The 72,089-nt window shown below is 39.5% G+C and overlaps 3 protein-coding genes and 1 non-coding gene across 4 annotated transcripts; 3 read left to right on the top strand and 1 right to left on the bottom strand.

Annotated features, from left to right (window-relative positions):
* Positions 1 to 20,274: 20,274 nt before the first annotated feature.
* LOC143887107 (NADPH-dependent aldehyde reductase-like protein, chloroplastic) lies at positions 20,275 to 21,674 on the top strand. The gene is made up of 2 exons (XM_077391216.1): positions 20,275 to 20,817; positions 21,112 to 21,674. Exons 1-2 carry the CDS (start codon positions 20,396 to 20,398, stop codon positions 21,500 to 21,502), a joined length of 813 nt encoding a protein of 270 aa, XP_077247331.1. The 5' UTR covers positions 20,275 to 20,395; the 3' UTR covers positions 21,503 to 21,674.
* A 16,700-nt stretch (positions 21,675 to 38,374) lies between these two features.
* On the top strand, positions 38,375 to 39,520 carry LOC143888619 (uncharacterized). Its single transcript, XM_077393059.1, has 3 exons — positions 38,375 to 38,699; positions 38,822 to 38,876; positions 38,965 to 39,520. The coding sequence occupies exons 1-3, from the start codon at positions 38,375 to 38,377 to the stop codon at positions 39,518 to 39,520; spliced, it is 936 nt and encodes a 311-aa protein (XP_077249174.1).
* A 15,916-nt stretch (positions 39,521 to 55,436) lies between these two features.
* On the top strand, positions 55,437 to 55,539 carry LOC143889009 (U6 spliceosomal RNA). Its single transcript, XR_013254636.1, has one exon. It is a non-coding gene; the product is annotated as a U6 spliceosomal RNA (small nuclear RNA).
* Positions 55,540 to 56,474: 935 nt separating this feature from the next.
* On the bottom strand, positions 56,475 to 57,063 carry LOC143887694 (uncharacterized). Its single transcript, XM_077391838.1, has one exon. It carries the CDS (start codon positions 57,007 to 57,009, stop codon positions 56,659 to 56,661), a length of 351 nt encoding a protein of 116 aa, XP_077247953.1. The 5' UTR covers positions 57,010 to 57,063; the 3' UTR covers positions 56,475 to 56,658.
* Between the last annotated feature and the right edge of the window lie 15,026 nt (positions 57,064 to 72,089).

Here is a 72,089-nt window from a genome sequence, read left to right as displayed (position 1 = left end):
TAATATATATATATTTAAATATATTAAATTCTTAACGAGCCTTAACGAGTCGAGCCTGGCCTAAATCGGGCTCGGCTCATTAAGCTTAATGAGCCTGGCGAGCCAGCTCGGCTCGTTAAGGATTCGAGCCAAGCTTTTTTCGAGCTGAGCTCGAGCGAGCTTCCGAGCCCGAGCCAAAATTGACACCCTTACTTTGTATGGACCATTTTGGTTTAAGCCATATTTGAAAAATCTAGAAGACAATTATTATGGTCATTATATAAATCTGTTTATCCTTTGAATGGAATACAAATGCAGTGAATGAATCACACAATGACCAGCAAGTGCTGTTTTTCAAAATGGAAGGAGCTTTTAACAAAAGTTACCTCTATAATTTGGAATTGGTAGTATTTTTTTAATGACAGTATCACTCATGTGAAAGGTCAAAACAGTCCAGTTCAATTTGTTTATGTGATCTATTGATAGCAGGGGCATTTAAAAAATCATTTTTTTTAGAAGATGACTGAATAATTTCGGTCATAGTGCTAAGTGATTCTCAGGTTCATTGAATAGTTTTTATAATCATAGGCTTGCCTACTTATTAATGCTATCGTGTCATTCACCCAAATGGTACCATCGGTTTTATTCTCACAGAGTTAATAAACTGTTTTAGTAGACCCAATTGTTCATATTGAGCAACTTTCACTGTATCTTGGACTCAATGATATTCCTTCCTCTATTATATTCTAGGAGTTGGAAAAATTGCTATTCACTGGATTTTTTTTATGTGTATATTTTAGAAACCATTTTGGCTGATTGGGCAATTCATTAAGTCAATTCATACTCCTGAGGGAGGAGGGGTAGCAGGTTTATGCATGAGGTTGGATTTTATATTTTTTTTTCTCAAAAGTATTGAGTACAGGCCTGTTTTTATGTTCACTTTTATATTAAGTTCAGGCCTGTTTTAGTTCAGATGCGTACTTATTTTCATGTGTATAGTTCAAGCTTGTTTCAATTGTAATGATAAATTTCAGTAGTAGGGGTAGCAGGTTTATGCATGAGGTTGGATTTTTTTTTTCTCAAAAGTATTGAGTACAGGCCTGTTTTTATGTTCACTTTTATATTAAGTTCAGGCCTGTTTTAGTTCAGATGCGTACTTATTTTCATGTGTATAGTTCAAGCTTGTTTCAATTGTAATGATAAATTTCAGTAGTTGCACAACATTAGGTTGTCATTTCTATTTAAACTGATTCATCTCAACTTATAAAATGGTTATGGAGGTATTCTCTCGTTGATTTGTAGATGAAAAAGTAAGATGCCTTGCTGTTGTGAAAGCATAGTTGAGAGCATCTATGACGATATTAACATAGTTTTGTTCAGTAATTGCTTGATGTTTTTGCAAATTTCTAAGAGTACTAACTAGTAGCATATCATTGATTGTAACGGTCTTAGATGTCTGTAGAATTAGGTGAGTAGTATACATTAGTGTAGTCTTTTCTGGTTGAAGATCGATTGAATAAATTGTCAATTTCTGTACAGATGCCCTGCTTCAATAGTAACATTTGTCCGATTTAATCTTTTGTTTTGAATAAGGTGATGTCAATTCATAAAATAGTTGTTTCATGTAAAAATTTATAAACTAAGATTTAATGAGGATATTATGTCCCTAATATAATTCGATATGGTTCTAGGATAGCATCACTTGAGAGAATAAAAAGAAATTTTTTTTTTATATATTATGGCTTGTTACTGTTACATCATATCCTATCAATATGTAACCCCAATTGAAACGAAAAAAAAACTCATTCATACTCCTGAAATTGCATGTATCGAAAATCAGTCAGTTAGAGTTAAAATTATTTGAATAAAAATTTTCTTATTAGCCATAATGAGTAGTTAGCTTATTCTTTGTAATTGGCAAGTATTATAAACAGATATTACAGGTTTTTTTTTTATGGGAACACAAAATACTAAATTCTGAATTAAAAGTTGGTATGCATAGGGTAGTGTTATTAATATGAAGAGATTCATTCCTTGCTTTATTTTTGATTTGGCATATGTGGAAATATAAAATTTTGGTATGAATATTTTTCAGAGATTGTAAATACAATTGTCAAGTTTTCAAGTTGATGTTTGTGTTTGATTATGCTTAAATGAAAGTTAGATCTAAGGTTATCCCTAGGAGATTACTTTAGCTGTATTAATAGTACATCTATAGGAGACTTGCCTAGTTTCGTGTTAGTTGTACTCCCTCTATTAGTATAGGACCAATTTGATCTCCCTGAAGTTTATTCTTTTTCTTATCATCGCAAGGGCGATGAATGCGCTAGCCCAAGCCCATCCTTAGGGGGGTTGCACAGTCTGAATAGCGCTCCCCTATTTTGTTATAAGACTAGCCTAATCTTTTAGACATTCTTTTAGACACCCTTAAACCATAGATCCTTCATTGCAGTGCCGATGAAGGCGTTAGCCCAAGCCCATTCTTAGGGGACTTACTCAGTCCAAGTAGCACTCCCCTCTTTTATTTAAAAGACTTGCCTAGTCTTTTAGATGTGTATTCCCTAGATATTAGATCCCATCGGCCATTGCAAGGGCAATGATAAGGATACTTGGAGCTTTCCATAGGAGACATTCAATGCCTCATTAGATGGTCTTTCTCATTTAGAGAGACTCGTCCAGTCTCATTCTCTTGTCTTTTTTTCTCTTTTAGGAGACAAGCTATGTCTCATTGATCATAATGACCATTTTTATTTGAGAGATAGGCATTGTCTCATCTGCACACTTTTTCGGAGAAGAGCAGTGCAAGACTTCATTTTGGATTTAGTTTTTCTCCTTTCTCTTAGGGTTTAACTCAGCCTTCTTAGGTTTTCACACCTTCTTGGGATTTCTTCCATTCTATCATCTATTTGAGACACCGATTTGCTTGTTTAGGACTACCCTTAGTCTAAAAGAGTTCCGTCTTTTCATCTAACACTTCTCCAGGCTATGGATCATAGGAGTGTTCTTCTCTTTCTGGTTGTCTTTTTGTTTCTCTTTGGCTAGAAGGGAGAATCCTTTAAAGATTCAAAAACATTTGAAACATATCAAAATTCCAAAAACATCTGAAAATTTCAAAAACATCTAAAATGTCTTGAGTCATTAGGAGAGTAGTTAGGAAAATCTATTTCCGAACTACGTTGGCTTGATCCCTTTCCACAGGGTACGTAGTGCAGCTTGAGATTCTTATCCCAAGTCCAGCCAAACATTTTAAAAATAAACATTTCAAATCTTCCAAAAATACAAAAATTCTTCAAAATCTTTTCAAAAAGATCTTCCCCTAGAGTTAGGAGTCTGTCTTAGAAGTTTGGGGTGTTTTAGAGTTAGGAGTCTGTCCTGATTGTGTTGATATTGTGTGTCTTGTCGTGTGAGTGTCCCTAGAGTTAGGAGGCCTCGAGTCATGGTCGGTTGGACATTTAGTTGAGCCGATAGCTAGACTAGGAAACACTTAGTTAGCCCATGGCTTTTCTTAGGACACACAACTTAGTTACACATAGGATGTAGAGCCCACCTGCATAAGCTTAAGGCTAACCAACTTGCATTAGTTAGGGCATATAGAGAGTCCTAAAAAGTTACAATTCACTTAAACTTAAGCAATCGTGCAAAAAACTTTAAAAACTAGTCGGGTCTAGTTGATTGAGTCTAGGATAGCGGTCTTAGATGGTTAGGCATCGTAGTTTAGAATAGGTGACTGAACTACGTCGACTTTGATTCTTCCCGAGGCCGAGATACGTATAGCAACTTGGATGGATGACCATCCTGGTCTGAGTCAAATATCACATTAGAGTCTATGGTTTGTCGTGTCGAGTCGTGTGTGGAGTCGAGTTGTGTTGTGTTGTGTGTTTTGTTGTGTTTTCTTACTTTCAAGTACAGACCTTATACCTTCAGCTGTAACATGCATGTGTTTGCCCATCAGAATTTAGACACCAATTAGGCATGACACTCAAAATCTAGCTACTCTTAGGTAACACTTCTTTCATTTATTTTGTGTGTGTTTATTATTCATCTCCGAGACATGCATGATTAGGTAGACGTCTTCTTAGAGATATATGTTCCTATTCCACATGACTTTCGCCCAAAACTCTTCAAAATCAATAAGTAAATGACATAAGAGACCAGGTGTTTGCACTTGGGTGGATGAGGTGCTCTTCGGACCTTCCAAATTCGTAACCAGGCACGAACATTCTTTTATATCTCTGGTTATCCATTGCAACAGAGCATAGTATGGGATCCAGGGCTTACTTCCTTGGATGACAACTCTTCTTTGTTTAAGGTACGTCTCGAATCCGGGCTAGTCCCCGAATCGAGAGGTATCTCACTTTTCATCGCCACTCATGCTGTGAGAGGCACTTCTTTCAAGAGTTCCTTGGTAGAGCTCTCCATTCACGTGGATGATCTAGAGAGACTTCCGGGGCACATCCCCCGCCTCTCTCGGATTGGGGTCCACAATGCCATGTGATTTCGGTGAGGAATGGCAGTGGTGCTTTCGTCGGTGTCGTCGGTCTACTCATCCTTTTCTGGGTGGCTCTGACCATGGACGGGACATCATAAGGGTGTGCCATGATTGGCACTAATGCTGCTCCTTCCGTAGGTTTTCCGTTGGCCCGTGATTGGCCGGTGGGGAGGCGCGTTCCTTCTGATGATTGGCACATAAGATAGATTGTTCGTCCGAAGAAGAGCAGTTGCAAATGATCCCTAAGAATCTTATTCCTCCCTTTTTGCTCCATATGCCCAACAAGTATTATATGGATTTCAAGCATTTCATTAATACTTTAAATAGGGTGGAGGATTCTATAGCCCTAGGGTGGCTTCCAAAGTCAATCCCGAATATAAAGAGTATTGCTTCTAAGAAGCGGCTGCTAGCAAAAAAGTGAATGATGTTAAGTTGTGACGGAGGCTGCCAAGACGGTGGTCTGGAAGACGAAAATGACAAAAGAGAAACCTGCACCAAAGCCTCATAGGGAATCTACGCCCTTACCCTCTAGTCCAGCCTCAGTCATGAGGATCCTCATAAAGAATGGTAAGCTTACTCCATTAGTGAGCCCTAAAAACCAGTGTACTTTGCCTATTTATCAATAAATGTTTCATTTCATGACATTTATGAGTATTGCTTAATGAATATGTGAGATGTGCTTATTATATTTGACATATATTTGTCCTTAGGGAGCAAAGTAGGAATACCATACTAAAGGATTCATAGATCCTAGGGAGCAAGGAGATATGGAATTTTGGTTCTTTGCAGACCTTAAAGATTCCTAGTTGGGGTCGAGATTAGAAATCACCTCATGTACACAACTAGCACCAGTATTGCCTATATGCAGTGTCGTTGAGTGGCTTATCTCAGTCACTTGGGTAGTGAACCCTACGCAAGAAGAGTGGGTGTGGCAATGAGATTGCGCACTTAACATGATCACGTTAGAATAGACTGTAGACAGGAGATAGTTAGGCTATTCTACTAGACAGGACCCTCTACATGTCCTTTGACCTGAGGGATTATATTGGTCTGTGGGCCCGTCTTTCACTCTTAGTCTATCTAACAATGGTTCTTGATTGGATCGCCTAAGGGTAGTATTGGAATGTTGGACAGACCTATGAGGCTAATAGGGATACCCGGCATGGATTTCTTCTCCCCAATTGTTGGGAGATCATCTAAAGTTTGGTTAGAGCAGTAGGCCTATAAAATTACCTAGCTAGGTGGATTTGATAAAAAGGCTTATCAAATGTTTTACAAAATATATTTTGAACTGATTTTAGCAAATGCATTTGTTGTCCCAAACTGCTTGACAGGAAGGTATACCATGAGTAGGCCCAAGGGGTAGTTTATGTCCACCCTCTGTAGGACCCAATTAAGTAGATGTGGAAAGGGGAAGGGACTTACACATATTATATGTGATTATGGGTATGATGATTTGATGGTTATCTTTAGGATTACATCTTGATGGAGGCCACTGATCCAATGTGATTGTAGTTTTGACTACGGAGCAAGATCGCAGTGGGGCCCATTTTTGGGTTCTGCAGGTCAACCGTTGAATCCCTGCAACATCCCACTCACAACTCGAATGACCCATGTATATCCTTTAGATAGGGGTCCTGCATTTATTGGATTGCAAACATCAACTAGTTTCTTGGCATTTGATGCAAAGGGAAAGATTTACGTAGTTCAAATGGTGTATACACACTGGGGGACACAATGAGAATACCAAATTAGTTAAATGTTAACTAAAGGGTATTTTGCGAATTTAATAATATTTGGATAGAGATTTAATCCTATTGGGTAGGAGGAATTTTACATTATTTAATTGGAAGAATGAAATGAGATTTTTTATTTAAATACAAATCATATTGGGAAACCACATAGGACGAAATCCTAGTGGGCCCCATGCAAAAATGCCCAAGGGGATTTCCCAATTTGATTTTGTTTACATTTACACCCCCTCTAGTTTCTAACACATCCACTTCTACCCTTATAATTTAAAACGTAACAACTACACCCCCTGTAGTTTCAATTTGTACAAGGTAGGCCCCCTCAGTTGACTGTTCGTCCACAGATTGAAGGGTTAGGATGATACGATGGAGCTAATTTTTTGGGCACACCCTATCTATGTCAGGGCTCATCAAATGAACGCTTTGGATCATCCAAACAATGTGGGCCCATACCCGAATCCAAACACTACCAAAAACACAGTGGGCCCACATTGTTTGGATGATCCAAAGCGTTCATTTGATGGGCCCTGACATAGATAGGGTGTGCCAAAAAATTAGCTCCATCGGATCATCCTAACCCTTCAATCTGTGGACAAACCGTCAACTGAGGGGGCCTACCGTATACAAATTGAAACTACATGGGGTGTAGTTGTCACGTTTTAAACTATAAGGGTAGAAGTGGATGTGTCAGAAACTAGAGGGGGTGTAAATGTAATTTTCCCTTTAAATTAAATAAAAAAATTCTTATTTCTATTCTTATTGGAGAGAAAATAGGAAAGGAATTATTATAATAAAAAAAGAGAGATTAGTGGAAATTATATAGGAGATAAAATAGGAGTTGTGTTTGAACCAAAAAGCAACCCATGTTTTCACTAATTGGAAAATGCCTATTATGGTATTAGGAAATGTCCATATTTTTTTAAAGGGATTCCTATTAAAGTTAGTTTTCATTTCCCAAATTAAAAGAGTGCTAGTTTTCTATTTTGGAAGGGATATTTGGAGAAACTTTAGGGAATGGTTTTCTTTTTTAAAAGAAAAACACACTCTATGTAATAACTAGTGGGACATTTTGAAAGGGATTAGCATGCTTAAATACACATTTTTGCAACCTTGCAAAAATGCTCAAAATTCTTCACTTTGCTCTCTCTTCTTGTTTCTTGTTTTCTAGTTGTAGTTTTGTGAAAACTACAAAAGCTCAATCTTAGAAATTGATATTCCCATCTTATAATCTGATACAGACCAGATTACATCAGAGAACAAAAGTTGTTCTCAATTCCTTCGCGCAAAACAAAGGAATCCATCGGTTTGACTTGCGGTGCCGCGGCGATTAGATCATTCGTGGTCGTTCGAGGAGTAGATCACGCAGAGGTTCTTCTTTGAAACAACAACTGAGGTAATTTACATATTCTATATTTTATGTTGATCACCATTAGATCATCTAGACCTTAGGATTCCTGGGCTAAAAGGCAAAATTGAAGAAAAAATTTTGTACTATGCGTAGCGATTTTGCTCGGGGATTACACCCTTCTAACAATTGGATCCTAGACCTACTCCAAATCCTTTGCCCAACTATTTCAATGAAAAAGAATTCTGTGATTATCACCAAGGTAAAGGTCATACCACAAACAAGTGTCTTGCTTTAAAACATGCTATCCAAGACCTCATTGACAAAGGGTTTTTCATTATCCATCCTAAACCAAATGTCACCACCAACCCTCTCCCCAATCATTCTACTACCCCTCATCTTGTTTAACTACTAATGCAATTTTCATTGAACCTCCTCTCATTGACCTTCTTACGTCATATGTACCATATCGTCCCTCCCTTATGTATGGGAAAGTGAAGACGAATAGGCAAGTATTCCTGGACTAACTACTTGTGTTTATTATTCTTTAGATGAGGAGAAAGAATTGACTCAGGTTGTCTCTCAGGTGGAGAAATTTGTCCCCTATATACTTGAAAATTTGTTCTCAAGTGGAGAAATGATCCATGTAGACGAACCCAACTAGTGTCAGGATTAGACTTAGTCAATTCCTTTCGCTTTTTTCATGAAATTTTTTTAAAGGATTGATTAGCCGACCCCAACTAGTTTGCGACAAAGGTTTAGTTGAGTTGAGTTGAGTATACCTGATGAGAAGGAGTTAGAGGAGGAAGAGTCTACCCTTTTTGTATTTTCGTTTGACGATAGCGACATCTTAACTTCGAACCCTCAATGTGGCGAGATGAGGCATGTCAGTCGAGGTTAGGGGTGTCAATTTTGGCTCGGGCTCGGAAGCTCGCTCGAGCTCGGCTCGAAAAAAGCTCGGCTCGAGCTCGGCTCGAATCCTTAACGAGCCGAGCCGAGCCCGAGCTAGGCCAGGCTCGGCTCGGCTCGGCTCGTTAAGGCTCGTGTGAAAAAATAAATACTGAAATACGTAATGATATACGATGGTACGTATGTAATGTCAACGCAAAAATGAACGGCTGTGAAAAATCGAAAACCGTAATTGTCATAACTTTGAAATTTTTTTGGTAATTTTTTATTAATTGTCATAAATTAGTACATTTTATTCGTAATTTTCCATTTCAAACTTTATAAAACCAGCTGTTTACTTTTTGACTGTAATCATTACGTTTTTTTCTTTTATTTGGTTTTGCTAGTGAGAGGTGCGAAACTTTATAAAATCAGCTTATTTTACTTTTTATTCATAATCATTACTTTTTTTTGAAATTTGCTTTTGCTAGTGACAGAGGCGAAACTTTATAACCGGCTCGTTAAAGCTCACGAGCGGCTCGCGAGCCTAGCCAAGCCTGACCGAGCCGAGCCGAGCCCGAGCCCGGTTCGAGCCCGAGCCGAGCCCGAGCCAAGCTTTTGAACTTAACGAGCAGAGCCGAGCCTGGCCAAGCTCGGCTCGGCTCGGCTCGTTTACACCCCTAGTCGAGGTGGTAGAGTGTTTAAGCCATCAGAACATAGAGCAAAAAATCTCGTTGAAGCAATGAAAGGTGGAAAAGACACGGGAAATGAATCTAGATGAGGAGGTTTTGAATATTATTCATCAGTTAAGAAAAACATAGGCTAACATCTCTTTGTGGGGATTGCTTATGGTTTCACGGAAGAATACAGAAGTAGTGTCGAAAGGTTTACAGTCAGCATAGGTCTCTTTGGAAACTTTGCTGGAATAGTTGGTTGAACTGGTGACTGTAGTTAGGGCCTCAACGATTTTGTCTTTGTCTGATTAGGATTTGCCTCCGGAAGGGAGGAATCATATGAAGCCTTTACATGTTACAGTTCAATATAACAAAAAGAAAGTGCTGGCAATATTTAGTGATAAGGGGTCATCATTGAATGCGTGTCCTCTGAACACAACTACTCTCAGATTTAGTTTTGAAGATTTTATTCCATCCGAACAAGGTATCCTTACTTATAATAATACACGTAGAAATGTCATTGGAACTTTAGCTATTACCATCAGGATGGAAGGAGAAGACTTTGAGGTTGAATTTCAAATTCTAGATATCAACTCTTCTTTCAACCTATTACTTAGAATACTTTGGCTCCATAAGGTGGGAGGATTGCCTTCCTCCCTCTATCAAAAGCTGAAATTCATGAAGGGTAGAAAAGTCATCACTGTGCGAGTTGATCTAGATTTGGAGATTGGTAATATTGCTCAAGAACATAAGGGAAAGCAGGTGGAGGTTGATATCAAACTTACTAATTTTTCTTTAGAAATAACTATCATCGGTTAGAACCAAGCCATGAAATAAAGGGCCCCACTTCGCCATTTTACTAGACCCATTGTGCCCAGAATACTCCATCAATATGGTTGTTAGAAAGGTTGAAAACCCCGAGCAAAATCGCTACACGTAGCGAAAGAATAAACTGTGTAAAATAATTTTTTTGCTCTAACCCAGGATTCCTAGGGACTAATTGAGTTTATTGTGATTTAATAAACACAAATATAAATACCTTTAGTTGCTGTAGAGAAGAACACGTCTGCTTGATCTACTCCTCGAAAATTCGCCGGTGATCTAATAACCGCGAAACCTCAAGTTGAATCGATGGATTCCTTTTGTTGCTCAAAGGATTTTGTGTAGAAATCTTAGTTCACTTAATAATCTGATTTAAATCAGATTATAATATGAGAATATGTGTTTAGATCAATGGATCTTAGTTGGATGATTGCCTTTGAACTTTAAAAGACAAAACTAGTTGATGGATCTGAGAGAAGAAGAAAAGATAGACTTTAGGGTGTCTCTACCAATTTTCAGAATATGAAATTATGGAAGAGCTGTTGAAAACTCTAGCAATATGTCTTGTATTTATAGAGTTTTTAATTTTCATATGCACAATCCAAAGTTTCTAGAGAAATCCCAAAAATTGAGGAAACTAGTCACAATTGGAAGCACCGATTAGGGAAGCAAGCTATTCCCTAATTGGAAACCCACATGGGACGTTCCCAAGGGGATTGCTTGCTGCCAAAGCAACCTTGGGTTGCCCCATGTGGTTCCCAAGTTTCAAATTTTGTTTGTTCAATCTCTCTCTCTCTCTCTCTCTCTCTCTCTCTCTCTTTCCAATTTCATTATATGTGCTGCTTTAATTTAAAAAAACAAATCAAGCAATAATATTCCAAATATTATTTGACTTCCAAATTGATAATGGCATACCACATGGGGCGTGTGGACAAGGGTCCCACCCAAATTCGTCCCATGTGAGTCCACTTATCCAATTCAAATTCCCATTGCATTTTATATTTAATCCTCAATTAAATTAATGCAATCCAATCCAATCCAATAGAATTAAAACTGCAATATAATTTATGATATTCCCAAAGTACCCTTATGGTTAATACTTAACCATTTTGGTATTCCCAATGTATCCCATAGTGCAGATATACTTGTGGACCCCGATCAAGAGGAGGCGGCGAGGAACGAGTCCCCGTCGGTCCGTTGGATCTCCACATGAAGGAGAGCTATACCAAGGAACTCTCGAAATAAAATGCCCAATGGCGATATATGAGATACCTCTTGATCCGAAGACAAAAGCCTCGAAACCAAGACGTACCTAAAACTATGAAAGAGTCGCCATCCATGGATAGGCCATGGAACCAAAAACAAATGCTCTGTTTGCAATGGATCACCAGAAATAATTGGGTTCGTGCCTGATTACAAGTTGGGAAGGTCCGAAGAGCATCCAACTCGTCTGAGCGCCCTCGGTCTCTTATGTCATTTATTTATTAACTATGAAGAGTTTTGGGCAAAAATCATGTAAATGGGAACAAATATCCCCGAGAAAACGTCTACCTAAGCATGCATGACTCGGAGATAGGCAAAAGAAAATAAAACATCCAAGTCCTACGAGAATTGATATTAGAACCATCTGACATTCGAAAGAACACTAGAATCTATCGTCTCTCAAAGAGGCGAAGAAAACTAGAGTTTATAAAATACCAGATAATCCTGCTACCGATCTATATACATCACATCTAACATCCACACCTAAAAGAGTTGGAAACAGTATCATCTGTCATTAGAATGAAACACTAGAATCCACCGTCTCTTAAGGAGGCGTAGAAGACTAGTGTCTATCTGATAATAGATAACCCTGTTACCAGTCTCTATACATCCATCTAATCCTAACTCATTACATCTAAGAAAACGGTAAACAAACACATGCATAGCTATAGCTAAAGAGACAAACCTGCACAGTGAGCAAATGTTAGTAGATGATAACAAAAGTAATAATCAGCAATAATAAAGAGCTACAGCTAGGCATGAGATCAGGAGATAATAAACTGAAATCAGTAAAGAGCTACATCTAAGCATGGAATAAGCAGTAAGCTAGATAAAATAGGCATGCAGATGCCACAACTAAGCATATGAATCATCTAAAGAGAGAAACACTCATCATATCAGAGGAATGCATACTAACATATCCCTCTACATGAAATCATAACAAGCAACAAGTCACATAACCAAAATCACACAAGAGATATATTAAAAGAGAGAAAACACTCAAACATACAAACAAGTATCGGACTACAAATCCCTATGACTCTAGGATAATAAACCCTAAGACTCTAATTATTTTTCGGGCCCGAATCTTTGGATAGTCTGATGTTCATCCAAGCCGCCAACGTATCCCTGCCTCTACAAGAATCAAGGCCACGTAGTTCTCGCGTACCTATTCTAAACTATGATGCCTAAGATATCTAGACCACTAAACTAAACTCAACCTAAAAGATTGGACTAATTTTTAAAGCTTCTTGAACGTTGTTGAAGTTAAAGTGAATTGTGCATTTTAGGATTTCCTATATGCCCTAACTAAATGCAAGTTAGCCTTAGGCTAATGCAAGTGGGCCCTACGCCCTATGTGTAACTAGGCTGTAACCCTACGAAAACCAATAGGCTAACTAACACACCATATTCTAGTCATCAGTTGGCGATGTGGATCACCAACTGACCGGACAGAGGCGATGACAGACTCCTAGCTAGGACGGACTCTTAACTCTAACACAAACACAAAACATCCAAAACACTCAACACACTAGGACAAAATCCTAACTCTAGAGGAATATCTTTTCAAAAATAGGTTTATTGAGAAGCTTTAAAGCCTTTTGTGTTTTTTAAAATGTTCAAATGGTTTATTTTTTAAGGTTTGACTGGACTTGGGATAAAGATCACAAGCTGCCTACGTACCTTGTGGAAGAGGATCAAGCCAACGTAGTTCGGAAACAAACTTTCCTAGTATGTTCAAAATCTGTCATGCCCCAAACCCCACCCTGGGCGTAGGATGTGGCAGCGCCATACAGCTGCAAGACAAGTCCCACAAATGTACAAGGCTACAAAGCAATAACGGAAATAACCTGGCATTTTATAACTAAAATATATTAAAGTTCAATTGATGCGAACCCATCAAAGTCAAATCAAATCTCATCTCTCCCCAGAGTCAAAGCAAAATAAAATAGTAAAGTCTTTACATCTTATTCAAAGTACTCACTTCCTAATAAACTGAAAATCCTAAACTAATCTCTGAGCCAAAGTCCAAATCCAAAGTTAAGCGTCATGTTCCTTGTTAACCTCACGAGGGTCAAGACCTGAAAATATCATATAACCACAGTCAGCTGAAAACCCAGTACAGAATAAAGCACTACTCTAAGTACAGTCTACGCATGCCAAGGTTCAATATGGTTCAGATAACAGAATCAAAGCTGAATATTGAGGTCTCAACTGAATCAACAGGCACAAAGCAGATACAAGTGCATGTCAAATAAGGTTCTAAAACAAAAGTGCAGCAAGGCAATTCAATGGCTGAGTTATGTTTAAAGTCAAAGGTTTTTAGAATTCAAATACACTTCAGAGTCATCGGCATGGTTCAGAAGACATGTTATTGCTTGTACACTTACAGTCCATGGTGTTGGAACTAGTTCCTCAAGTTCAGATACAAGTCGACAGGGCCAGCGTTTTATCCCACTGACGGACCAGAAGTTCCAGTGTACTACCCCCATGGTGGGTCCAGAGTTGCCAATTGTTTTACCCCCATATGTCAGGGTTCAGAAATAATCCAAGCCTCCACAGAAGTGTCCAAGGTTCATATTCAAATAGCTCTAAGTATTCAAAATTCAAACTGATAGTTTCAATGGTTCAGAGTTCGGAATAGATATTCATAATAGTTATTTCTAAGGTTCAGAATAGTAGTGTTTTAATAGGCCAAACAGAAATAGGCATGCTAGACCAAGGCTAATGCAGAAGTTCAAAGGTATCAATATAGGTTTCCAAAGTCAACAGTGATTCAGAGTGAAGAGGGTTTACAAATACCCAAAATAGTACGTTATTACGTACCTCAATGACGAAAACTTTTTCTTTTTCTTAATCACCATAATTGCCTGCAATTAAGAATATTGATATTCTCCTTGAGTTTTATTATTAATTTCTCTCATGTCGGACATATATGTCCTCATACTGACATAAGACACCCTTTAGTGTCCCTACGGAAACAAATCGATAAACCATCATAGGGTTCTTTTAGTTTTTTTGAAATTTTCATCATTTAAGAGTCCAAAACTTTTTGAATCTATTTCTAACAGAAAGAAGAGCCTTGCAAAAGATTGCTTCCAATTATGTCATATGTGGAGATGAGTTGTACATGAGGTCATGTGATTGTATTTAGCTTCTATGTGTAGATGAGGATCAAGTGACCGAAATTTTGAAAGAGACTCACGAGGGAGTCTGTGGGCCTCACATGAATGGGGAGATGTTGCCAAGGAAAATCTTCTGACTTAGATATTATTGGCCGACTTTGGGAACAGATTGCTTCACGTTTGTGAAGAAGTGCCATAAATGTCAGATTCATGCCAATTTGATACATGTTTCCCCTTCATAATTGCGTTCACTCACTTCTACATGGCCATTCTCAGTTTGGAGAATTGACCTTATTAGAAAATTTTTACTAAAATCATCAAGTAGTCATGAGTACATTTTGGTAGCAATTGATTACTTCACCAAATAGATAGAAGTGCAATCGTATGCATCCTTGTCATCTGCACTAATTCGAAAGTTTATCTGAACAAATATCATATGTTGGTATGGTGTGCCTCATGAATTGATTTCAGATTATGGTTCTCACTCCAAGAATGAAGTGGCCTCTTTGTATGAAGAATTTAAGATCAACCATCATAAATCGTCTTCTTATAGGCCCCAAACCAATCGAGCTGTTGAGGCAGCCAACAAGAATATCAAGTCAATCATTAGTAAGATGACAAAAACATAAAAGGATTGGTCGAACAAATCTCCCATATGCACCTGGGCCTATAGGACGTCAATTCGATCTTCCATAGGAGCCACTCTATATTCTCTAGTTTATGGTATGGAAGCAATATTGCCAATTGAACTTTAGATTCCTTCGTTCGGTACTAATGGAAAGTAAGTTGCCAAAGGCCGAATGGATTCAAGCCTATCATTAAGAACTGCATATGCTTGATGAAAAAAGACTAAAAGCTTTATATCACGTGCAAGGGTATCAACGCAAAGTTGAGAGGGCTTTTAACAAGAAAGCCCGAGTTAGAAATCTTAGGAATGAAGACTTGGTGTTGAGAGAATGCAGGGCAAATTTAGACCCAACTGGGCAGGCCTATACATTGTAGATGATGTCTTGCTTGGAAAAGCCGCTAGACTCCTTGATGAAAATGGGGAAAAGATAACACAACCGGATCAGCTCAAGAAAGACTATGCCTAAAACACTAGAAGGCCTCCTTTGGCCGTTTGAACTAAAATAAAGAAAAATCCAAACTTTCAAATCCCTTGCAAGCTTCTTTGAGCCAGAAAAATAAAATAATCCTTTCAAAACCCAAAGACAAGGGGCATTCTCTTGAACTAGCATTGGCCTAATCCCAACCTCATGGGGGTACGTAGGCAGTCTGGTTTACCTGGGTTCAGTCGGATTTTGAAAAACAAACCCAAACCTTTTCTTTCTTAACCTTATCCAACCCATAAGTCCTTCTAGTATTAAGGCAAAGTTTTTTTAGGCAAAAAGAAAGAAAAGAAAAGAAAAATAATGGAGTCTGAAGACCCGCTAAGATGAAAACCCAAATAGGTAGCTTAGGCAAAAATCAGGGTGCTAGCTTGCTGAACTGAAAAACCGAAAGGGAGGTTCATGCAAAAGTTAAGGCAAGCGGTCTGCCAAATTGAAAACCTAAAAAGACGATTTGGTTGTTGGCAATGACTTCCCACTCAAGGGGTAAAGGCAAGTCAATTATGATGCCGAATCAAGAAGAGGAAGTCTTGGCAGTCTAAGTTGTATAGGCAAGTTTTCTTTGGTATTCCCTAACTAGGGGCATTAAGACAAAACAATCTGAAGGAGATAATAACCATGACTGTAATACCTGAAAAATGAAGAGGTACCACTATGACACAATGCCTGAAATCTTCTAAACAAAGGTCGGACTTTGCCAATTTAAAATTTAATAATGCATTGATTCTAGAAGAAATTTGGAGTCTTACTTCTTTCTTTCTAGTATATCTTTGGTCTTTTTTTTAAAGTCTCCGTGTTTCAGTTATGGCCTAAAACTAATGTGGTCATACAGAAAGTGTAATAATGGCATATCTTCTAAGGTTAAATCAATGGTTGGGAATCACTGCAAGGGAAATGGATGATAAGAGGAGGAGAAAGATACTCCAAATTAGAAAAGTGAAGGGTGTTCGAACATTAAGCAATTGTAAACAAAACAACTCAACTCAACTCAACAAAGCCTTTGTCCTAAACTAGTTGGGGTCCTCTAAATGAATCCTTTAGAAAAATTTCATGAAGGTGAAAGGGATCTGCCCGGCTCTAATCATGGCTCTAGTTGTAAACAGAACACAATTGTAAAATGTGGAATCCTTGTATCCAATTTTGCTTTCTATCCCGTTTTGGTTTATCCCTTTGAAGACTATTCTTTATCCCTTTTTGAGCTTATTCTTTATCCCTTGATATTATTTTCTTTGCCTCTGGAAGCAATTATACTAAGGGCAAGTTACAATTTGATTATCTAATTTTGACAAGTTGTAGTTTGATAGTTAAGTGTGCAAATGCTCATAACATATCAAACATGAATAACTAAGTGCAAAAGATAGCAAGCTTATACATAAAAGGCCAAGATGGTAATCAATCTAGAATAAATCTTGCTACCATGAATATAATCAAAATTAAAAGCCTCAATGAGGAAAAAACAAAAGTATGTGTGGTCCATGCTGTCATCCAAAAAACAACGCAATGAATAATGAGAGTATCTAAGCTCAAGGAGAAGGAGAATATCCTGGAGACTTGATTCCATCATCTGCCTTCAAAGCAGCAAGAGAGTCGATAGGTGGTTGGTCAGATGAAGTAGTAGCTGGAAGGTCTCCAGAGGGAGAAATCGGCAAGCTCTCAGAAAGAATGTCGGTAAAATCAGTAGGAGTCCGTACACGACGAAAGGCCCCCTCAGAAGGCGGAGTAGACTCGACCATCATCGAATCTGCAAAGGCCTGATCCACAACCATCCAGTCCTCTAGTGTGATGGCAGCCTCAATGATCGCTAAAGTTGAGTCCTCTAAAGTCAAAAGAATGGCTGTTGTCATCTCCTTAGTAATGGAGAGAATGGAGATGGGAGCTGTCTCACCCAGTAATGCTGCACTGGATGACCTAGGTCTGGGGTTCTCTCACTCCCGACATTCGTCTCCATATTGACCCATTTCTATCCCCTTCTCAATTGTCACGATTCTTCGATGTTGATATACTTCTCTGCTCGAGCTATTAAATCAGGGAAGGTTTTGGCAGGTTTCTTGGCAAGAACCTGGCCATTGGGGCACTACTAGTTTGGAGGCTCCGGGTTCAATCATGCAAGGTTGATCCTCCTAACAGGTATCACCGGATTGGATGCAGAGGCTGAGGGACTCCTTGGGCTTCTTCAGCGTGGCATCTCAAGTGCTTCCGTCTCCGGCTGGGCGAGCCACTCGGCCTCTTGCTTCATAGAGGGTGCGGCCCCAACTCCCTGCTCTACGTATCTTCGGAGCAAGCTGGCCAAGTTTGCTACCTGGCTTATAAAATGACTATATTCTCTTGTGGGGGCGGTGGGTGACGGTTGTGGCGCGGAGTGCACATCCATTGGTGGTGGATGAGCTAGCAAGGGAGGTTCACGTGCTGGGACGGCCAGCGAGGGCGGCTCTTAGCGAGTGCCTGGAGCTGTAGTTGTGTTATGTGCAGCTATTACACTTTCGGTACTCCTTGTGGCCATGGTGTATAGGCTCTTGTCTTTGGCTTAGCTCCTTTTGGGTGAAGACACTAACAGGCCCCACGGTGGGCCCCAATCTGTTGAGATCTAAATCCGGCTTAGTGTTCGAGTGGGTCCCTCCTCGAGGTGTTCTGGTGCTCTAAAGGCCTGCAAGATGATCATAAAGGAGACCTTCACTCACATGGTCAAGGTGTTCTTCTAAATCTCCCCTAACTTGTGCTTGAGATTGCAGCCTGGGCTGCAAGGGTGGGCACATGTATGGGGAAAGTTTAAGCCCATACAGTCCAGTATTTTTCAAAAAGGCTATACAGCTTACACCATAGGATGATCCAAACCGTCGATTTGATGGGCCACAACGTAAATAGGTTGTGCCCAAAAAACATTTTGATAGAATGATCCTAATGCTACGATCTAGAGAGTAGCTTTATATTTTGGAAAACATTATAGAACGGAGGGTTAGGATCATGGTTTTAAATTTCGCCCGAAGTCCGAAATTTCGGGGACCGAAACCGAAATTTTGGCGAAATCCGAAATTTCGTGAAATTCCCAAAATTTCGGAAAATTCGAAAAATTGATTTTTTAAAATATTATTATTCCAAAATTTAGGTAATTTCGGCCAAAATTAGGGAATTACTAAAATAATACTTATTTTATTCCCGGATTTCGGCAGAAATTTCGGTTTCGGCCAAGGGTGAAACCGAGACTGAAACCAACATTTAAATCCATGGTTGGGATCATCCTATAGAAGTTGATTTTGGAGCACAACAGATTTGAGCTGTGGCCAATCAACTGTACAGTTTGGATCATCCCATAATGTAAGCCGTACAATACATTTTGAAAATACTAGACTATACGGGCTAACACCATATAAAAAGGGCGCTGATATCCCAAACCCCCCCCCCCCCCCCCCCACACACGGCTGGGTAACGTCCCCGACGGCCGGGTAACGTTAAATGTTAGGATATGTCACTTTCCCACCATTTGACCGGTCTCTCTCTCCCTCTCTCTCTCTCTCCACACACACACACACACACACAACAGGAACAGTTGGTGGGCCCAACAGAAACCATTGGTGGAATGGTGGGCCCATCTTTAAACAACGTAGGCCCCGCCCATATCACAGTGGGCCATAAACGTAAATAGGTTGCGTCCCAAAATATCATTTCCATAGGTTGATCCTAGCCCTCCGATCTAAATAGAAACTACATCTTATGCAACCTCTATAGATTGTAGGGTTGTGATCATCCTATGGAAATGATTTTTGGGGCACAACCTATTTACATTGTGGCCCATCAAATGAATGGTTTGGATCATTCTATGGAGTTGGTCGTAAAGTAACATGAAGGCCTGTCCACTACATAGGACGATCCAAGCCGTCCATGGTTTGGATAATCCTACGGAGTTGGTCGTACAGTAACATTAAGGCCCAATCGTAGGCCCCGCCGATTTTTTTCAAATTGAAGCGTACCGTCCACAACATAGGATGATCCAGTCTACAAGGGGGATGGTAGACCTGGCAAAAAGTTACCCGGACCCGCGGGTCCACCCGGCCCGCCCCTTAAATTACGGGTCCGGGTCACCGATTGGTGACCCGTTTGAAATTGACCCGCGGGTCCACCCGGCCCGTCAAAAGTGGGCCGGGTCGGGTGGACCCGCGGGTGCCCATAGAAAAGTGAAACGGCGGTTTTTTTCTTGGTAATTGTCATATTTTACTACATCATTTTGGTATTTTTTAGGTAATTTTTCTACTTGTATCCTTTTGTGGTAATTTTTCATTTCAAACTTAGTTAATTCTGAGAATCTTGCAAAAATCCGTAATGATTACTTCTCTTATTGCTAGCAACCTTTGCCCAGACCGTACTTCACCCAATCTTTGCAGCAAAGGAGAGGCTACAAGCCGAAAAATAGCCCAGGAGAAGGTGGCTAGCAAATCCCTAAATAAATAAAAAAACTCTTAAAAAATACGTCGAAAATCCGGGTGACCCGCGGGTCGACCCGGCCCGTACGGGCCGGGTGCGGGTCCAATGTCAATGACCCGTAATATTTTCCGGGTCACTTTGACCCGGCCCGTTAGACCCGGACCCGTACGGGCCGGGTCAAATCCGGCCCGACCCGCCCGTTTGCCAGGTCTAGGGGATGGAGAGAAATAGCCTACAAGGGGGGGGAAAGTACCAGCGCCCTATAAAAACTCTGGTAAATGAATGACGGAAGCAGTGATGTACACGGAATTAAATATCAATGTGTATTATTCACACGGTCACACCATGTGTAAATGAATGACGGAAGCAGTGATGTTTATAAGTAGTATGTAAGGAGCTGTTTGGAACTTTGGATACCTTTTTTGTTATGGGCGTTTTTAAATACCCACACCACTCACATATGTCTACATAAATTGATATCAACACCCCTCGACCACTCTAACCCTTGAAAACGCTTCCCATCCCAGCACCAACATGGAAACAACTCTAGCTGGATCAAGCACTACGCATGAGCACAAGCCGCTCCAGGGGCGTGTAGCCATAGTCACGGGCGCGTCGCGTGGCATTGGCCGCACCATCGCCCTCCACCTCGCATCCCTCGGTGCGAGCGTGGTCATCAATTACGCTACCAGTTCCACCCAGGCCGACCTCCTAGCCGCAGAAATCAACTCCGCCTCTTCAAACCCAAAACCCCCACGTGCCATCACGGTCCAAGCCAACGTAGCAAATGCGGCCCAAGTCAAGTCCCTTTTCGACCATGCCGAAAAGGCCTTCGGAATCCCACAAATCCACATCCTAGTGAATTGTGCCGGAGTCCTCGATTCCAAGTACCCAACTCTTGCAGCCACAAGAGAGGAGGATTGGGACATGACTTTTGATGTGAACACGAAAGGTAGGTATTGTGAAACAGCCAATTACTCCAAAATCTTAAGCCCTTACAATGTAATTTAATCATTTATACTTCAACACTTCCGCTCACGGATGGGCTCTATGTTTTTTTTTTTTTTTTTGTGGGTCATATACATGGATTTTCTTCCCCTCATGGGTGGGCTCTATTTTTTTGGGTTCGTCGTATATATGGATTTTTAATACCAAGAACTTATTGGACTTTGAACCCAGGACCTGCCCTGAATACCATAAGAAACAACCAATTACTTCAAAAGCTTAACCATTTATACTTTAACAGGTAGCTTTCTTTGCTCACGAGAGGCCGCCAACCGTTTGATACATGGTGGAGGAGGAAGGATCATAAACATGTCGTCTTCTATGGTGGGTGGGCTGAGGCCGGGATATGCCACCTATACGGCTTCCAAAGCTGCGGTAGAGGCCATGACAAGGATCCTAGCTAAGGAATTGAAAGGGACCCAGATAACGGCCAATTGTGTGGCGCCCGGGCCAGTGGCCACGGAGATGTTCTTTGCAGGGAAGAGCGATGAGGCGGTGAAGAGAGTTATTGATGAGAGTCCCCTGAGTCGACTTGGGGAGACTAAAGACATTGCACCTCTCGTTGGGTTCTTGGCTACGGATGGTGGCGAATGGGTAAACGGGCAGGTCATTCGAGTAAATGGGGGTTATGTCTAGGAGTTTGCTAATATCATTTCATTCACTGCTGCTTTTATCTTGAATTTTAATGTTAGATTAGAATTTGAATTAAGGACATGGCTTTTGGTTTGCGGCTTTGTTGCGGTAAATTTCGTTTGTCAATGGAAAGTGTTACCTTTTGTTAAAGAATAAAGCAACATACATTTGTGTTGGTTTGCCGGGTCTACGTGCCACTATTGGTGTGGCTAATCTAGTGCGCTAGTGAGAGGCCAACTGACCACCATCCTTGGGATAAAAATGAGTTTTGTTTTTTTTTTTTTCTTTTTTTAATTCTTGAAGATTAAGGGCAGTGATAAATCGTCTCCCCAATATCTTAAATCGACTCCGTGTGTGCCTTTCTCTCTCCTCTGAGTTAAAGAGAGAGAAAGTGGAGAGAGAAAGACACATGGGGAGTCGATTTATCACTCCCTAATATTTATTGTCAAAATAGAGATCATTTCACCTGGGTCGTAACTAAGGTCTTTTTTGTTGTAGATTTTAAATTTTGATAAATGTGTACATGACTACAATGAAAATAATAGCAATCATGTAACCCCATCCCCGCATCCGAAGAGCGTATCCAAATAATCATCGTACCCAGCAGAACTCCCTCTTTTGCAAGATTGTCCTCAGATTCGTTTGCAGACCATCTTCTATGCTCGATTTTTTAGTGAACTTCGTGACCAAATCTCAGACTTCTGCAATGATATCTTGAAGCCTCCACGGCCCTTTCGAATTCTCCATTTCGTGGCCCATGCAATCGTATTTCAAGAGTCCCCTTCAATTATTAGATGAGCAAACAAGTTGCTTTTATACCATTTGAGTCCAAAGTGCAGTGCCCTCACTTCCGCCTCATTTGTGTTACAAGTTCCCGCAGGGAGAGGGAGTAAGACATAACTGTTGGGAAAGTTGCCTTATTTCCCACCACTTGGTGGGAAGGCAGAAACCGAGAATAGGAAAGAGCCTATTTCGGTTCTTTAGAAAACACGGCAAGAGTGGTGACTTGTGCGTGGGTTTTTTCTTGTGGTGTGTCAGCTGCCACAAGGGAAGAGAGAGAGAGAGAGAGAGAGAGAGAGAGAGAGAGAGAGAGAGAGGGGAAGAAGAGAGAGTTTTCTTTGGGTTTTTTCTTGGGTACTTTCTCTTGGGTTTTTTCTCGGGTTATCTCTTGGGTACGATATTGGGTTTGAGAAGCGTGGAAAGGGTTGCGGGTTTGTGGGTTTGAGTTTAATCCATTGTAATCCTTGTATATTGTTTTTCTCATAGTGGAAGATCGTGTTTCTCGCCCGTGGAGTAGGCTTGGCCGAACCACGTAAAATCTTGGTGTTTATCTTGTGGCTTGTTTATTACTTTTATCTTTTCCGTTTAATTTGTGCACGATCGAATCGGATTGCCCGGCAGATTTTCTCAACAAGTGGTATCAGAGCTCAGGTTGGAGCGATCGTCGAGGCTGGGTGGAGTGATCGTGGGTGTTGTGATTGGATCGCGGTTAGAGCAATTTTTTGAGGTGGAAATATTGTCAAAGAAGATTCTTGTTCGAGGTGGAGCGCTACACCGAGAAGTCCGAAGTAATCTGAGATGGCGGTAAAATCGAGTTCTACCCAGTTCAACATCAACAGATTTGACGGAAATGACAGTTTCACCCTATGGCAGATGAGGGTGAAGGACATTCTAGTTCAACAGGGCTTGGCTAAGGCTTTGAAGGGAAAGGATGGGAAGCCGAAGAAGATGACATGTGCCGAGTGGGAAGACATTGAGTCGAAGGCGGTCAGCACGATTCGACTATGTCTAGCAGATAGCGTTATGTTTAACGTTATGAAAGAAGAAGATGCACCAAAATTATGGGAGAAGTTGGAAAAGCTTTATATGTCAAAAAGATTGGCCAACCGGTTGTATCTGAAACGGCAATTGTACGGGCTGAAGATGCAGGAAGGCGGGGATCTTCTAGAACATGTTACGGTGTTCAACGGGCTTGTGGATCAACTCCACAAGGTTAACGAAAAGTTGAAGGAAGAAGATAAGGCCATTTTGCTTCTTACTTCGCTTCCAAATTCGTATGACAACCTGGTGACGACTTTATTGTATGGCAAGGATACGATAAAGCTAGAGGAAATCACGGCGTCGTTCTTATCGAATGAGATGCGGAAGAAACATGTTCTTGGTGCAAGTGAAGAGCATGGGTTGGTTGTTCATGGTGGGTGGGAATCAAAGAAGAAGGTGGTCTGACAGGGGATCTAGTAAAGGCAGGTCAAGATCCAGGGTCGGCGGAAAGGGCTTGCAATGTTACCATTGCAAGGAATATTGCCACATCAAGCGGGATTGTCCAAAGCGAGCTGACCGGGTGGACAATGGTACTACAAATGCTGTGGTGGCGGTAACAGGTGAACAGAGCGAAGTGTTTGGAGACGTTCTCACAGTCTCCTCAGGTAATCACGCTTCTCATGATGAGTGGATTCTAGATTCAGGTTACTCTGTTCATGTATGCTCCAGGAGGGAATATTTTGATACGATCCATGAGACAAGGGCAGGTGTAGTGTCCTTGGTTGACGGGTTTACTTGTGACGTCATGGGAGTTGGAACAGTGAAGATCAAAATGTTTGATGGAGTGGTTCGTACTTTGGGTGGTGTGGCGTATGTTCCAAAGCTACGAAAGAATCTACTATCGCTTGGCCGGTTGGACTCCAAAGGTTACACAGGTTTTCAGCTGCAGGTGGAGCCATGAAAATCACATGCGACTGTATGGTTCTGATGAAAAGAGAGGAGTATGGTGGATTGTATCGTCTGGTCGGGGACACTGTGACTAGTGTTCCCAAGATCTCGATGGTTGGTTGGAAACTGAGTAGTAGCGCGTGCACGTGTAGGGTCTCTTTCGCAGTTGGTGCAGAGATAGGTTTTCAGGTTGCAGACGATGGTGAGAGGAGGACAGTACATGCGTTGGGGAGGATGGATCGAGATCCCTCTCCAAGGTTGACTGGGTGAGTAAAGAGGTTAGCAGCTACACATGTGCATTGGCCGTGTTGATCGAATCGGGAGGAGTCAGAACCAAGTTGATTCGAGGATGTGTAGCTGGTACTTCGAAAGGCCAATGGTGGTTTGCGGCGAAAGCGGACCGGTGCCGACATCAACGGAAAATCTTCAGGTGGCTGGGAAATAAGCCAAGGTGGAGATTGTTGAGAAAGTTGCCTTATTTCCCACCACTCGGTGGGACGGCAGAAACTGAGAATAGGAAAGAGCCTATGTAAGCCCAAGGGTCTATTCTTCAATCTTGTTTTGATGATTCTAAACATAATTTATTGTGTTTTTTGAATACTAATCAATTTGATTTGAAGTGTTGTGTTTAAGATAGGATTGATCATTAAAGAAACCAACACTCAACTTGGTCATACTTGAAGATATATCAAACAAGAGTCAAAGGAGCTAAGTGGAGCTCACCTCATCTCTCAAGCAAGCATACACAAAATGGAAGATCAAGTGAAGACCAAGACTAAAGAGAAGTTGAAAGCTACATAGGTATCATTGTACATCCTGTCTCTTTAGATTTTCAAGTCAAGGCAAAGTGTTTTCAAAATATTTTTCAAATAACACTTAAAGAACTTTAACGGGTTAGTGAATGATTATGTGGTGGACCAACATGTTGGGACCCTCATAAACATTCCATAATTATCATAAGGAGTTGAGTTCCAAAAGCCAAAAATCAAACAAGAAATAAAATCTCAAAATATAAAGATTTTTAGGTTTCTCGGAGCTCCGAGCTCGGAACTCCGAGAAAAGGTCCAATAGCGTCTGGACATTTTCTCGGAACTCCGAGAAATGGTCCAGTAGAAATTTTATTTCTTCTGGCCGTTGTCTCGGAACTCCGAGAATATTTCTCGGAACTCCGAGAACCTTGCGACAGCTCAAAAAAGAGCCGTTGGGTTTTGATTTAAAAGTTGATTTTTGTTATCTACACCCCCAAACGGTCATATTTTGATGAGAGACTATTTATACAACATCTAGAGGATTATTTCTTCCCTCTTGATTTTTGAAAAACCCTCTTAAGCACTCAAGCTAACTTGCAACCCTTTAAAGCTTAAGATTTTTGGTTTTTCCCAAACTTGCCTTTCACTTGTGAATCTATTGAGTTTGGATATTTTAGAGCTATCACTTGCAAATCTTTGTTGAAGAGCAATCAAGGAACTACAAAGGGCATCAAGCTTTCAAGAAGAAGCCAAGCTATCAATCTTTCATATCTTGTATAGGTGGCTAGGGCATTCCGTTTTTAATTCCCTAGAGAGCAACCGCTTAGAACTCGGCGGAGAAGGAGAGTCTTTGTAAAGGTGTAAGGGCATCCTTGTTTAATATCCCTTGGAATTGTAACCGTCTCGGAGACGGGCATCGTGGAGGTCTCCAATAGTGGAATCCCTCAAGTGCGACCTTGAGTAGAGTGGAGTAGGCCGTTGGCCGAACCACTATATATCGGTGTGTCATTTCTCACTCTTGCATTTCCATTATTGTTTGGTTTGGCATTTCATTTTGTTTTTCAATTATATTTGCACTAACCAAATATTTAATTAAGTGAAGAAAATTCCAATTAGGGTTCATAGGTAATTCTCAAAAGGCCTAATTTTGAGTTAAATTCAATTCACCCCTCCTCTTGAATATTTCAATTGGTATCAGAGCCTCGTCTCTAATTTTTAGAAAACCCTAACCGGTCTAGAGTAAAGATTCTAAAATGGCAAACTACCCTCAACACCATGAAGGTTATTCAAACACTAGGCCACCCTATTTTGATGGAACAAACTATGGTTTTTGGAAAACCAAAATGAAAATCTTTTTAACCCAAGACTATCAAATGTGGAGAGCAATTAATAATGAATACATCTTACCCACAAGAAATTTAAATGATTGGACCGAAGCCGAACAACAAGCTTCGAATTATAATACCAAAGCCATGAATTCTCTTGTTTGTGCTCTATCTCCCGGAGAATTCAATAGAGTATCAAATTTGAATTCGGCTAAGAAAATTTGGGACACTTTAGAAGTCACCCATGAGGGAACCAATCAAGTAAAAGAATCTAAAATGAACCATCTTTTTCGGCAATACGAACTCTTTCAAATGACACCCGATGAAACAATTGCCGACATGTACACTAGATTCACCAATCTTGTAAATGGATTAAGGGGTCTTGGAAAACAATTTTCCAATAGAGATTTAGTGACTAAAATCCTTAGGTCCTTACCTTTGTCTTGGGAATCCAAAACCTCCGCAATCACCGAAGCCAAGGACATGAACACATTGAACCTAGATGAACTAATAGGGTCCTTGATCACCCATGAAATGATTTTCAAAACAAAAGCACCCGAAATCGAAACTAAAATCGAAAAAGGAAAAGGAATTGCTTTTGCTTGTAATGTAGGTGAAAATGAAGATGCAAAGGAAGACATGGAAGATGAAGTTGCCCTCCTAACAAGAAGGATCAAATTCTTGCAAAGGAACATGGGAGGCATGAGAAATAGAAGGACAAATCCCCCATTCAAGAAGAAAGAAGAACTTGGTGATGGGTCTTCTCAACCCCGATGCTACGGTTGCAAGAAGCTTGGACACATTCGCCCGGATTGTCCACTCAACAATGAACCCACTTCAAACAACCGCTTCAAGAGAAGAGAAGGCAAGAAAGGAATGATCGCCACGTGGGATGAAGAAATTGAAAGCGAAGACGAACAAAATGATGGCGAAGATTGCTTGATAGCAAGGAACGTAAGATTCCTTACAAAATGCAAATGATGAACTTGAAATTCAATTTGATAAAATTGCATCAGTTGAAAATTCTCTTGCTAACATGACAAAAGAATTTGGTTGGTTAAAAAAAGGATCATGAATTTTTAGATGATGAAAATGAAAAATGCAAAGTAAAAATTCATGAGCTAAATGCTACCATTAAGACTTTGAATGAAAATCGACAAAATCTTTCTGTTGAAAATAACAAACTAAAGCATGAAAATGGTAAACTATCTTTTGAATATGATGAACTCAAGAAACTCTTTGAAAAATTTGAAAATAGTACATTAAAATTGGATAGGCTTGTTAATATTCAAAGAATGTCAAGTGATAAAAGTGGACTTGGACACAAATGGAATACTACCATATCTAACTATAAAAACAAACTTGAAAAGGCTTCTTCTAGTGGTACCAAAATTTGTTTTTATTGTGGTCTAGAAGGTCATTACAAGGTTGCTTGCTTACATGCTAAACAAGATAAAATCAAATTGAACTCTAAAGTAAAAACAAATGAACATAGCAAGATTAGGAGGATTTGGGTACCTAAGGGATCTCACTTGCCTATTCATATGTAGGTATGCCTTAAAAGCCATAACAAGAAGAACACATGGTACCTTGATAGTGGATGCTCTAGACATATGACCGGAGACCTTACTCAATTCGCATCCCTATCACTCAAGGATGGTGGAGACGTTACCTTTGGAGATGATAAGAAAGGAAAAGTCAAAGGTGAAGGCACCATAGGTAACTCTACCTCTCCCATACATGATGTACTATTTGTTGATGGCTTATCCCATAATCTTATTAGCATTAGTCAATTATGTGATAATGGTTTTGAAGTTGTCTTCAATCCTGATAAATGCATTGTTAAAAACAAGATAAATGGAGAAGTAAAATTCACAGGTTCTAGAGACAATAACATTTACACAATTGGACTAGATGATCTTAGACTTCAAAATGTGACTTGTCTTAATGCCATTAGTGAGGATTCTTGGCTATGGCATAGGAGGTTGGGTCATGCCGGAATGGATCTCATTTCGACCATCTCCTCAAAAGAAAGTGTTAGAGGATTGCCTAAGTTAAAATTCATCAAAGATCACATTTGTAGAACTTGTCAGTTAGGAAAACAAATTGAAAAGCTCATTTGCACCTAAAAATATGATTTCAACTTCCTACCCCTTGGAGCTACTTCATATGGATCTTTTTGGACCAATGAAGACTAGTAGCCTAGGTGGAAAGAGGTACGTGTTTGTAGTTGTGGATGACTACTCACGATTCACATGGGTCATATTTCTAGGACATAAAGATGAAACTTATGAAAACTTTCTTACATTGTGCAATCAAATTCAAAATGAAAAAGGTATTGCCATCTCCCACATTAGAAGTGATCATGGAACGGAATTTGAAAATGTACATTTTGACACTTATTGTAATGAACATGGCATAAAGCATAATTTTTTCGCACCTAGAACACCTCAACAAAATGGAGTAGTAGAAAGAAAGAATCGAACTCTCCAAGAAATGGCTAGAACTATGTTGCATGAAAATGATCTCCCTAGATATTTTTAGGCGGAAGCGGTTAGCACCGCTTGCTATATTATAAACAGGGTATATTTAAGGCCAATTTCTAAGAAAGCACCTTATGAGCTTTGGAAAAACTTGAAACCAAATATAAGCTATTTTAGAGTGTTTGGATGCAAATGCTTCATTTTAAACATTAAAGAAAATTTACACAAATTTGATAAGAAGTCGGATGATGGAGTATTCTTAGGGTATTCGTCACATAGCAAGGCATATAGAGTATTTAATCGAAGAACCCTAGTTGTAGAAGAATCCATGCATGTGACATTTGATGAAAGAGAGCCAACACCTCAAGAAATGCCACATGATGAGGATGAACCCATTGAACATCTTTTTCCAAAATTGAGTGCTCCTCCTCATGCATCAACAAGTCATACATTACCTAGTGAGGAAGTAGAAAATGAAAATGATGACTCATTGCCTAGGGATAGGAGAACATTGGTAGATCATCCTGAATCCCAAATTTTAGGTGATGCCACATTGCCAGTAAGAACTAGATCATACTATCGTAGTGTGAGTAACAATTTGGCGTTCCTATCCGAATTAGAACCAAAATCCATCAAGGAAGCTGAAAAGGATGAATATTGGTTGATGGCCATGCAAGAAGAGCTAAGTCAATTCGAAAGGAACAAAGTGTGGAGGCTAGTACCTAGACCTAGTGATCATCCAGTCATTGGCACGAGATGGGTGTATAGAAATAAATTGGATGAAAATGGAATTATCACTAGGAATAAAGCTAGGCTTGTAGCCCAAGGGTACAATCAGGAGGAAGGGATAGATTATGATGAGACATTTGCTCCTGTTGCCCGTATGGAGGCTATTAGGATACTTTTGGCATATGCATCTCATAAAGGATTTAAACTATATCAAATGGATGTCAAAAGTGCCTTCCTAAATGGCTATATCCAAGAGGAAGTGTATGTTGAGCAACCTCCAGGTTTTGAAGACTTCAAACATCCAAATCATGTCTTCAGGCTTGATAAAGCTTTATATGGATTAAAGCAAGCTCCTAGAGCTTGGTATGAGAGGCTTTGCACTTTCTTAGTTGAAAAGGGATTCGAGATGAGAAAGGTGGATAAAACCTTGTTTATCAAAAGAGAAAATCATGATATCCTCCTTGTCCAAATCTATGTGGATGATACCATCTGTGGCTCAACTAATCAAAAATTGTGTGATGAATTTGCAACCTTAATGAAAAATGAATTTGAAATGAGCATGATGGGAGAGTTAACCTACTTCTTAGGACTCCAAATTAAACAATACAAAAATGGAATATTTTTAAATCAAGAAAAATATACAAAGGAGTTATTAAAGAAGTATGGCATGGATAGCAGTAAGACATCAAGAATTCCCATGAGTACTACTGCTAAGCTAGAAAAAGATGAATTTGGCAAATCTGTGGATCAGAAATTGTATAGGGGTATGATAGGTAGTTTGCTCTATTTGACAGCCAGCAGACCAGACATTATGTTTACTGTCTGTCTCTGTGCTCGATTTCAATCGGATCCTAAAGAATCTCACCTATCAGCAGTTAAGAAGATCTTCAAGTACTTAAGAGGAACCCAAAGTCTAGGACTGTGGTATGAAAGATCATCTTCCTTCACTCTCATCGGATATTCAGATGCAGACTTTGCTGGATGTAGAGTAGATAGGAAAAGCACTAGTGGAACTTGCCAATTCTTGGGTAAATCACTTGTTTCATGGTTTAGCAAGAAGCAAAATTCAGTAGCTCTGTCCACAACAGAAGCAGAATATGTGGCAGCTGGAGCTTGCTGTGCTCAAGTCCTATGGATGAAAAGCACATTGATGGACTATGCAATCAAAATGGAAAATATTCTCATCAAATGTGACAATACTAGTGCTATAAGCTTAACAAAGAACCCCATACAACACTCAAGAACAAAACACATTGAGATTAGGCACCACTTCATCAGAGATCACTCACAAAAAGGGGATATTTGCTTAAAATATATCAACACTGAAGATCAATTAGCGGATATCTTTACAAAACTCCTTAGTGATGATAGAATTTGTTATATCCGAAGTGCCTTAAATATTTGGAGTGCGGATCAAATTAAAGAAATTGCAAAATAAATACTTTGTGCCTTTCACCAGCTTATCTATATAGTATTTATATATATAATCTTTGTTTGGTAGTATCTGCATGAATGAGATGTCAAATTTTCAATCTTAAAAATCACTCAATTGATATTCTTAGCCTTCTTAGTTTTCTAAGTTGGAGAGGTATCTTCACTTTAATTAAAATACCTAACATTTTGACATATGTCAACATCTCGATCATGAACAGGTATATGTGCATTACTTGGTTATATATTTTTATACCATAAGCATTGATTTAGGGGGAGTTATCTACTCCTAAATTTGTTTTTACACCCTTTCTGTAGATGACAAAAGGGGGAGAAGGTTTGAAATTGATTATCTATTCAAATTTACTATATGCACCACATGCTTATAACTTGTATCATTTATATGTGTGCATATATTGAGGGGGAGTTCTAGTATTCACTTGCCTATTATGTCACTCCACACACACCTCATAATCAATTTTGTTTGTCATCATCAAAAAGGGGGAGATTGTAAGCCCAAGGGTCTATTCTTCAATCTTGTTTTGATGATTCTAAACATAATTGATTGTGTTTTTTGAATACTAATCAATTTGCTTTGAAGTGTTGTGTTTAAGATAGGATTGATCATTAAAGAAACCAACACTCAACTTGGTCATGCTTGAAAATGTACCAAACAAGAGTCAAAGGAGCTAAGTGGAGCTCACCTCATCTCTCAAGCAAGCATACACAAAATGGAAGATCAAGTGAAGACCAAGACTAAAGAGAAGTTGAAAGCTACATAGGTATCATTGTACATCCTGTCTCTTTAGATTTCCAAGTCAAGGCAAAGTGTTTTCAAAATATTTTTCAAATAACACTTAAAGAACTTTAACGGGTTAGTGAATGATTATGTGGTGGACCAACATGTTGGGACCCTCATAAACATTCCATAATTATCATAAGGAGTTGAGTTCCAAAAGCCAAAAATCAAACAAGAAATAAAATCTCAAAATATAAAGATTTTTAGGTTTCTCGGAACTCCGAGAAAAGGTCCAGTAGCGTCTGGACATTTTCTCGGAACTCCGAGAAATGGTCCAGTAGAAATTTTATTTCTTCTGGCCGTTGTCTCGGAACTCCGAGAATATTTCTCGGAACTCCGAGAACCTTGCGACAGCTCAAAAAAGAGCCGTTGGATTTTGATTTAAAAGTTGATTTCTGTTATCTACACCCCCAAACGGTCATATTTTGATGATAGACTATTTATACAACATCTAGAGGATTATTTCCTCCCTCTTGATTTTTGAAAAACCCTCTTAAGCACTCAAGCTAACTTGCAACCCTTTAAAGCTTAAGATTTTTGGTTTTTCCCAAACTTGCCTTTCACTTGTGAATCTATTGAGTTTGGATATTTTAGAGCTATCACTTGCAAATCTTTGTTGAAGAGCAATCAAGGAACTACAAAGGGCATCAAGCTTTCAAGAAGAAGCCAAGCTATCAATCTTTCATATCTTGTATAGGTGGCTAGGGCATTCCGTTTTTAATTCCCTAGAGAGCAACCGCTTAGAACTCGGCGGAGAAGGAGAGTCTTTGTAAAGGTGTAAGGGCATCCTTGTTTAATATCCCTTGGAATTGTAACCGCCTCGGAGCCGGGCATCGTGGAGGTCTCCAATAGTGGAATCCCTCAAGTGCGACCTTGAGTAGAGTGGAGTAGGCCGTTGGCCAAACCACTATATATCGGTGTGTCATTTCTCACTCTTGCATTTCCATTATTGTTTGGTTTGGCATTTCATTTTGTTTTTCAATTATATTTGCACTAACCAAATATTTAATTAAGTGAAGAAAATTCCAATTAAGGTTCATAGGTAATTTTCAAAAGGCCTAATTTTGAGTTAAATTCAATTCACCCCCCCTCTTGAATATTTCAGCCTATTTCTTGTGGTGTGTCGGTTGCCACAAGGGAAGAGAGAGAGAGAGAGAGAGAGAGAGAGAGAGAGAGAGAGAGAGAGAGAGTTTTCTTTGGGTTTTTTCTTAGGTACTTCTCTTGAGCTTTCTCTTGGGTTTTTTCTCGGGTTATCTCTTGGGTACGATCTTGGGTTTGAGAAGCGAGGAAAGGGTTGCGGGTTTGTGGGTTTGAGTTTAATCCATTGTAATCCTTGTATATTGTTTTTCTCATAGTGGAAGATCGTGTTTCTCTCCCGTGGAGTAGGCTTGGCCGAACCACGTAAAATCTTGGTGTTCATCTTGTGGCTTGTTGATTACTTTTATCTTTTCTGTTTAATTTGTGCACGATCGGATCGGATTGCCCGGCGGATTTTCTCAACAATAACCATGCTTCCTCTTGTGTCCCGTATTAGTCAACCTATCCCAACTTTCCCAAGATCTCCCATTTAACTCCCATCAAAATTTAGATTCATCCATCCCTCCAGAAGAAGGGACCATTTGATGGAAAACAACGTACATAGGTTATGCCCCAAAAACCATTTCCATAGGATGATCCTAGCCCTCTGATCTATAGAGGTATGCAGCTCCTCTATAGATCAAAGGGTTGGGAATATCCTATTGAAATGGTTGTTTGGGCACAACCTATTGACATTATGGCCCATCACATGGACGGTTTGGATCATCCTATAGTGTGGTCCATACAATTTTTTTTGAAAAATAAGCTCCATCGCAAAGGGCTTTTCGCGACTGGTCTGTCGCAATTCAGACAAACCACCTCGTGAATGGAGACAAAAGCCGCGAAAAGCCTTATGCGATGGAGGCTAGCAATTCCCTAAGGGCTTACACCATATAAAACTCAATTTCGGATACGACTAATAAACATGACTGCTTTCGTCTTTCATCTCCCCATGCCCATGCGCACCCTTGGCAGCCCGGCCTGCAATGTCAAGCGCATGTTAGGGGAGATTCAGAAGAAAACCTTGACCATGAGAGAAGACAAATTCACATTGCCGAGAAATTATATGGGTGCATGCATGTGCAGTCCAAAAGGAACTGGGGAACCCACATTATTTGGGTGATCCAAACCATTCATGTGTTGGGACCTGAGGTAGACCGTGTGCCCAGAAAATTCTCATAATAAGAAGATCCCAACACTCCGATATGTGGAGGTTTAAAATGGACGGCGGACAGCACAACATAGAAACCTCAAAGGATTGAATTATTAGGATCAGCCTATGGAATTATTAAGATCAGCCTATGCAAAAGATTTTATGGGCACAACCTATCTACATGCCAGGGCCCAACAAATGAATGGTTTGGATTAGGGGTGGCAAAATTGGCCGAATTGAACTGAAACTGAGCCAAAAGTGAACCGAAATTTTGGTTTTGATTTGGATAAACCAAACCGATTCAAATTTCGGTTTAGTTTCAATTCGTTAGAACCAAACCGATGATCGGTTCGCTTTGGTTCCGGTTTCGGTTTGGTTCGGTCTAGACAATGATAAATGCGCCCCTTTTCATAAGAAAATGATAAAAGTGCCACTTTTCATCTCGGTTTGGTTCGGTTTCGGTTCTGTTTGTACATAAAAATGTTTGGTTCGGTTTCGGTTTGGAGTTCGCTTTGGTTCCGGTTTCGGTTTGGTTCGGTCTAGACAATGATAAATGCGCCCCTTTTCATAAGAAAATGATAAATGTGCCACTTTTCATCTCGGTTTCGGTTCTGTTTGTACATAAAAATGTTTGGTTCGGTTTCGGTTTGGAGTGTAAGCATCAAACCGAACCGAAACCGAACCGTTGCACCCATAGTTTGGATCATCTAAAAAAGTGGGCCCCAATGTCTTTTGGGGATGCACGCGCATGCCCAGCCATGCACCATATAATTTCTCGGCAATTTGAATTTGTCTTGTCAAGTTTTTCTTCTAAATCTCCCCATGCACCGTAAAATTTCTCCCCAATTTGAACCTGTCTTCTCAAGGCCAACGTTTTCTTCTAAACATCCCCTAATAATGTGGAAGTAAATGACGGAAGCAGTGATGTTCATTAGTCGTATTCTAAAATGAAAGTAAATTTGGGCATGCCCTAACCACTCCCATATCCCTACGTAAATATGTCTAACACACCTCAGCCACTCTTAACACTTGAAAACCAGAGAGAGAGAGAGAGAGAGATTCCAATCCCCCGCACCAACATGGAGACAACCCTGGCTGGATCAAGCACCACCCACGAGCAGAAGCCCCTCCACGGGCGCGTAGCCATAGTCACGGGTGCATCGCGTGGCATGGGCCATACCATCGCTCTCTACCTCGCATCCCTCGGTGCGAGTGTGGTCATCAATTATGCCACAAGTGCCACCCAGGCTGACCTCCTAGCCGCCGAAATCAACTCCACAGCATCAAACCCAAACCCCCCACGAGCCATCACGGTCCAAGCCAACTTATCAAACGCGGCCCAAGTCAAGTCCCTATTCGACCAGCCGAAAAGGCCTTCGGAATCCCACAAATCCACATCCTAGTGAATTGTGCCGGGGTACTCGATCCCAAGTACCCAACCCTTGCAGCCACAACAGACGAGGATTGGGACACTACTTTTGATGTGAACACAAAAGGTAGCGTGTAACAACTTGTTACTTCAGAAGCTTAAGCTGTTAGAGTTGGTGTTATTTAATCATTTATACTTCAACACTCCCCTCATGTGTGGCCTATCTTTTTTTGGGTTGTCCGTATATATGGATTTTTGGGTATTGGACATGGTTTTAAATTTCAGCCGCAATCCCCGAAACTGAAATTTGCCGAAATTTCAGAATTTCATTAATTTGAGCTGAAATTTCAAGAAAATGTATATAGATATTTTTTCTAAATAAAGATTACAAAATTTCAGCCGAAATTTCGGAATTAATTAAATAATAATTTTTAACTATTACCAAATTTCAGACCGAATCAAAATTTAAAACCTTGGTATTGGACACAGGACTTGCCGTGATTCAATTGCTCTTATACCATATGAAGCAACTAATTACTCCAAAAGCTTAGTGGTACAACCCATTGTGAGCCCAAAACCTATTATTGGACTCAAAATTACATTTAAATTTTGGTCCGATAATTGATTTGGGGCTAACAATTGGTCGTCACATTCTCAAACGAACAGGGCCTAAGTTGTTAGAGTTGGCGTTATTTAATCATTTATACTTCAACAGGTAGCTTTTTTGCTCACGAGAGGCCGCCAACCGTTTGATACGTGGTGGAAGAGGAAGGATCATAAACTTTTCTTCTTCTACAGTGGGTGGGCTCCGCCCGGGCTATGCTGCCTATGTGGCTTCCAAAGCGGCGGTAGAGACCATGACAAGGATCCTGGCTAAGGAATTGAAAGGGACCCAGATAACGGCCAATTGCGTGGCCCCTGGGCCCGTGGCAACAGAGTTGTTCTTTGCAGAAAAGAGCGAAGATATGGTGAAGAGGATGATTGATGAAAGCCCTTTGAGTCGACTTGCGGAGACCAAGGACATTGCACCTCTCGTCGGGTTCTTGGCTTCGGATGGTGGGGAATGGGTAAATGGGCAGGTCATTCGAGTGAATGGGGGTTCTGTCTAGGAGTGTGCCAATGTCATTTCAATCACTGCTGGTTTTATCTTCTAGTGTGATAGATTAGTATAGAATTTTAATTAAGAACATGGGTTTTGGTTTCTGGCTTTGTTGTTGTAAATTTCGTTTGTCATTGGAAAGAGTTGCAGAGTTTGGCTTTGTTAATGAATAACTTTACACAGGCATGTGTTGGTTTGCGGGGTCTATGTGTCAGTACTCACTATTGGTGTGGCTGATCTAGTGTGCTAGTGGACTATACCGTCCTAATGATAAAAATGAGTTTTATAATCACTTGAGACTAAGACCCTGTTTGTTTTGGATTTTAAGTATTGATTCTGAGTCCAAAACTGATTATTGGGCTCAACATTGTGTTTAATTTTGAGTCCATCAATCTCAAAATCCAAGACCAACAGGGCTTATGGCACCCAAGAATCAACCTTTCACTTTTTTTGTAAAGGGCTGAGATTAATCTCATTGAACAGATTTTTTAATCTCAGTCCTTCATAAACAAACTAAAATGCTGATTTCTGAGCAATCCATTTAGTCACAACAGAGGTGAATTACATCTTAAAATATTTGCGAGCTGTATAACAGGGGTAACAGGGGTGAATGGTATCCCAAACAGTGTCTTGGACTAAGCAGGCAATTTACTTGAATTATCTTTTCTTTGATGAGAACATGTTGTAATCAGTTCACTTGATGAGCCTTTTCTTTAAGTAGAGGTGAGTCGCATGGGTACGCTTAAGACAGCACACTCTCAAGGACCTTCACTTTGAAGGCACAGACACTTTGGACTAGTGAGGAATTTTTGCAGCTTGTGGGGACATTAGAGTGTGTTAGTACAAGGAAGAAGAAACACAGAAGCAAGCAAAAACTCCCACATCTAGAGTTGAATGTAACCCTTATTATACACTGAGTTTAAGGTACATGAAAGATCTACCCAATCTCCATCTAAATATCCTACATCAAACACCTTTCTATCATTGTTCAACCATCTCCCACAGACCCATTGATACCTATGTCCTCTGAGAGCTTGTTGGAGTTTGTCATACTAGGCTGTGTAACTTGTTTTAGGCCATGAATAACCTTCTTAGGCTACACAGTTTCCTCTACTTCTTGTTTCATACCTCTTGAGTTGCTCCATCCATACTTCTTGCAAACACCCATGTAGAAATGCATTTTTATAATCTAGTTGGGATATTGACCTTCCAAAACTGTTAGCTAATACGGCGAACGTCCAGCCTACGCCCCTGCTATTGCAGTCATTGGTGTCGGAGAATGTCTGGTCGGCGTATCTGCTGATAAAATACCTCCTTGCCTGACTGTGATTGCGGACGGTGAAAAATCCATCACCATCGACGTTGGGTGAAGCTGTCGGATATCACCCCTTCACCTACGGTCGAGACCCTTGAGCAAGAGCTTCATGACAAAATTGACTCCTGCATGCGAAGGGGGGAGCCAAAAACTTCGCTTGGTGTCACCGAAGCTGGAAAAAATATTAAGGAAAATGAGCTTGGCGAAATGGAAGAAATGGGCACCGCCCTTGGGGATCCAGTTTCTGGAAGACATTGAAGCATCCAGAGAGATGGTTTTGGAGGTGATTGAAAGGGATACGGTTCCTCCATCTACCCCTAAGCCTAAAGATAGGGGATCCAGGGAACTAAGGCGACTGCTATAATGCAGTCCGCGGCAATGTGGGCAACAAATAATTGAACTACGAAGACAATATTCTGGAATATTAGGGGGTTAGGGACGGAAAGGAAAAGGATGGCAGTCAAGGGCCTTCATGATTACAGAAAGCCAGATGTCTTAGTTATCATTGAATCCAAAACAATGGGGGTTATTGACCAGTTGATAACAGATCTTTAGGGGAGAACAAACAGACAATGGGTAGCGAAGGAGGCCGTGGGAACGGATCATTATAATCTGGAAAGAAGATATCTTGTCAATGATGGAGGTTGCAATGGGGAGGTACACAGTGACCGTACGATTCAATCACATTCCCTCTAATCTCAATTGCTGGCTGACGGCAGTCTATGGCCCTGCTAGAGCCAGGGAGCGAAAACATCTCTGGACGGAATTGAAGAATACCTGCAATCAAATCGGGGGTCCGTGGATAATCGGGGGTGATTTCAACACAATCCGATACCCGGAGGAGAATAATCCGATCGGCAGAATCAACACAAGCATGCGCAAATTATCCGATTTTATCTTAGACAATGAGCTATTAGATCTCCTCCTGGAAGGAACTAAATACACATGGACCAACAGTCAGGGTACTTGGTAGACTTAATCTGATACTATTGTCTAAGGAATGGGAGGAATTATTTCCCCGGATGAGCCAGAGGCCGATTTCAAATCATAACCCCATAATGCTCGAATTATCGGACTTCTCTAGCGGACCGTGACCTTTCAGATTCGATATGGATCTGTGTGAATTGCCGGAAGTTGGGGTCTTATTGAGGAGTGGTGAAATGAACCGAGTGTCACCGGATGGTGTGGTTTTGTATTTGGCATCAAACTCAAACATCTCAAACATAGAATTTGGGAATGGGCAAAGGTTGCACGTGAATCTCAGGAACGTGTCAAAGCCGAAACCTTGCTGAACTGGGCGAATTGGAAAAAATCTGAAGAATCTCAGCCGCTTGGGGATTGTGATCACCAACGTCGGATGGAGTTGAAAGTATCCTACAAAGAGATCATAAGGAGGGAAGAGATCAATTGGCGCCAAAAATCCCGCGTTACGTGGCTTAAGGTGGGAGACAACAATTCAAGATTCTTCCACAGAATGGCCAACTTCCGGAGGAGAATCAATCATATTAACTCTCTGACGATTAATAATGTCCTAATTGAGGAGCCGGGAAGGATCAAGGAATCTGTGGTGAATTATTGTCAGGATCTGTACTGTCAAAATAAAAATTGGCCACCGAAGGCGGATGGGCTTGCATTCAAAAGAATTTCGGAGGGCAAGATGGTATGGCTTGAGAGAGAATTTTCTATGGAGGAAATAGAAGCCGCTCTACACTCTATGAAGAAAGACAAGGCACCAGGCCAGATGGGTTTCCGATGGCGTTTTACCACCGCTATTGGGAAGTGATCAAGGACGATGTTTTAAAATGTATGATGGAGTTTCATCAGAGGGGCATTATAAACTCGGGCGTAAATGCCACATTCATCACCCTCATTCCCAAGGTGGAACTCAAAGACTACAGACCAATCAGCCTTGTCAATAGCTTATACAAGATTCTCTCCAAAATCCTTGCCACCCGATTGTCTACTGTAGTGGGGGACGTGACCTCCAAATTCCAGGGGGCTTTCATCGGCGAACGACAGATTCTTCATGGAATCCTTATCGCAAATGAAGTCGTGGATTCAACCAAAAGGGCCGGTAACAATGGGATTTATAGAGAAATACAGAATTCGCAACACCGGAAAATCCTCTTCTCAAATAGTGAAACCAAAGTTTACACTAGCCCAACAACAACAACCAAAGTAGAAGAAGAACAATGCCCAAAAAAGATGTGCTTCAATATATGAGAGAAGAAAAAAACATACAAGATAAAGAACAATAAAAAGAAGAAAGCTTCAAGAGGAAAGCTTGCACACAAGAGAGCTTCAATGGAGGTCTAGGTAGTGGAGAATCTCTACAAAAGTGAAGTAATGAGAATTAGGCTTGGTCAAGGAAAGTAAAGAGAAGATAGCTTAGGTAAGTGGTAGTGGGTATGGGAAAGTGGTGTCTTAAATGCTTAGGGAAGTAGTGGGTTTGGAGTTCCAAGTAAATGTTTGAATTTGAAATAGGTAGGTAGTGAGAAAAGATGGAGCAAACATGTGTGGCTCACACATGTGCAAGCTAGGCAAAAAAACCAACATGCCCATCGACACAAAAGTACATATTTGCCCTAACTACAACACTCAAAATAAAAATAAAATAAAGCTACCCAAAAAATACACTTTAAAATTTAACACTCCTTAAAGTGATTTTTTGGAAACTACTCCAAGCTTATCCCGAAGTAGCTCAAATGGTCCTTTGGAAAGTGACTTAGTAAAGATGTCGGCAATGTTTTCTTTGCTCCTCACTTCCGCTACACCAATTGTACCATCTAACATCTTTTCACGAATGAAATGATGCTCGATCTCAATATGCTTTGTTCTTGCATGACAAACCGAATTTGTGGCAAGTTAAAGCGCACTTTGGTTGTCACCAAGAATAGTCGTCGCCTTGTGGATAGGTAAATGGACATCTTCAATCAACCGCCGCAACCAAACACATTCTTGAGACGGAAGAGCGGCGACCTTATATTCCGTTTCCGTTGTTGAGAGAGACACCGAGTCTTGTTTCTTACTATACCAAGAAACACCCGCCGATCCACACAAAAACACATAACCGGAAGTAGATCTCCGATCATCCAAGTCCCCTCCATAGTCGGCATCAGTAAATCCATTCAACACAAAATCAACCACTTTCTTGTAAAGCAACCCAAAGTCAAGGGTAGAATTCACATACTTCAAAATTCTCTTTGCCGCCTCCAAGTGTGGTTTTTGTGGCGCTTGCATATAGCGACTAACAAGCCCAACGGAAAAAGAAATATCGGGTCTTGTGATAGTCAAGTAGATGAGACTACCCACAAAAGCACTATATGGCCGCGGATCCGGAAGAAGCTTGCCTTCTTCTCGCCTTATATTTATGTTAGGATCAAGAGGAGTAGCAGATCTTTTACTTTGATTCATTCCAAATCTTCCAACTAATTTCTCCGCATAGCCTTTTTGAGAAACTAGCACTCCATCTTTCAAAGTTTCCACCTCCAAGCCAAGAAAGTGACTTAGCTCTCCCAAGTCCTTCATTTCAAAACGAATAGATAGCTCATCCCGTAGCTTTGCAACCTCAACATCATTGTTGCCAGTAACTATCATGTCATCGACGTAAAGAAGTACAATAACAAGCAAGCCTTTGTCTTTCTTCACAAATAAACTAGAATCGGAGTTAGATGCAAAATAACCACAAAATTGCAAGTATTCGGCAATCTTACCATACCACGCCCTTGGAGCTTGCTTTAACCCATAAAGAGCTTTCTTGAGCTTGCAAACATAATTCGGATGATCACTTGAATTGTAACCCGGCGGTTGCTCCATGTAGATGTCTTTGTCAATCTCACCATACAAAAATGCATTTTTCACATCAAGTTGAAACAATTTCCAACCATGACAAGCGGCCAATGAAATTACAACTCGAACGGAAGTCATCTTTGCAACGGGACTAAAGGTCTCCTCATAATCCTCTCCATACTTTTGAGAGAACCCTCTAGCCACCAACCTTGCTTTGAATCTATCCACACTCCATCCGCTTTCCGCTTCAATTTGTACACCCATTTACATGTAACCGGATTCACATCATTAGGCTTAGGAACAAGATCCCAAGTTTTATTTTTCACAAGTGCATTCATCTCCTCATTCATAACATCTTTCCATTCTCTCACCCCTTTTGCTTCATCAAAGCAAGAAGGCTCATTACCATCAAATGGACCGGAAAGAAACCAAGAATAAGTGCTCACCATGTTTTCATCCCGATACCGTGCCGGCTTGACAATCTTTCTTTTTAATCTTCTAAGATGTGATGCACTACTACACTCATCTTCATTAGTTTCTTCATTTTGCTCATCTTCTTGAACGTGACATGCAACATTACTCCCCCTATCACCTTGCTCCCCCATCGGCAAAGAAGAGGAAGACCCAAATTCCATTAGAACATTTGGTGTCACGGGCAAGTTCATTGTTGCTTGAGGCTCAACCTCAACAAGGATGTGCTCACCTACACCCACACCACTAGTGGAACCACCATCCAAAGCATAATAAGAAGAAACTTGATCAAACACAACATCTCTTGAAACAATGGACTTGTGAGTTGTAGGATCCATGCACTTCCAACATTTCTTCCTTTCATCATACCCAATGAAAATACAGTTCTTCGCCTTAGCATCCAACTTGGTTCTCCTTTCATCCGACACATGCACATAGCAAATTGAACCAAAAACCTTGAAATGCTTGACACTGGGCTTCACTCCAAACATCAACTCATAAGGAGACTTCATATTAATCGGACTAAGAGGCACCCGATTAATCACATAAGTTGCACATGCCATACATTCCGCCCATAAGGCCTTGGGTAAATTCTTTGCATGCAACCAACTTTTACAAGTGTCCACAAGATGCCTAATCTTCCTCTCCGCGACTCCACTTTGTTGAGGCGTATAGGCACAAGTGATATCCCTTTGTATATCATGATCATGACAAAATATAGAAAAGTCATCGGAAGTAAACTCGCCACCATTATCGGTTCTCAACCGTTTGATCTTCTTGTGAAGTACACCTTCAACGGTCTTCTTGAACTCAACAAACTTAGACAATGCATCGAATTTCTCCCTTATAAAATACACCCATGTGAATCTAGTAAAATCATCAACAAATAACAACATATAGTGGAAGCCAGAAAGTGAAGGTGTCCTACAAGGTCCCATTACATCACTATAGATAAGCTCCAAGGGGGCCTTGCACCTTGAAAGAGACTTGTCAAATGGAAGACGATGTGCCTTACCATATTGACAACCCTTACACACCTTTCCACCACCAAAAGAATTCAAATTTGGTAGCCCATGCACTAGATTTTTAATCACCATGACCTTCAATTTATCCATGCTAATATGACCCAATCTAGCATGCCAAATTGAAGCACCATCATTTGTACTCATTTTATCAACATATAAAGTTGAAGCCGATAAAACAAATAAATCTTTAACCCTCTTACCGGTATAGACAACATCCGCCTTCAAGCTTGAAATATTCCGAAGAAATTTCACCTCCTTAAGCCCGAACAAAACATTATTTCCCTCATCAACCGCATTTGTAACCGAGAAAAGATTCTTCTTCATACCGGGAACATGAAACACACTCTTAAGTGTAGTAGGATCCTCATTTGCACCACCAATGGTAATGACCCCTTCTTTCTCTACCGAATGTATAGTGTTGTCCGCCGTGATAATAGCATCGTTGCCTTCATATCTTCGGAACTTTGAGAATTTGGATTCGTTGCCGGTAAGATGATGCCCACAACCGGAATCGGCAATCCAATCATCCTCAAAATTGATGGATGCCAAAGCACCCACCGTAGTAGTTTCCGCCACGAAACATCTACCCCAATCTTCTTCATTTTTTCGGTCATCAACATTTTCGGCTACATTACCATCCTTCAATTTCACACGGCAATTCTTTTGTATATGCCCAAGTTTACCACATCGGTAACACTTGATACCCTTCCGATTTCCATTACTCATAACGGATGATCCACCTTCCTCTCCACCTTTACTTGGAATATTTTCCTTCTCTTTATATTTGTTGGAAGGCTTCTTGTTGCTTGAAAATAATACTTCTCCTTCACTCTCGGATATTGAACAACCCGCCATTTGTCTAGCTAAAGACTCTTGTGAAGCAAGAAGATTCTCAAACTCCACCAAAGAAGGTTGCCGATCCCACTCTTGAATCGACGTAACATAAGGAATATACTCTCTTTTCAACCCACGAACAATATGTCGCTTCATTCGTGCCACCGAAATAGGCTCTTCCGGATCCAATAAAGAAATCTCCGAACAAAGATTCTTGATCTTCAAAAAGAATTGAGAAATAGAGAGACCACCTTGTGTAGTATTTGCCAACTCATTCTCCAACATTTGTAGACGAGTCATATTCTTCTTGTTAAGCAATCCATCAAGGGTAGTCCAATTCTCACTCGCCGATTTTACCCAATGATGTGCTCAAACAAGTCATGCGAAATAGATCGCTTCAAAAGAAATTCGGCTTTGGCATTCTTCATCCTCCACACCTTCAACACATCGCCATTTTCTTGTGTATCTTTCGGAGCCACATTTGCATCTCCACAAACAACATCCCATAAATCTTCTCCCACAAGATAAAACTCCATAAATGTTCTCCATATCTTATAATTTGATTGATTTAGCAACTCAATGCCGAGTCCACTAACCCTTCCACTCATATCTATCTTCAAAGCACCGATTGGACTTCTTCACCAAGGATTTCTTGACAAGCACCAACTACCACCCTTGTGGCTTTGATACCATATAGAGAAATACGGAATTCGCAACACCGGAAAATCCTCTTCTCAAATAGTGAAACCAAAGTTTACACTAGCCCAAGAACAACAACCAAAGTAGAAGAAGAACAATGCCCAAAAAAGATGTACTTCAATATATGAGAGAAGAACAAAATATACAAGATAAAGAACAATAAAAAAAAGAAAGCTTCAAGAGGAAAGCTTGCACACAAGAGAGCTTCAATGGAGGTCTAGGTAGTGGAGAATCTCTACAAAAGCGAAGTGATGAGAATTAGGCTTGGTCAAGGAAAGTAAAGAGAAGATAGCTTAGGTAAGTGGTAGTGGGTATGGGAAAGTGGTGTCTTAAATGTTAGGGAAGTAGTGGGTTTGGAGTTCCAAGTAAAGGTTTGGATTTGAAATAGGTAGGTAGTGGGAAAAGATGGAGCAAACATGTGTGGCTCACACATGTGCAAGCTAGGCAAAAAGACCAACATGCCCATGGACACAAAAGTACATATTTGCCCTCACTACAACACTCAAAATAAAAATAAAATAAAGCTACCCGAAAAATACACTTTAAAATTTAACAGGATTGTGGTGAGGATGGATTTGGAGAAAGCCTACGACCACGTTGACCGGCGATTCCTTGATTATGTTCTATTAAAAATGGGATTTGGTGAAACTTGGAGAAGGTGGATGCAGTCTTGTCTTTCATCTGCAACTTTCTCCATACGAATTAACGGTTCGTCGACCGGATACTTTCAGAGCTCTCGCGGACTGAGACAGGGAGGTCCGCTTTCGCCGTATCTCTTTATCATTGTTGCTGAAACCTTGAGTTTACTTATTTCAAAGGCAGAACATTTGGGTATGATCTCGGGTTTAAAACCTAGCTCAAACTCTCCCCCCATCTCTCATTTACAGTTCGCGAATGACACTCTACAGCTACTAGAAGATGGTGTGGCACTAGGGTTTGAAATCCTTTCGGGACTCAAAATTAATTTCTTGAAAAGCGTTGTGGCGGGGATAAATATGGACACGCGTTCTATCAAAGACCATGCCGATGTTATGGGATGTGTACAATCTTCTTTGCCAAATCCGTATCTGGATCTTCTCCTTGGATTCGGCATACCAAAGACTGCACAATGGAACCTGGTCGTCGAACGCATTGAACAAAAATTGGCCACATGGAAGAAACAGTACTTATCTTTCGGGGGGGCGCATCACTCTGATAAAAGCCGCCTTATCGAATATCCCGGTATACTTCTTGTCCCTATTTAAAATCCCTACTTCTGTTGCTATGCGAATCGAAAGACTCCAAATGAACTTCCTGTGGGACGGACGAGAGGAATTTAAAAGAAGCAAACATCTTCTAAAGTGGGAAAAGGTATGCAATGCTAAAAGAAAAGGGGGGCTGGGTATCGGAAATGTCAAACTACAAAAAAAGGCATTCTTGGGGAAATGGATCTGGAGCTCTTTGGCATAATCTGATTCGCGATAAATATGGCTGTAGTTGGGGTGAACAAGAATGTAATCTCCCTCAGGCTAGGAGAGGATCATGTGTGTGGCAATCAATCACTAGTACCTGTTCCCTTATTACCCCGAACATACGACTTAAAGTGGGGAAGGGCGAAAGCGTCAGATTCTGGATGGATTTATGGGCGGGTGATACTCGTCTGATGGATGCATTTCCGGCACTATTCCGGTTGGCTACTGAACCTAATGCAAGTACTGCACAAATTATATGGTTCGTGGCGCTGGCCACGGAAATATTTTTTGGGACATCCGTCTCCGTCGGGACCTAAAGGACGCTGAAATAGGCCAATTTGAATCATTGTTGAGTCTGCTATCATCTTACTACTTCTCCCCAAATGTGGATGATTGCTGGATTTGGATCCCTGATTCCCAAGGCGGATTCTCGGTACGCTCCTTCTTCCGCCTACTTACCAGAAACCAAGGGCAGTTATCCGAGCATGCAAGAATATGGGCTCCAATGCTCCCCCGAGAGTATCTGCGTTCGCATGGACTGTAGGGCACAGGTGTATTAATACATGTGATAGATTGCAGCGAAGGGGCTTTTACTTGCCCAATTGGTGTGTGTTATGCCATGAAGAAGAGGAGACTCTGGATCATCTGTTTGTACTCTGTCGTTATGCACGTAGGGTATGGATGGCCATTATCAAATCATTTGGACTGTCATGGGTGCTACCAAATTGCATTTCTAGCATTATTCTCAATTGGGCCGGTGCTTTCTCTGGATGCATCGGGCAAGCTATGTGGAAAGCTCTTCCCTTGGCGGTTATTTGGCATATATGGTGCGAGCGTAATAGACGCATTTTTAAGAGCAAGTCAAGGTCGTGGCATCACACTGTCCTAGACATCCACATATCCCTCATTTCTTAGACCCACTGCAGAAACGGGATCCTGTATTCTATAGGGACTGCTCTCCGCAACTGGAACACAGTCGTCTCGGAAAAACGGCATGCTTGTATCCCAACCCCGCGATGGATCCCTCCTCCGGATGGTTGGCATAAGTTAAACTCCGATGGAAGCTCACTTGGGAACCCCGGAAGAGCCGGGATTGGGGGGCTTATTAGAGACTCGGACTGTCGGACCATCATGTCTTTCTCGGGCGCCATTGATGTATGCGATGCTAACGAAGCCAAGGAAAAAGCACTTCTTTTTGGCCTCCGATGGTATGATGCTAACAATCTTGGTCCCTTAATGAAGGGACTCAGCCAATGCGATAGCCTGGGCTTTAAATCGATCTCCTGGCCCGTGGAAACTCTATCACACGCTGGAAGCTATTCGTGACCTCGTTCGGGTCATCAAGCTTCATATCGAGCATAGGCGAAGATCAGCGAACTCACGTGCTGATACCCTTGCTAAGGAAGGGGTAGACATCATTCCGACGAGCATTCTCTTACCGGAAGGCAGGATTTCTCCGTAATTGGGCCACCGTGCCCTATATTTTCTCTGGTACTCACTGTGGAACATCTTGTCCCCTGTTCTATCATGGAATAAAATTATCATTACCTTTCCAAAAAAAAACTGTTAGCTAAGACAATGAAAAGGCACAACCCACCTTTCCTTTCCACACATGCTCTAAACCAAAAAAAAAACCTCGAGTATCCACATACCTCTTCCTTTGGATCTCGTCAGAATATCCCATGTTGACATCAAGATGATGAAGCATCCAACAAAGACTAACAACAATTGAAAAGATCATATAAAGAATTTTCATCTTGGCAATTGGGCCATATGTCTGGAGATACTTTGTAGCTTTGTTTACACTCTCAAAATTCAAAATTTAAAAGATGGATCACATGTCAAATTGCAAATGGGATGAGCAGTTACTATTTCAAATTTGAAATAAGAGCACATGTTGGTTGATAAAAGAATGAGTGGTTACTGTTTAGAATTTAAAACAAGAGCACATGTTGACTGCAAAATAAGTAGTTACGAAAAGTTCTGTTCAAAATTTCTAAGAGAAAATGCAAGTGGTCGTGATAGGTTTTGTTCAAATTCAAAATGGAAGTTATTGCTAGAAATAACTGTCTTAGAACAGTTTGTAGGAGGAGTTCGTATAGAGAGATGGATGCATCAAGAAGAAGGCTCTCTCAACATCAACAGTCAACTTTTATCTTTTTTATTCTATTCATCTAGGAGTAGATTGTAATGTAGATCTCTTCTTCCCTCTATTTGCTTACTATAATTCTTTGAGTAGATTCAACACATCGATAGACTTTGACTCCAAGAAGGTTTTCTCTAGTCTTGTTCTTGGGTGAGACAAAAGGACTTTCGAATGAAGCGGAGCAAAAGTAATGGCTTTTAATGTCGATACACGCAGAATTTAAATGCCACGTCGATACATTCACAATGTAAAATGACTTGTGCTAAATGTCGAAACGTGCAAAACGCAAATGATGACGCTGATGCAGAAGAATACCAACAACTAGAGATCGATCGGTATCCGATAAACCTCTTAATAAAACAACACAAAAAGCGTCAGTGGAGAAGATAAAGATTTAAAGAGATATGCTCACCGGAGACAATGAATCCATTATGTTGTGTCTTCAATTCTTGGAGAGAAACTACAACTACTAAAAAGTAAAATTTCAGTACGAAAAAGTAAAATAGATGCAAAGATAAATTAAGACATGCTTGATGTTTGGTTCTTAGACCTCTTCCTTTGATGCTGCCTCTTCTTTTTATAGCTTTTCTCTGTAACCGTTCTCAACTGTCTATGGCAGTTTTCTCCAGCAGCAACTTCCCCTTTGAAATTTGAATAGAATTTGTCACCGCTATTTGTAACTTCCACTTTTGAACTTTGAATTTCAATGGTAACAATTACTTATAACTTCCGCTTTGATTTTGAATCTCAAAGGCCACCACATTTGGAAATAACCATCATTCATCTGTTGGTCGATAACGGCTTGGTAAATTCAAAAAATAGGTATATACAGCACCTACACCATCTGATTGATAACTTGTCTGATTATATGATCCAGTGTTCAAGATAACATATATCTGGGTAAGAGTCATCTATTTTTTATGTCGCGAAACTGTCCATGATAAGATCTACCAAGAAAAATACTGCCATCTTCAAAACATGAGAACAAGTGTGATTCCTCCCAACACCGCCATGGGATGGTTACTCATTCAAATACAGTAAAATAAAGACCTGTATGTTGATAGATATTATAACGGCCTCGGAGAGGAAAAACAGAGCGCCATAGGGCCGGGAATGCGACAACATGATCTGAAGAAATCCCATCTTGTGAGAGCAACAATTGAAAACATCGCCGACTTCAACTTCCCTATAGACTTCTTGAATTTGACTGACACAGGTTCTTCATGAGTTTTAAATGATAAGTTGTAATTACGAAGGAAAATTTGCCTTTTCTTTGCACGATCCAATCTATAGGCACTGTAAGAGGATGAAGCTTTACCTCTGCTGAATGACTGATAATTGTATCTCTTCTTTCCATTGTACCTTCTGCTATTCGCGTACCATTTATCTCTTTTGTCTAACACTTGATAGTAATCAAACTGCCGACTAAAAGATGAAGTATCACTTGTTACCAGAGATTTCATGGCGAAATTACAGGACCCACATAAAATATTTTGGGTTTGTAGAGGAGGGCTTTAGTAACTTTAAATTGGAAGATTTTCTGTGCCCGTCCAAAGTAGGAGCTTTTAGAGGACAATCTTTGTTTTGACAGACTGGTTTTCTGGTGGCGTGCGATATTCTTCATATAGACAAGACAAAGGTGGGAAATGGAAAAAGATACTCCTATCTAAGGGACTAATTTTCAAACAATATATACTACATTCTGGTTGGTTGTATCTGATTCCATTTTCTGTCTTCTTCTAGGTGACACCATTATTTTTTAGAATTCTATAGCTTTCACATGGAAAATGGTAAATGTACACTCTCATCTCTAAAGAAGATTAATTAATTCAACTACAACAAGAACAAACTTCTAGGTGAGATTTTTTTTTTCTGTTCTATATTTTATTCTTATCAGCTTATGGTCAGATTAGACATTCGGTGTAGTGTAACCTACCCCATTGGAAATATGCATTTGGGTTTTGGATAAGAAGGCTTATCCCACTAACTTTTAGGGAAGGAAGATTCCACCAATATTTCCGGTAAAGCCATCATTTACATTTTTACCTCTGAGTATTTGGAGTCATTTTGGTGATTGTCCCATGGGGCTTGCCAAAAATGTTTGATCAGCCAAAAACTTAATTTGAATAGTATCGTGTGCGGGTGTGCCAAAAAAAATATTGGTTTCCAAAATTCAATGTGATGGGGCAATCAATTCGTCCCCGGGATTAGATTTCAGGGCGATTGAGAAGAATAGGGGAACCCACTTCTTCCTTAGACTCCTAATGCCTTTTACATAAACAAAGGACTTTAGGTCACCAAAATCCAAGCCTAACTGTAGTGAAATGCAGCAATCTAGACGACAACGGAATGAAGATGGCAACGATGAAGCAAAGAGACATTTGGGTAAACACCACATAAAAGCATGAACAAGCGCCAATGCATGGATATAGAATAGAAACTATATAGAAGAAAATGCTCACGTACGACTAGGTAAAAACTAAGATAACTAAGACTAGGATAAAAACTAGGATAAAGTAAATTAAGACACGTTTTGAATTGGTTCTAAGAACACTTCTTGGGACACAGTCTTCTCCTTTAGATTTCCATGGAAACCGTCCACAATGCTCCCGACTTTTGGGAGGAAACCTGTCATAACTGTCTTCAGCTACACCCATTTGAATTTCAAATTCTAAGGGGTTGAAAATAACTACCATTATCCATGTTTTTAGGGAAATGCCCATTGGCGGATAATTGTCCTAATTCCAACGAATTAATAACTAATGAATGATTCGTCTCACAAGACCAATCTCATCTTAATTTCAATAGTGGGTGCAAACAATACCTGTTAATTAAATTGCTCCATACATCATCTAGGTTGTAGAATTATGATTGGAATCATTGGATCATACAAAGCACATTATCATATTCACCACAAGCCATCCTACGAATTGCTTCTATTCATGTCTGAGTATCAATATTCGATCAGTGTTATTGCATGTTAGAATGAATGAAGAGTTGTATTTTGGATTTTGGATTTGAAATAGAACAATTATTAGCACCTTGAAATGGAAGCAGACCCGATCCCAGGAAATCCCAAAGTTTAAGGAACAAGGATTCCTAGGGAAACACATTTGAAGAGAATCCATGTAAACCCACATCCTACTAGAGTTGAGATACTACTCAATAGAGATGCCATTCAAATACTCCACCATGGGTTCAAGAAATGGCGGCAACTCTGAGACTAACACATCAATGAAAATTCCAATCAGTTGTCTCAGGTGGTCTCTCAACAGATTTTGGTCATCCTGAGGCCATTTAAATCTTATAATTAAATTTTTTCTAGGCAAGTGGACATATTGTTAGTTCTTCTTAGTGATAGAATAGCGCGTACAGTGCCAGTTCAACTCCCAGAATGGCAGAATACTAGACCAATCAAGGAGTTCCCTACATCAGAACGACTAGTCCTAATTCTAGTGCCCCACAAGATAGTAACATAAGGGTCAGGCCGGTCAGCCGATTCTAAGTTTTGGCTAGGACGACATCTTTGCCTGGTGGCCAACATGCATGTTGGCTCCTCTGCAGCAAGGAGAGATAAATCAGAACCTAGCACCTGGGTATAATTTTCCAACAACGAAAAAGGTACAAAGAAATGGTGTGCCTAATATACTTGTCAAACAGGTAAATCCGTGTATGGGGAATTCACAAAAACCATTTGCCAATGGGAAAAATTAGCACCAGAAAGAACCAAATGGTAACTCACTGGTTGGAAGTGCAGATGGATTTCCTGTTAACAACAACGAGATTCCACAAGTTAATACCAATGGTGTGCCATTTAATGGAGCTGCGGGAAGTCACGTAGCCTGCCTGATCCTAGTTTCTAGACTAACCAACAACCTCTCTAGTGTAATTTTGTTTTGCAATATGTTGCATTGAATAGCTACTTGGGTAGAAACAATGAGGAAAGACATGATAGCTAGGAACATAAGAGAACATGACCTTGGATAGGATAGAATGGAAGAAAATGATCCATGTAGAAGAACCCAACTAGAGCCAGAATTAGAGCCAATTCCTTTCACCTTCTTCATAAAACTTTTCTAAAGGATTTATTTAGCCAAATACTGGAAGGGCATGTTATTCCATCACCCAAATAACTAAAGAACAAGAAGTACTGTATATAGTACTGTGCTTGTAGCCATAATACTAAAAACTGCATTTTTCTTTGAAATGCTCTGTAGAGACTATTACCAATGGGCTCAATGGAAGGCTATTACCGATGGAAGGTAAACTTTCAAAAATTAAAAAAAAACAGACAAGGTAATGATGCTGGTAGATGAAGATATCTTTCCATCCTCGTTGGAGAAAAGCCCGTGTGGAAGGGCCCCATTTCTGCACTGCGAGCTCTAATTTTTTCCTTCTTTAAGCACTGTTTGTATTGCAAGAAAAATATTTCTGACGTTTTTTCGTTTCTTTTCACAAGTTAATGGGAAATGATATGATAAAGGTTAATTTACAGTGATATCTACATAAATTGAAGGTCCCTCTCTAAAAATTGAATAGGGTTTGTTCAAGTTACTTTTTTCATAAATTGACGGCCCCTCTAGAAATTGGGTAAGGTAGGTTCATGTTGTTTTTTTGTGTATAAAAAGTAGAACTAAAAATATTTTTCCTTTTGCCAAACTTTTCCACAGAATTCGTGCAATCCAAACAGGGCCATAGCGAAAGCAGTTCTTCGGAAGGTGCACCGAGGAACGACTTCATGACAATGGCAGCATTCAAGGCGCTTCAACGGGGCAATCAATGTTTGATGCAGGAGTTGCAAGTAGCAATGACTCGATTAACAAATCGATGAAGTGGACTAGCGACAAGGAGGTCAATGAGATGAAGGTGAGACTAGCGACAAGGAGGTCAATGAGATGATCCTCCATCATGAACGGCAAGGAGGTCAGACTATGTTGCATGGATTCTTTGCCCCCCTATGCCAAAATAGCGACAAGTGGACTCTTAACTACGTAATGATTTCACAGAGACCGAATCGAAGCAAGTGGCACAGTTTGCGAGTGGCTTGCACATGGCCTGGATCCAAGTAGATTATCAATGCTACCTATGTGGATTCTTAACGATGCCATCAAACTAGCCACTAGAGCAGAGACATAGATGGATCGGCTACCCATAAAGAACTCAACAAGCAGGACAACACATGTCACATCAGTACGAGAACCAACACAGGCGTCACGGAGAGATCCATTGACAAGGCAATCCTAACCACCTCCAACTACAACCCAAGATCCAGGCAGTGGGCAAGCCAAAGCGACCACCATGAGGGATGGGAACAAGAACCCATATGCTCTGTCCCAACCAATGAAGCGCTACCGTTGTAGCCAGCCTAGCCATAGATCCAATCAGTTCCCTCAACGTTGGATGACTAATTTGGCTACTAGTTCAGAAGAGGTAGACAACGAAAATCCTAAACTACAGGGAGTAGAAGATGTCTTCAAGGAGGACGGTGAAGAAGAGGAAGAATGGACCTACGAAGATCAAGGGAAGACAACTGCAATCAATCATGCTTTAGTGAATATCATCTGATGTTTGTCTGAAGATAGGCCCAACCAGGGGGATTTCTCTCTTGCTCAAGCTGAGTTTGCTTTCAAGAATACAACAAATTGATCTGCGGGCAAATCTTCTTTCGAGATCGTGTATAGGCGTGTACCACAGCATACATTGGATCTTATACCATTACCAAAGCTTCGAGAATAGAGTTTTTCCACTGACAAAGTGGTTGAGAGGATCATGACATTACATGTCGACCTTAAAACAAATTGCAAGAAGCTAATGACGGATACAAGAAAGACGTTGATCAGCACCGGCATTTGAAAGCATCAATTGACAAGCTTAAATTCAGTTAGTTATCAAGGGGTTTACACAAAGAAAATGCATCTACTACCAAGAAACTTACTCATCAGTTGCCAAGTTTGCCTCAATAAAGATTATATTAGCTAAACTTAGACAGGTTAACAATATTGTCTCATAATGTGGACAATACACTTATAGCGAAAAATGACCTAGAAAGAACTATGTCGGAACTTAGCCTAAAATTTGAGACGAAAGATCTGGGAGAAAAATCTTATGTTCTCGAGATTCAAATCACTATGGACAGGGAGAACAAAATGTTGGGTTTAACAAAGGAATGTATTTAAATTTAGTACTTAAACATTTTGAAATTCAGAATTGTAATCCTGCACATATTCCCCTAATGGGTAGAGGATGTTCCCCTAATGGGTAGAGTTGTAGATAGGAAATTGTCGATGAGTCAATGTCTAGGAGAAGGACATAAAAGACTTAATGTTTCGTATACTTAAGAGATTGGCAGCTTGATGTATGCAATTTTATGTATTAGGCCGTATTTGGCCTATCCAATAGGCCCAGTAAGCAGATATCATAGTAATCATGGTCCTGCTCATTAGGAAGCGGTGAAAAAAAATATTGAAATACATTAAAGGAACTAAGCACCTCAAATTGTGTTTTCAAGTGGATAAGCATGAGCTTTTAGATTAATTTGCGCGGATTTCACCAGTATCAAAGATATCAGTAAATCCACTTTTGGACATGTGTTCATATTTAGAGATACGGCTATTTTTTGATCTAGTAAGAAATAGGGTTGTCTAGCAAGATACACATTGGAAACTAAGTGTTTGGCCTATAGTATGAAATTGACAAATACTCATGCAATGATTTTTGATCGATTTGGACCTTAGTTTGGTTGATGGACCAATAGAAATGTACTGTGAGTATTAGGCGGCAATGGCCGATATAAAGTGGAATGAATAGCTTCAAGGGAAAACATATACGCATCGAATATCATTATATTAGAGACAGAGTGAAAAAATAAGAATTTATGTAAATTATATATTTAACTATGATATGATTGCCGATCCTTTGGCAAAAGGAATTCGTGCAAAAATTTTAATCAAGCACATGGGCTTAATGGACTTAAAAGTGTCTAAGTTAAGGAAAATTGTTTGGGAGAAATATCCTAAACGGAATAATTACTAATCCTTGGTTAAAAGGAAGTTTGTGAGAAATTTCATTAAGCATATGGGCTTGATGTGACTTAAAAGTGTTAAGTCAAGGAAAATTATTTAGGAGAAATATGCTAGACGGAATAGTTGTCAACCATTGATTAAAAGGAGTTCGCGCAAAAAATTCATTAAGCATATGGGCTTCATCAGACTTAGAAGTGCCCAAGTCAAGGAAAAATCGTATAGGAGAAATATTCTATACTGAATAATTATCGATCCTTGATTAGTCTCTTCAGATACATCCGATAAAATTGAAACGATACAGAGAAGATTAGCATGGCCCCTGCGCAAGGGTGACACGCACAAATCAAGAAATTATCGATCCTTGATTAAAAGGAGTTCGTGCAAAAATTTCATTTTATGGACTTAGTGAGACTTAGAAATGCCCAAGTCAAGGAAATTTATTTGGGAAAAATATCCTAGGCGAAATAATTGTCGATCTTAGGTAACAAGGAATTCGTGCGAAGATGTCATTAAGCATATGGGCTTGATAGGACTTGAAAATATTTGAATGAAAATTTGTTTCAGAGAAAAATCCCCAACAAAATTCACTTGTACAATGTAGCCAAGTGGGAGGTATTGGGACGATGGCCACAAGGACTCATCTGAGAATCAAAGGGAGCACAACTAACCCATTGTATGGGTTAGTTGCGGAAGGGACACACAGCAAAGATGTAGTTGTAGAAATAAGGAATGCTATCATATCTTAGATGGATTCCATTTCGGCTGACATGTGACATGTCCACATGTTTTCTGTAGACATCTTTCCCACTCACATGAACAAAGAACCGGCAATTTCTCTTGTGAAAATAGGAAATCGTCTCTCTCTCTCTCTCTCTCTCTCTCTCTCTCTCTCTCTCTCTCTCTCTCTCTCTCTCTCTCTCTCTCTCTGTGTGACAAGAAATCGCATCAGAGGTCTGGAAATTCTAGAAGAGTTAGGCCCTGTTTGGATTCCAGAAACTTTCTAGAAAATTTTGGAAAGGAAAATATTTCTAGAATTTCCTAGTTTTTTTTACACATGAAAAAGAGATTACTTAAACCAGTCCTATTTAATTTTGACTTGGAAAGACCTTCAATCTATGATAATATCCCTCCAAATTAACCATAGTCTTATAATTTCCCTCCAAATCATGGAAAGAATAAAATTCTTACGAAAAATATTTCCCTCAGAATGGTTTTTATTGTAATCCAAAGAGGGGTTTTAGGTTGGCATATTTCTTTTGCTGTTAGGTTTATAAACAGTTGCTATTTATCAAATGGATCGTTAGAAAATCGGGGCTTTCATGTCATTCAACAAAAGGCAATGACTTGCCAATAATTTCCAACCCCCTCCTCCCAAACAACAGAACAGAGAAATGAATTCCACCCCAATATTCCTTCCACAAGTAGAAACCCTAAAATTTTCAATTAAAAAAGAAGAAACCCTAGATCGGACGGTGGAACTAACCTCAGATGGAAATGGAGGGCTGATCATCACCATTGCTGTCGGCTTCGAAGAGGCGATGGAGTCTAGATGCAAAGAGTCCAGTGGAATCGAGGGATGCTTCTTGGAGGAGGCTATCCTTGATGTTTTTCATCCTCTGAGAGAGGGTTCGGTGCTCTTCTTTTAGAGATGATGTGTCTTCTTCAAGGCCGTTGATTCGGTACTTCTGCCCTAGAGATCTCATGCTCAGCAGGAATATCCCCGTCATGAAGAAAAACTGCAAGTAGCTGTCTTTTCTCTTTATGGCGTTCACCACAAACCCTAGCTTCTTGTTAGGGTTTTGAACATGCTCTGATGGGGACGATGATGAAGCCATAAATTTGGATCTTGTTTCTGGGTTTCCAGGGAAAGGGGGAATCTGGGAAATGGAGTGTCCTCTTTTATTTATAGGGGGCAGGTTTTGTGGGGCAACTCACATGACAGCCGTTCATCTGAAAGTTGGAGGAATCGGACAATCCTGACCATTAGATGGAAGGGCTTATATGTAGACCGTCTAGTAAGTCCCTAATTTGGAAAATATTTCTCAATTAATCAAGAAAAATAGCTTAATATCTAAGAAATTATCTTTTTAAAAGGTAATTTCTAAAATCCACTTTGTTTAATTTGCTATTTTACTAAAGTTGTATTTGTTAATATGAGGATAGAGTTCCTAAGGTGTCACCTTAAATAGCTTATATGAGGTGGCGCTCACAAAACATAAGGGGCCCACATTTTTGGAGTGATCCAAACCACTCATATAAAAGGCCCTTAGATGGATATGGTGCCTACAAAAAATTAGGTCCATAGGATCATCCTAACCCTTCCATTTATGGAGGTTAAAAATGGGCAGATTTACGGAGGTTTATACCCATCCATTTCAACCTCCACAAATGGAAGGGTTAGGATGATCCTATGAAGTTAATTTTTTGGGCACACCCTATCTATGTGAGGGCCTATCAAATGAATGCTTTGGATCATCCAAACAAAGTGGGCCCCTTATGTTTTTAAGCGCCACCTCATATAAGCTATATGAGGTGACACCTTAGGAACTCTATTCTCATATTAACAAATACAACTTTAGTAAAATATCTATCCTTTCATATTTTGGATTTGCTATGTGCTGCTTTCCAAATCTGGCCTAGTGTTCCAGTGGGCCCTTCTTCAAGGCGTTCCGACGCTCTGAAGGGGTGCAAGATGATCTTGAAGGGGACCTACACTCACAAACAAAGGGTTAAGGCCACCCGGAGTTTGGGAACTCTAGGGGAACCCTTTGACACTTAAGTCAACTCTAAAGGTAACAAATGGAACCAAGGTTCAAACAACGGCTTATTTGTACTTTGGCCTCTCATCCTCCCTATACTAAGTGTGCGTTTTCCTTTTTATAGGCGAAGTTCCTTTGAAGTATGGGTAGGGGTGCAACTCGGGTCGGGTTGAGGCCAACCCAACCCCACCCGAGGAACCCATCTTTACAAGCCAACCTGAGTTCCAACCCGGCGGGGTTCAACCCGACCCGACCAGATTTTCATATTGAATCTATTTAGACCATCTAAATATGTCGACCCCACTTGTACTTCTGCTGCGAGTATTTTTCCTAAGAAACTATGCGCAGATGTTAGACAACTCATCTAATTAAGACGCTAGTGGATCCAATATAGAAAGTCAGAAATGAAGGGTCAATGAAATAGTGATGCACTAGTTTCTAGTTGAAACAATAATGGATCCAAAGTAAAAGACTAAAAGTCTAAAACAGTAAATAGCTAAATTTTGAAAAAAAAAACATAGTAGAAAATGGTCAGGTTACAATTCGCGTCAGGTTGCCCGATACCCCAACCCGACCCAACACAATTTTCACTCGGGTTATAAATTCCCAACCCGCAACCCAACCCAACTTGAAAAAATTCAACCCAACACGCCCAAAAATTGGGTTGAACCCATCAAGTTCGGGTTGAACTCAACCCAAGTTGCACCTTAAGTATGGGGATGCCTGTAGACACCTCATTTTGACTGTACCCTAAAACCTTCCAATTTTGAGCAAAATCCTACCAAATCAGTCAATTAGGGTCCTAAATTCCATCCTAGGCTACGTTAGGGTCCTACCAAGGTCCCTGCAAAATTTTGTCGAAATCCAAGCGTGTTTACCTAGTGATCGACCCGAGATAATGTCGTGATGCAAATTCAGAAATGGGGGTGAATTATCCTGGAGAAGGCCAAACCGAATTTGGAATAAGACACGATGGTTGGTGCATTTATCATTTTTTCACGCGCTCATCAATTAACCGCGTACCCATCAAATAGTAGTGCCGATAACCGCACTCTATTTTTACTATAAATATTGTTTAAGCTCATTTTCTAAAAAAAAAAAAAATTCAGAGAAAGAGAATGAGAAAGCTTGAGAGAGATTCTCTCAAACCCGATCCAAGCTTCATCTTCTCCGACGTACACACCGGAGCTCCAGCCGGTCAATTCGCATCACCGACCAACCTTCCTTCATCTCTAATACCTTCACAAACCCTCACCTTGTATCTTTTATTCATTTTTCTCATCCTGAACTAGTTTTTCCCTTTCTTCTCTGGTAGATCTAGCTGGATTCCGGCCATTTTGCCGGTGGCAAGCTTCTCTTCTTTCTTTTGCTCTCATTTTCTTTAAATTCCCTAGCCCCTAGATCTGTTATGGCTGAGCCGAGAAACCTTAACCTCACCTTTTCATCTTCTCAGGCAAGACTCTGGTCGGATTCCACTCATCTTGTCGTCGGCAAATAACTTCCAGGCTTCATCTATCATCCTGTTGTCTTATTAGGTTTATTTCTTTATTTTTTATGCTAGAAACCATAACTTTGCCTTAGAAATCATTGATCTGTAATTTTCCTTCTGAGAAATGTTAGATCAAAGCCTCCAAAGCCTAGATCTACCCGTTTTTTAGATAAAGCCTCAAATTGGAACCTTGAAGTTCCCGATCCGATATTTCTAGACATTTTTTGTGTTTTTGTTATTTTAAGATTCCTGCTGGAGTTCTTAGATTTGTGGAAGAAGAAAAATTCTTAAGAATAGCAAGTAGTAGCAAGAGCAAAATAGTAGATGGAGGGGAAGAAGGGTTTCAGCCATTAATTTCAGTATATCTCTGGTTCGTCTGGTGCTTTGAAGATCTGAAGCCTAGAAAAGAAGGACGCAGCCTTGCTGACATTAACTGTTGTCCTTTGGTTATTTTCTACTCATTGATTTTCGTGAATCAACTTATCCAGGTATTGTTCTTATTTAGAAGATAATATACTGGCTCTTGCACTGTGTAAGTTAATTGATATGTCTTCATGAGACATCAGGAGAATTGATCTAGTGGAATTGAATGTGGTCCTTGGCCTAGTGGAATTGAATGTGGTCCTTGGCCTGATTTATGGTCCCTTGTTTTTCATGAAGTTTCGCAAATAAAGTTGTGAATATTTCCATGGAATTTTATAAATAATTGTTTTGAACTTGTGTGTTCTCATGAGAATTTTGTAAGAAACTCTACAAATCAGTTATGCTAAATTTAGGTAATTATTTTCTCTTGCTTATTAGCTTTATTTTTCCAGAGATTGTCTAAAGTATCATAAATAAATAAAATTATTGCTTCTTGTTTGGGACATTTTTGTTTATACAAATCTTGATTTTTCATGATAATCTTCAAAGGTAGTACACTATTTAGGATTTTCCAACAATTCTGTCCGTGTTCTTCTCCATTGAATTTCTTTAGATGTCTTGTTTGTAAAATGCTCATAAGTGTTAGCTTCGAATTCTTTGGGGAATTTCCTTTAATTTATTTTGAACTCTTTATTTTTTAGAGAGCAATATGGCTAAAAAAAAATAATATGATTAAAAAGATATTTAGTAGTATCATTTTTTTTACTCAACTTATATAGATTTTGAGCATTCTCAACTCCTAGAATGTACTCAGTTCCAGATTTTGATTTTATATGACTTGTGATAGCTATGACTAAAATATTCATGTAATTTATCATTAGGTAGTGTGTGTTTGGCTTTTATCCGGATGAATGTTGTCTAGTTCATACATATGTGATTTATTTTCAGGCTTAATGTATCAGGCAATCATATATCATGCACTTTTGTAGTCAAATTTAATTGTGTACACTTGTATGGTTGTGGGATCCTCTTTGTCATGGCATATGTTAACCTAGGCTGTAATAACCGGTAAAAAAAATATATATATAAATATATATATATATATATATACAAATAAATAAAAATGGCCTCATAGGTGGGTAATCATCGGCCATTACTCATTTTTCCCCAAGTTAATAGGGCATGAGAACATCTGGCATAATGGGGCGTACGCGATTCGAACCCAAGGCTGAGCGAGGATTGAACGGCTTCCTACCACTAAACCATCGCCCCAGATGTCAACTAAAAATGAGTAGATACTTACACATATTAAAAATTACCAATAGTCACTATTCATAATTACTATTCACAATAGTCACTACGTAAGATTACTATGCAGAAATACTATGCAAGTTCACTATTGAGATAAACTATTCAAAATTACTATTCACAGTAGGACCCACCGAGTACTATTCACAAGCGGGTCCCACCAACAGTGGGTCCCACATCAGTGGGCCCCACACAAGCGGGTCCCACCAACAGTTGGTCCCACATCAGCGGGCCCCACACAAGCGGGTCCTACCACCAGTGGGACCCACAACAAGCAGGACCCACAAATAGCGGGACCCAACGCCAGCGGGACCCATCACTAGTGGGAACCACTACCAGAAGGACACACCGCAACCACTTTCATTAACTCATTGGTTAAGCGGGTTCTAAATTTTTGTAAAAGCATTTAAGAGAGTATTTGTGAATTTAAGACTGTAGTTGAAAAAAATACCTATAAATAGAGGAAGAGAAGAAGAAGAAAAATAAAAGGAGAGAGAGAGAAAAGAGAACGAGAGAGAAGAAAGAGTAAGAGAGAGAGGAAAAAAAGAGAGAGAGGAGAAGGAAAAGGAAATCCACTTCATCACTACCAAGGTAAGTCTTTCAAATAGATAGTTAAAGTATTTATTATGGGTAATATGGTTGGTTCTACCACCTATGTAAATAATAGGATAAAGCATGCATAAGAGGCGATAACTCGCTATAGATTATGCAAGTTTTATCATCTTATTTGAACGGTGAAATGCTAGCATAGTAACCGTAAAGTAAACTTTAATCAAAGAAAGATGAACTGCTGAGCATAGTAGCCCATCTTATTTGAACGGTGAAATGCTAGCATAGTAACCGTAAAGTAAACTTTAATCAAAGAAAGGCGAACTGCTGAGCATAGTAGCCCATCTTATTTGAACGGTGAAATGCTAGCATAGTAACCGTAAAGTAAACTTTAATCAAAGAAAGGCGAACTGCTGAGCATACTCGCCCATCTTATTTGAACGGTGAAATGCTAGCATAGTAACCGTAAAGTAAACTTTATTCAAAGAAAGGCGAACTGCTGAGCATAGTAACATGTGGGGTCCACATGAATAGTAACATGTGGGGTCCACATGAATACCCCACATGAATAGTAACATGTGGGGTCCACATGAATACCCCACATGAATAGTAACATGTGATAGTAACATGTGGGGTCCATATGAATAGTGCATGCTGGGCCCCATGATTTTAAAATTTAAATAGAAAGAACACTGAACACAGGGAACATTATTTTGGACATAGATGGACATTACCTGGACAGAAAGGACACTGCCTTAAAATATGAATTTGATAAAATTAGAATATATTTACAGGTTATCCACTCCAAGGTGTAAGTTCAAACAAACCTGTGATCGGAAAGCTATATGTAAGGGTTTTCTTCCATTGATTCTCTTTTGCTATATGTAAGGATTTTCTTCCATTGATTCTCTTTTGCTATATGTAAGAGTTTTCTCCATTGATTCTAATATACTGAATGTGAATATTTCATATTCTTTGATTCTCTTTATACGCAATTGCTATAAGAGTTTCTATCCTTCTAAGATCCACAACTGATGAGAATCCAAGGGGGATCCTTTCTTTCAGACCCCATTCCTTTCAGATAAATGATTTTACTGATAACGCTATAATTCTATCCTCGAAACTTGTTTCCGTGAGATATGTTTATGTTTAGGGTTTATCTTGTGATACCCTAATTCTGAATATGGACTGAGTTATGATATGATGACGGGTGGACGCATTATAGTCCTCCATGTGCACATGGGTAAAGACGACTTTAGAGAGTGTAAATCTAGAGGATTATGAGCCGAGGTATGGCTATGAATGGGCCGAGATATGGCTATGAATGAAAGCACCTATGCTTAATGAACTCTATATATATAATTCTATATATAATTCTTGATATCAAGTTCTGTAAGTTTTCTCTATACGTTTGGAAAGTATGTTGTGCTTATTCTTTCTTTCCATGTTTATAATGTGAGATGTCCTATCTGCAAAATATCATGTTCTTATGAGCTTGACAATTCTACATCACTTGTTGTTTATACCCTACTGGGCTATTTGAGCTCACCCCTTTTTCCTTGTTTTATTGTTCCAACCCACAGGTGAAGTATAGATGAGAGATGAGGAATGCTAGAGTTGAATGCACAACTGTTCTAAAGGACAAATATGTTTTAAATATGTATCAACTATGTCTTGAATTAAGATGTAATAAGTTAGACTAATTTCTGTAAACCCTCTAAACGTAGTTGTTGTATTTGAGATCTTGGGAATAATGAAAGTTTTTGAGAAAGATGATGTAATATTCTTCTACGCACCGAGTTGGTATTTCCAAAAATCCAGGGCGCTACATTTGGTATCAAAGCGAAATTTAGTCAGTTTTGGAAATTAGGATTCAAAAAGATAGGATTAGAATTTACCCTATCTTAAGTTAGAATATGTTAACTATACCGCTAGTAGTTGGTTAATATAGAACTTATGTGCTAATTATAACTTCTGTGATACTTCTATAAATGCTTTTAAATATGAGTTATAGTTTAGATTACTAATGTGATACTATAATATGAAGATGGCGGAGAATCAGGAACAGATTATTGCAATCGAGGCTGAGACAAGGAGGGGACGTGGCAGGCCACGCAGAGAAAGGCAAGCAAGAAACAAACAACCTACAGCCAACGCTAGAAACAACAATGCAGGAAATGATGCCATTGCCACTGCATTGGCACAGCTAGCCCAAGCAATGACAGCAAACATGAACCAACAACGAGCCCCATCTGCTCCACTTCAAAACGAAGGAGCTATACTGGAACAGTTTATAAGGCAACATCCTGCTGCCTTCTCGGGAACTACAGATCCCTTAGAAGCTGAAAGATGGATTCACTCCATCGAAAAGATCTTTTCAGTGATTGACTGCACCAACCAACAACGTGTAAGATTGGCGACGTATAGATTGGACGGTGACGCGGATCAGTGGTGGAATTTAGTCCGAAATACAAAAACCGAAGAAGAAATGAACGCAATGTGTTGGAATGAATTCAAAAGAATCTTCCTCGAAAAATACTTCCCACAACCACTAAAAGCTCAGCTAGTGAGAGAATTTGTGGGGTCCACATGAATAGTAACATGTGGGGTCCACATGAATAGTAAGATGTGGGGTCCACATGAATACCCCACATGAATAGTAACATGTGGGGTCCATATGAATAGTGCATGCTGGGCCCCATGATTTTAAAATTTTAATAGAAAGAACACTGAACACAGGGAACATTATTTTGGACATAGATGGACATTACCTGGACAGAAAGGACACTGCCTTAAAACATGAATTTGATAAAATTAGAATATATTTACAGGTTATCCACTCCAAGGTGTAAGCTCAAACAAACCTGTGATCGGAAAGCTATATGTAAGGGTTTTCTTCCATTGATTCTCTTTTGCTATATGTAAGGGTTTTCTTCCATTGATTCTCTTTTGCTATATGTAAGAGTTTTCTCCATTGATTCTCTTTTGATATACTGAATGTGAATATTTCATATTCTTTGATTCTTTTTATACGCAATTGCTATAAGAGTTTCTATCCTTCTAAGATCCACAACTGATGAGAATCCAAGGGGGATCCTTTCTTTCAGACCCCATTCCTTTCAGATAAATGATTTTACTGATAAAGCTATAATTCTATCCTCGAAACTTATTTCCGTGAGATATGTTTATGTTTAGGGTTTATCTTTGATACCCTAATTCTGAATATGGACTGAGTTATGATATTATGACGGGTGGACGCGTTGTAGTCCTCCATGTGCACGTGGGTAAAGACGACTCTAGAGAGTGTAAATCTAGAGGATTATGAGCCGAGGTATGGCTATGAATGGGCCGAAATATGGCTATGAATGAAAGCACCTATGCTTAATGAAGTCTATATATATAATTCTATATATAATTCTTGATATCAAGTTCTGTAAGTTTTCTCTATACGTTTGGAAAGTATGTTGTGCTTATTCTTTCTTTCCATGTTTATAATGTGAGATGTCCTATCTGCAAAATATCATGTTCTTATGAGCTTGACAATTCTACATCACTTGTTGTTTATACCCTACTGGGCTATTTGAGCTCACCCCTTTTTCCTTGTTTTATTGTTCCAACCCACAGGTGAAGTATAGATGAGAGATGAGGAATGCTAGAGTTGAATGCACAACTGTTCTAAAGGACAAATATGTTTTAAATATGTATCAACTATGTCTTGAATTAAGATGTAATAAGTTAGACCTAATTTCTGTAAACCCTCTAAACGTAGTTGTTATATTTGAGATCTTGAGAATAATGAAAGTTTTTGAGAAAGATGATGTAATATTCTTCTACGCACCGAGTTGGTATTTCCAAAAATCCGGGACGCTACATAGGCTATATGGAGTATTTTCATAGACAATGTAAATTATGCTTGTCTATAATTATGTCTCTCGACATGGGCTTTACCATAGTTTATGACCATATTTACTAGTTGTGCTGAATTACTTTATATGTTTTGTTTAGATAAGGTAAATTTGTGTAATTATTAAAACCAGGTAGTGTCAATGTCGTTAACTTAAAAATTTGTTTTTGTTCCTCTAAAGAAATAATGCCCAATACATCATGATTGTCAAATGAAATGGATCTTATGCTCTTTAGCTCAGGTTTGTATTGGTATATCTTGCATAAATCATCATAGCTGGAATCATTGGACTATAGGATAATTATCTCTTGGTATATAGTACAGAGTTTTGTGAATGCCTAATGGCATGAATTCATTCACGCTTGATTTTACTGTAAATATAAGGTATTCTGAGCACTTTGTATGGACCATTTAGGTTTAAGCCATATTTGAAAAATCTAGAAGACAATTATTATGGTAATTATATAAATCTGTTTATCCTTTAAATGGAAGACAAATGCAGTGAATGAATCACACAATGACCAGCAAGTGCTGTTTTTCAAAATGGAGGAAGCTTTTAACAAAAGTTATCTCTATAATTTGGAATTGGTAGTATTTTTTTTAATGACAGTATCACTCATGTGAAAGGTCAAAACAGTTCAGTTCAATTTGTTTATGTGATCTATTGATAGCAGGGGCATTTAAAAAATCATTTTTTTTAGAAGTTGACTGAATAATTTCGGTCATAGTGCTAAGTGATTCTCAGGTTCATTGAATAGTTTTTATAATCATAGGCTTGCCTACTTATTAATGCTATCATGTCATTCACCCAAATGGTACTGTAGACACCCCATTTTGACCGAACCCTTTTATGTTTTATTTTAAATAATTGCCATAATAAACTAGTGTTCTAAGGTCCCAAATTGCACCTTAGGCTAGCTTAGGATCCCACCAAGGTCCCTGTGAAATTTCGTCAAGATCTAAGCTGATTCGCCTAGTGAGCAAGCCTCGATAGTGTCGCGGTGCAAATTCAGATAGGGGGTTAAGTCATCCAAGAGGGAGTGCCCTGTAAGTGAATTAAAGAAGAGATGATACATTAGAGAAGGTTGTCCAAGGAATAAATGGGGTCAAATATATCATTTCTCTCAGGGGTCTGTTCTACCCAGGCACCCCCCTCTGAGATTAAAAGAATAGTCAAATACACCATAGAGGGTTGTACTGGGAAGAATGGGGGAGTGCAAATATATCGTTTCTCATCTTCTTTAAAACCCATCGAACTAGGGTTTGAGAGGGGATCAGATTATTATTTTTATTTTTTGGCAAGAGGATTTTGGCAGCCGCAAGGGAGGCCTCATTTGGATTCCAAGCTACTCACGCAGAGGGAGAGAAGGAGAACAAGAGAGACGAGGCCGAAGGCTCCATCTTCTCCGATCAACCTACCCCTTCCGGCAATCACCTCCTCCGACCGCCGCTAACCCCATCTCCACCTCCACCAAAACCCCCTCAAACCCTCCACCATCATCTTCTCCGGTGAGAAATCCCCAAATCCAATCGGATCAACCACCCATACCAGCCACCGCCTCTATAAGCCCACCTCAAACCCATCTCTGTTACCCATCAAACCCTCCATCCCCATCTTGGCCGTCCATCTCCATTTTTCCACCACCTCCAAAACCCATTTTTCTCTATCCCGATCAACTCCTCCCATCGGCCTTTTCTTTTCTATCAAGAGGGTTTGCAGAGGGAGAGAAAGAGAGAGAGAGAGAGAGAGAGAGAGAGAGAGAGAGAGAGAGAGAGAGATTGCAGAGAGAGGGAGAGTGATTCTCCTCCGGCAACGGTGCCAGAGCTCCGATCCAATCCCCACCACCCGATCCTATCTCCACCACCACCTCACACCGAACCCACTTCATTCCTACCCCCATCCCTACCAATTCCGGTCGGTCACTCTTCCCCAAACCCATCTCCGGTCGCCATTAAATCCGGCAGAGCCAACTCATAAACCCAATCCGACCCTTCCCCCATCTCTCAACAGACCCCTTTTTCTTCATTATTCCTTAATTAGATCCTAATTCACCATCTACCACCATTTCCACCTCAATCTCCCTCCATGAAACCCTTTTTTTTTTACCATTTCCAAACCCACTTCTATCATGATTTTTCACAGCCACCGGCAACCCAATCGGAGCACCATCACCTCTCCATCTTCCCCAAATCCCATTCCCACACCATTTGTAGCCATTGAAACCCACCTCAAACCCATGTCTGCAAGCCCTCTTCTTAATTTCCCCATTCCCATCTCTACCCAAATCAACCTCCCCTATTTTTTTATCCCTCTTCCATTCTTATCCTCCATCTATAATTAACCCATCTTTCCGTCAACAGCACAATTACAGGTGTTGGGAAAGAGCCTCAAAGCCACCCTTTACCATGAAGTGGGCTCCGTGTGTATCATTCCCATATGTGGATCCTCGTAGAAAATGCTTCTAGCATTTGACCACCTACCCCAGCTCAGGTAATTTCTCACTCTCTTAAGCACTTTGGTCAGAATTTACAGTAGGGATTGTTTGTCTGATTTAGTTTTGAAGTTTAATTGTGATCTCTGAAAATCCTTTAGACTTATTTCTCGAAATTCTGTCACCTCTATTCTTGGTGTTTCATGATTCAATGCCCTTTAATTTGCAAGCTTGAGCTTATGGTGGTCATCTTCAGATGATGATTTTCTTTATTGTTTAGTTAGAAATCCATCAATTGGCTCATCTCATGGCATTCCTTTTATCTCTCCATTCCTGATGATTAATCTTTATCTTCATGATTCATAGCTCATGAATTTCAGCATGTTAGTAATTTCCTTCATATGCTAAGAACCACACGATCATCCTTTTTTTCGCGCGCTCATCAAAAAATCACGCGCCCATCATTTTGGAGTGCAGATATCAACTTCATGAAATTTCTATAAATATCGGTTTTCTCTCATTTTTTCAAAAGGAAAAAAAAATTTCGCTTGCAGAGAGAGAGAGAGTGAGAGGGAAAAAGGGGATCTCAGCCAATATCTTCTTCTCCGACGATTTTCTCTCCGGATTCCGGCCGGAATTCAATCGGTGATTTCGTATTCTTCTAATATTTCATTAGTCCTCTTCCTTATACCGGCGTCATTGAATTTCTCTTCATTTACCCTTGTCTGAAACCCTAGCTTCTCTTCCCCGATCTTCTTCTTTGATCTAGAACCCAAAGCCTAACCTATCGGTCATCTTCTTTAGCAAATATTCATGGATTCCGGCTATCTGCAAGTAAATCCTTCATTTTCTTAAAATCCAGTGAGATTTGCTCATTTTTAGGCAAGATCGATCATCTTCTCCGGCAGATCTGGTCGGATTCCGGTTAACTTCCGGCAAAGCTTGATCTCATTATAGCTTCATCGTTTTATACCAGATCTAACGAGAATTTCTTTTTCGCTGAGTGAAATAAAAAAAAGAAAAAAAGAAGAAGAAAGAGCTCAGATCTTGACATTATTGCATCGCTTTCGACGAATCACTTCAATTTCTGGCAATATTTGTCGGATTTTGGTCATCTTCTACTTCTATGTCTCAGATCTAAGAGGGAAAAAGCCCTAAGTAAAGATAATTTTTCATTGAGGTATTTTTTTTATTGTTATTTTTTATTATTTCTTTTTTAAGAAAATCTAATTATCTTTAAATGTTGCTACATATGTAAATAGTTTGATGATTCGAGTGAGTTATTCTATTCTGTGATTTTGTAATTTTTGAGTTAATCTTTTTGAGCTAATCTCTTATTCTTATTTTTTTATTTTATATAATCTGCATTATATTGTGAATTCCTGCATAATATACTTTAGACCGAGTGGTAAAATATATATATATATATATATATTACATATATTCAAGTAATATGATTTTTTTTTTAGAAAAAAGAGGTCTGAATGGAATAAGGCTTCCGTTATATAATTCATTGATATGTGTAATTCCAGATAGGTTCTGATTTTGGATAAGCGTTTTGATTTGTACGGTAAAACTGCTAATAATTATTTGAGTATTTTCTCAGGATATTCATATATTCGCTTATCTTGTTTATTAAGAAGAGATCATCTTACCATTTCAGTACCAGCATGTTTGAATTTTAATAGTGAATGAATTATAAGAGTATACTTCCCCATTATTTTGTAGCGTAACTTCACTAATTCAAGTTGTTTTGGTTGCATTTTTCAAAAATGATTTCATGAGTCTAGCTGAAAGGTCAAATTCATTTGAATCTAGCTCATGATACTCTATGCATATGAATAAGTATGTGTGTGTTTTGCATATGGTTCAATTTTTATGTCAGTTATTGTTCAAATATATAGTTTAGTCCTATATAATTTTTTGATCATATATATTTTGGTTCTAGATTATGTACATTTCAATTTAGTAATTTATTTTTTCTTATCTGTGAATAGGATTTTGCTGTCCAATGGCTTTAAAATGAGAAAATCATTTTTCTTTGTCTTGATAAATATATAAAAAAAAAACTGAATAAAGAGTACTTTGAAATAAAATTTGAGAAGATTTCGATAAGGATTTCCAAAATTAAGCCTATAGTCCAGTACTTATATATTTAATACTTCTCTTTCATACTAAGCTTTGAGTTAGGGTTCGAAGACGGTAATAAATGGATTGTTCAAGTGAGATTATCTCAAAGCTTATTATACTCATTCCTTTTTATTTAAATAAATTGTTTAATAGGAAGAAGGAGATCAGATGACTACTCTATTCGATATTATCGACATGAGTACTGTCTGATTTCAAGGCGGGATATAGAAATATTATCATGTGTATATGATATCAGATGATTACTTTAGCATCATCTGATTTCATCCCCATATTGGGGTGGTGTTTGTGGTTGGGCATAGAAGTGTTTGATATTGTTTTCTTTTACTTTATTAGGCTATCCAGCGGCTGGTCTGGACTAATTAATGTTGTTTATCATTTTATGATTGCTATAGATTTTTTTATATTATTTATTGAAAATTCTTCTTTGCTTAGCACTTGATTTATTTTTATAAGAATAGAATGGAATTTGCGATTATCTGGTAGTCTTTTCTTCTCTCTTTGATAGACTAACACAGTCTTATAGATTTCTGTTAAATTTCTTTAGATACTAGAATTGTAACGCCCCGGATTTTTTTTTTGAAATACCAACTCGGTGCGTAGAAGAATATTACATCATCTTTCTCAAAAACTTTCATTATTCCCAAGATCTTAAATACATTTAGAGGATTTACAGAAATTAGGTCTAACGTAGTACATCGTAATTCAAGACATAGTTGATACACATTTAAAACATATTTGTCCTTTAGAACAGTTCTGCATTCAACTTTAGCATTCCTCATCTTTCATCTATACTTCACCTGGGGTTTGGAACAATAAAACAAGGAAAAGGGGGTGAGCTCAAATAGCCCAGTAGGGTATAAACAACAAGTGATGTAGAATTGTCAAGCTCATAAGAACATGATATTTTGCAGATATGACATCTCACATGGAAAGAAAGAATAAGCACAACATGCTTTCCAAACGTATAGAGAAAACTTACAGAACTTGATATAAAGAATATATAGACTTCATTAAGCATAGATGCTTTTATTCATAGCCATATCTCGGCCCATTCATAGCCATACCTCGTCTCATAATCCTCTAGATTTACACTCTCTAGAGTCGTCTTTACCCACGTGCACATGGAGGACTATAACGCGTCCACCGTAGCCATACCTCGGCTCATAATCCTCTAGATTTACACTCTCTAGAGTCGTCTTTACCCACGTGCATATGGAGGACTATAACGCGTCCACCCGTCATCATATCATAACTCAGTCCATATTTAGAATTAGGGTATCACAAGATAAACCATAAACATAAACATATCTCACGAAAACAAGTTTCGATGATACAAGTAAAAATCATTTATCTGAAAGGAATGGGGTCTGAAAGAAAGGATCCCCCTTGGATTCTCATCAGTTGTGGATCTCAGAAGGATAGAAACTCTTATGATAATAGAAAATCATTTCATCCAGTATAGCAAAAGAGAATCAATGGAAGAAAAACCCTTACAACCCTTACATATAGCAAAAGAGAATCAAAGGACCTTACATTAAAAACATAATCAAAGGAAAGAAAAACCTCTTACATATATCAAAAGATAGGGAACCCTTACATTAAAAACATAATCAAAGGAAAGGAAAACCCCTTACAACCCTTACATCAAAAACATAATCAAAGGAAAGGAAAACCCCTTACAACCCTTACATCAGCAAAAGAGAATTAATGGAAGAAAAACCCTTACAACCCTTACCTATAGCTTTCTGATCACAGGTTTGTTTGAGCTTACACCTTGGAGTGGATAACCTGTAAATATATTCTAATTTTATCAAATTCATGTTTTAAGGCAGTGTCTTTTCTGTCCAGGTAATGTCCATCTATGTCCAAAATAATGTTCCTTGTGTTCAGTGTGGACCCCACATGTTACTATTCATGTGTACCCCACATGTTACTATGCTCAGCAGTTCACCATTCTTTG

The sequence above is a fragment of the Tasmannia lanceolata genome, unplaced genomic scaffold (assembly GCF_043159265.1).
Source record: "Tasmannia lanceolata isolate RefF3 unplaced genomic scaffold, GAP_Taslan_0.1 ptg000012l, whole genome shotgun sequence".
In the NCBI taxonomy this organism is placed as follows: domain Eukaryota; kingdom Viridiplantae; phylum Streptophyta; class Magnoliopsida; order Canellales; family Winteraceae; genus Tasmannia; species Tasmannia lanceolata.
Note: the sequence above shows the minus strand (reverse complement) of the source record. Positions and strands in the feature narration are given on the sequence as shown.

Excerpts from the sequence above, each read along its gene's own strand:
- LOC143887107 (XM_077391216.1), top strand. The coding sequence starts at position 20,396 with ATGGAAACAACTCTAGCTGGATCAAGCACTACGCATGAGCACAAGCCG. Across the intron at positions 20,818-21,111 it reads GATGTGAACACGAAAGGTAG|CTTTCTTTGCTCACGAGAGG; the intron begins GTATTGTGAAAC and ends TTTAACAGGTAG.
- LOC143888619 (XM_077393059.1), top strand. The coding sequence starts at position 38,375 with ATGGAGGTTGCAATGGGGAGGTACACAGTGACCGTACGATTCAATCAC. Across the intron at positions 38,700-38,821 it reads CACATGGACCAACAGTCAGG|CGGACCGTGACCTTTCAGAT; the intron begins GTACTTGGTAGA and ends GGACTTCTCTAG. Across the intron at positions 38,877-38,964 it reads GTGAATTGCCGGAAGTTGGG|AATTTGGGAATGGGCAAAGG; the intron begins GTCTTATTGAGG and ends TCTCAAACATAG.
- LOC143887694 (XM_077391838.1), bottom strand. The coding sequence starts at position 57,009 with ATGGCTTCATCATCGTCCCCATCAGAGCATGTTCAAAACCCTAACAAG.